This window comes from Taurulus bubalis, assembly GCF_910589615.1.
Source record: "Taurulus bubalis genome assembly, chromosome: 3".
Taxonomy (NCBI): domain Eukaryota; kingdom Metazoa; phylum Chordata; class Actinopteri; order Perciformes; family Cottidae; genus Taurulus; species Taurulus bubalis.
Genome location: NC_136591.1, coordinates 8,715,460 through 8,787,548, shown reverse-complemented (window position 1 = coordinate 8,787,548; position 72,089 = coordinate 8,715,460).

Sequence of the window (72,089 nt, the reverse complement as noted above, 5' to 3'; positions counted from 1 at the left end):
ACCCATAACGCTTTCTCTTTAAATCCCAATCAGACAGCTGTTTAACATCCCTTTGGGGTTTTCGGGGCCTGGATCATCTCGCACAGGAACGAGGTTAGCAGAATAGGTGCAGTTAGACGTTAGCCACGACAAAAGAGTTCAGTGGTGCAGTAATGCAGCAAAGTTGTGTGATAATTAGCTGACTTCCTCTTTTACTCTCCTGAGAATTAAAGAATAGTATATATACTTATATATATTGCTCCGGAGTCATTGTGCCCTCAGAGGCCATAATGAGACAGAAATAATTGTAAATGAGAAATGTAACATTAACATGTTTTTAGAGATGAAAAGGAATTTGAGTGACACGTTAAATGCTTGTTTTTAGAGCTGACTGGCTCAGTATGCAACAATTACCCTGGAAAAAGTGTCCACCCACCATTTGCCATGATCAATACCTCAGGGAATCGTGAAAGCCAGACGGCTCCCCGCCCCTGTTCTATGTCAACGTATGAATGCATCTATTTTAATGCTTCCCCATATTATTGATTAACTAATCCACTCGGAAGCTTGGCTCTCCTTTTCCCTGGCTCACTGAGTACCATAACTTAATAGATCCCTTTGGGAATAGTATGCACTGAACTGTGAGACAAAATGTCAGGCTGCGATTGGCCCTGCGAAGGCCTGCGTAAATGAGAGGAGCATTGGTGCTTGGGTGTATATCCCTGTGTGTTCGAGAAAGTGGGAGGTAGAAAGGGAGCGGAGACAGGAAAGAAGAGAGAGGACGATTAGGGAGGGGAGAGTAGGAGACAAAGTAAGGGAGAGAGGAAGAGTTTCCAGAGGTTGAAGAAAGATTATGTCTCTTTTTTACTCTGACTGTCCTCTGCAACCATCTGAAGGTCTTCTGAAGGGTAATGACCACATGATGCAATAGAGGGTGTAATTTAATTTAAGTCCAACCAATAAAGTAATCACAGATGTGTTAACAACTCAACTTTTCTGTCCATATTGTTCAAAACTACCAAATCCTCTCCAAAATTCATATCCCAATGGTTTACACTTCGGATTGATCTCTCTCAGTATGGTGCCCAAACTACCTGTTTCAACGAGAATTGGATCACAACAGGCAGTCATGATTGTCGGGGACCTGTACACAAGCAGGGGCAGATATTGTTGTCTTCTCCTGGTCAGGGTGGCAGTATCTACAGGGCAAACAGAGCAGCCCATATTTCCTTTTGACAACCTTGTCCAGCTGTCGTAGGCACACACACACACACACACACACACACACACACACACACACACACACACACACACACACACACACACACACACACACACACACACACATATGAAGGTAGATTTGTGTCTTTATTGCACAAGCAAAAAAACATGTTTTGAGAGCAAATTTCTGGTTTGTAACGAGAATTTCTGTCTACAATTAAAAAATATTTGCTCTCAAAATAAAAATCTTTGCTCTCAAAATAAAAACCTGCTCTCTCAAAAAAAACCTGCTGGCTCAGAAAAAAACCTGCTCTCTCAATCCCAAAAGTTACGAGTTGAGTTTTGGGCGTAGGGGGCGGGGCATACGCTGCTGAATGAGGCAGGACTTCCTATTGGTGGGCTCGACTGCGCTCTTGGCACACACACACACTAACGGGACTGGAGGTTACGTGAGGAGGACACAGAGTTAAGTTGACATTATATTGCTCTGTTCGTCAACATTATTTTAAATGTAGCAACACTTCTCTTTGTTTTCATGTTGTTAATGTCGTGGAGTCTCTTTCTTTAAAGAGCGGCATGAAGGGCTGCTGTGTTGACATGAAGCCCCACGTTCTGCCTGCATGTAACGTTAGCCCACAGTGAGCTAAGAGCTAACGTCACTTGCACCTTGACTACGTTAGCGAAGGTTGTATGATATAATTTAAAATAAACCCTATGAGTTTTGGTTTCCCCACTGGGGTAGGTACGGTTGATGAGGTCACAACCATGTTACTGTCTTGTATTAAACTGTAGTGAAGGTGTAGTGAAGGTAAGGCACAAGTTATTCATAATTTGCTTGGTGTTTTTGATGAAATAATTACACTCAAACAGTACATTGTCATAGTAATACTTACTTTTTTTCTTTTAATGTCAGAATGGAAACCAACAACAAACACCTCAGGTAATTGCTTAATTTGTTTCTATACAGCCTGTGTGACAGTAATGCATTACACTGTAACATCCTTTTACCGTGTTCATACATCTAAAATCCCTTTTCCAGTATGATGCACATGAAGCCACAGAGGCTGCACGACAACTCCTGTCCCTGATTTCAAGTGCCATACCTGCGAAACCCCCAGGACAAAGGCAGGTTATGGAGAGATCTTCTGTGCAAACAAAAATTGCCAGGTAGACAGGCATGCACTGTCAATGAGCCAGTCAAATGTGTCATTAATCTGTTTTTTACCATGATAGTAGCAGTACAATTACGCAACTGTCATATAACATTAATAATGCCTTTATTTAAGCTTTTTAGAAAGCTATGTGGTTAAGGTCAATTTTAATCTAATTCTCCAGTCTACGAAAAGCCAACTTTGCAAAAGCAGCAGGTTCATAATTACTGTACTTAAATTGAAATATCTTTTATGTTTATTGTACCTGCTAATACAACCAAAAGAGGTGGAATACATCATGATTTGAGGTCATCCCCAAAATCTGTTTTAGTTTTTTTGTGTTTTCACAGGTGGAAGAAGAAAGCTCTCTGCTGTTCCTCTGGAGGCTGAGGGCTACACTGGGTCCATACTGACAGGTTCAGGAAGTGCAGGAACAACCATGCTCTATATTGTTCCTCTCCAACATGAACTAGAGCTAACACCTTCCAGCAAGAGCACCAGAGTTTGCACTGATGCTGAAAGCCAGCTGCAAAACAGAGATGCTTCTGCAAATGCTGGCACTCGCTATCAATGACCGTCTTCACGCACGCCCTAAAACAGGTGAATTACCTTACAGTTTAGGGTTAAGGATGATCAAAATAAGTACACATTGTAATTTTAGGAACAAATAACTGTTTCTGTTTAATATATCATCTTAAAAAGCTGTCAACAAATGATCTTAATTAATCTTAATGAGCATTATATTTAACTGTTTGCATATAAAATGACTGGAGATTTATTCTGGTCTACTCGTTGTATTTCTCTTCAATAAATAATAATAAATTATCTTCAATAAATATGTATGTGTGTCTATTTTGCTTACTAACATTATAATAATGTTAGTAAGCAAAATAGACACACATACATATTTATTTACTGTGCTTTATTTGTAATTATTTAAAAGTGCATACTTGTTTTATTAGATTTGCATCACGTTTATCAATGGGAAACTTGAGGTGTGTTGAAAGACATGCATATAGATGTCCCGTCCAAAAAAAGAGGAATCGACGGTGGGGTTTGGTGTTTACTTGCTGCACTGCAACAAGACCTTCAGCTGACAAGGGGCATACAGTGACCCCATGCTCTGGATCAGCACCACCAGGTTCCTCTTCTTGCAAGTGTTCTGCTTGCAGGATCTGAGATGGACCAAACACATACATTAATTACAATTATAGCCATTGCCTCGTTTTGTTCACATACTGTAAAAAATCTAATGTTAATGTTTGTTCATATAGGTTAGAGTGATATAACAAATGAATGAATACCATACTTTAAATTGCATGTCTTTGTTCTGTAATACACACTACCTCCTGCATTATTAATTAAGCAATTACCTGAAGAGTTTGTTGTTGGTTTCCATTCTGACGAGAAAAGTAAGTATTACTATGACAGTATCAATGTACTGTTTGAGTGTAATTATTTCATCAAAAACACCAAGCAAATTATGAATAACTTGTGCCTCACCTTCACTACATGATGTCACTAACTAAGCTAACATAAGTAGTCTATGTAGTTACTTAAAAAAGTGATGTTAAATGCTGCTGCTGTCTTTAGCTAACGAGTTTTAAGGATGTAATGGCTCATTCAACTTCAGCTTATCTTCATCCAGTTTAATACAAGACAGTAACATGGTTGTGACCTCATCAACCGTACCTACCCCAGTGAGGAAACCAAAACTCATAGGGTTTATTTTAAATTGTATCATACAACCTTCACTAACGTAGTCAAGGTGCAAGTGACGTTAGCTCTTAGCTCACTGTGGGCTAACGTTACATGCAGGCAGAACGTGGGGCTTCATGTCAACACAGCAGCTCCATGCCGCTCTTGAAAAAAAGAGACTCCACGACATTAACAACATGAAAACAAAGAGAACTGTTGCTACATTTAAAATAATGTTGACGAACAGAGCAATATAATGTCGACTTACCTCCGTGTCCTCCTCACGTAACCTCCAAATATTTTTTAATTGTAGACAGAAATTCTCGTTACAAACCAGAAATTTGCTCTCAAAACATGTTTTTTTGCTCGTGCAATAAAGACACAAATCTGCCTTCATACACACACACACACACACACACACACACACACACACACACACACACAGAGAGAGCCAACACTCACTCCAATTTCCTTAAAATATACAGTTATTACAACTTTAACTAACCTTGTGCCTCTTCCGCGGAGTGCAAATCCCGTTACTGTTTCTAATTTGTATAAAAAAAGACCATATTTTCCAAAGCTTTTGACATACAATAAGACTTCCTTTTTATAGTCGCGAGCTGCCTTCAAAATAAAAGCATCTCATCTTAATGCAGGTAAAACACATGATGCAACAAAAACAACAACATTGATTGACAAACAGTTTCTAAAGCCAGAACACAAATTGGGTTACTTACATATCATATACCGACAGCATGCCTTCCAACAGCTCGTGTTGTGCCGTCTTTAACGTGTCTTTTAATTACGCTGTCTATTACGGTGCTCCGGCAGCACTGTCATACAAGACCAGCTCAAAAGCCCCCCAAAACTTCACACAATCAATTGTTTTGGATAAAATGTGCCCGTTTTTATCCACTTCATTGTGTTTCCTCACCAAAGTCCTGGGTCTGTGGGTATCGATGTTGATTTAGCCTGATATGCTAGTTTAGTAGTTTGAGTTAATCCATCCATGTCCTCCTGGTGTTCTCATCTTTTCTTAATTTTTCCGACAAGTGCTTCATGTCCCTTACTCTCGTAGCTGTCCATGCTGGATCGATCCACGTTGATTTAAAAAGAAAGCATGGAATGTAAAATACGGCGTTAGCACGACTGCATCCAGCAGCTAGCTTAGCCAAACCTTCCTGTTGTAGCTTAGCCGTCTATAAAGAAGTTGCTGCCTTTCACGGCAGTCTTTTACCTTATGGTGAGGTCCGGTTGATCTGGGACCAGGTGTTTTACCTGTAGTTTCTCCGCCAAAGGTCTTCTCTCAAACGGGTGTTGGAGGAGAGATTATACCGAGTTAGCGCTTGGTCTCTCCTTTGAAGAGCAGCACTCGCCGCTGTCATGTTGGTATAATGGGTGGCGTGCGCCTCGTCTGTCCTGATGAGAAGAAGAGACGGTAACCAACTGGGCCAACTGAAAATGGCCCCTGCGGAAGTCTTTTTTAAGACGCTGATTGGATAAATTGTACGTCACTCATTTATTTCTTTAATCAGTGATTGGCTAAACTGATTATTAGACCCGTCTTCCTTGGGCCAAATCGATTTGGCCCTACCACGGCGCAGCAGAGACGTGCACATGGGCAGCTGAGAGGTGCACTAGCGGAGAGGACAAGCAGGAAAGCATATATTTTGCGCAGATATCCTATTTTACAAATATTACTAGGTATATTCCTTTTTTTTTTTTTTGGTGGCTCAAGGTGGGTGGGGCCAGGCCCCGTGGCCCTCTATTGGCCGGCCGCCACTGTCTACAACAGGGTGACCTTCCATAGGATCACATCTGGATCAACTACAAACTGAAAAAGGGACAAGAAGGAAACCTTACTAAGTGGCAGATGGTTCTCAATTAGCTCGTCTTAATATACAGAGAGATGCCAAAACCCATGTGTTTCTTCAACACATAAGGTGAGACCAGCTCACCTATTGTGAAATCTCCCCCTGTATACGTGATCTAAATATTTTGGTCAGTACCCAAGCGTCTAACCATAGGTGAGAAGTCTGCCGGCTAAATCAAGAGCTTCCCTTTATAGTGCAGCTGTTTCTTTCCCACTACAATCAGATACAAAGTGTGCAGTGATGCAGGGCAAACCCATAAGCGTCTGCCAAGCTTACGATCTCTTTTACCTTTACTTGTGAATAAGACCCCTCGATACCCAAACTCATCCTCTTTGAAATGTTCAGTTTTCATCTGCATTGGGAATTGACCAATGATTTACATCTTCACTCACAGATTCTAACTGCTCTATTGCACAAGGTCAAAGTCCATTGAAGTTTGCCAATCCAAGGGCACTGTTCTTGAAAACAATGCAGCATCGAAGAGACTTGTCGATCATGACAGCTCAACAGTATCCAAAGTCTGCAGTAGTTTAGGAAGAATCTCCTCCACCTCTGCTGCCTTTACCCAAAGAAACTTACTTACTACCCAGTGACCTGAACCATAGAGATGGACTGAAAAGCCTCCAAATCTTCAAACTCTGCTTCCTGTTAAGCAGAAGTGTCTGTTGGGTTTAAGAGATGCTCAAAGGCCACATTCCACAGTTTATAGTTTTCACCATTGATGACACCAATTGCAAGCTCTTACTGAAAAGCCTGTGTGTGATGTGTCACCTCTACAAGCCTCTAAATGGTTTGACAGAACCTCTTTGAGGCCACCCATGAGTCCTCTTCTGCAGTCTTTCCAAATCACACAAAAAGATGAATGCCAACACAAATAATATACGAAAAGCTCTATACCATCAGAATCCCAAATCGCTAACTACAATCTACGGGCATTTTTCATATTCAACATTTTGATTTGAAAGCACAGGCGATACTTATAACACTAACATGATTATGTTCTATTCAAGGCGTGGCAGTGTGCCAGAATGCATACTACCAGGATACAGAAACTGAAGCAGCGCCATTGTTCATTTTATTAATTAACATCTATTATGTTCCTACTGTGACATATAAAAGATGCATTTTGTTTAGGGCTAACTATTATTTGTATGAATAAATCTTCTGACTGTCATTGTTTGGTACATACAATGCCAGATAACAATGACAAATTGCTGCACAATTTTCTAAAACCTAAGATAAAGTCTTTAAAAAGCTTTTGTTTGGTCCACGGGTACTGCATTCATAGAGATCTATACCAGAAACAACCAGCAAATCCTCACATTCTCAAATGCAGGGATATATTCACTGCATGTATTCCACTTTTAAGATTACTCGACCTTAAACCTTTCATAATTTCCTTTAAAAAGAAGGTCTTGAAAGTGCCTTGAGGCTACAGTTGACTTGGCAAAAAAATGGTCCTTAACTGCGATTCCACTCAGTAAAATGTGTCTCGGCTCTAGAGGTGAAAGACAGAGAGTCATGGATCTTTCAGACTGCTGTGCTAATTAAAGGTATCAGTCATGAGAGATGCATGTCAGTTTATAAGGCGAAGACACAGACAGGGGCCTCATTTGTCACTATTCAGATTTATATCCAATAAGAATTCAATTGCTTTGGCATAAATGCATGGTTTGATGTATAGGTTGTGTGTGTGTGTGTGTGTGTGTGTGTGTGTGTAGGTGTGTATGAGGGGCCGTTTAGGCCATAACTATTGAGACACACTCACACATACTAATGAAACACTCTTACACTCACTATTGAAACACTCTCACACACTCACTACTGAAACACTCTCACACATACTAATGAAACGCTCTCACACTCACTACTGAAACACTCTCACACATACTAATGAAATGCTCTTACACTCACTACTGAAACACTTACACATACATACATACTCTGTAAACCTATGCACGCTCATATATAAAACACTATTGTTGAACACTTATACATTCATAACTGAATCTCTTGCATATGATTACAAAGATATAAAAAGTTTAGATACATGTGCGGCTGATCTGCGCTGAAACGGTCTCGTTAATTCTAGCCAGACGTCAGTCATCTGGATAAATGCGCGCGCCCGCTCCTCTTCAGAAGGGATAATAATGGAGCACTGACACCACGATGTTTTAACAGTACAATGGCAAATAAACTCAGAGGAACCTCTTTTTATTTATCTGCTGAGAAGCAGGAGATGATCATCAAGGCATATGAGGAAGTCAATACCGTAGTCATTCACAGCAAACGCGTTGCGAATATTCCAACGTTTTTGCAACGTTGTTGCCGTGAACGCAACTTTAACAGCGACCCCGCTGCGAGACATAAGCGTCGCAAATATATCAAGTTAAATGCGTCAGTGTTGGGAAAATGTATCGGCAAATTTTAAGTGCTTCATCACTAAATGAACTTAAGAATAGCGCGGCCTGCAGCGGCTGATAGTCTGTGTCTGAGAGACGGGCGATCGGCTGCGCCTGTGGTGATCAATGTCCGCGGCTCGAGAAGCTCTCGTAAATAAATCATTCCTTGCCGGCAAAATCTATATCGCCACGTACAGGAAGTCATGATGAGGTAAAGGATGGATCCTGGCGATCTGAAAGAACTCTCTCCCTATAAAACTAATATAACTAATATCGCTCCTTTATCAATGAGAAAGTGAGCTGCCTTTTTTGTCCGGTGGGAGTGGCCAGCTTATCCAGTGAATTTCAGTAAGCCTGCCCGGGAGCAGGTTTAAATTTTTGGCTGTGTTGCTATGGTGATTTATCTAAGCTTGCTTCGAGAAACCGAGAAAGCCTGACCTACGTCATCTTATCCTGACAATTAGCCCGCTAACTCAGTAAACCAGGTACGAGAAACAGGGCCCAGATTGAGAGACGGTTGTTTTTTTTGGTCATCAAGCTCTCTAAAACATCTCTCTTCTCCTGGGTCTTGCTGTAGGCATTGAACGCAGCGCAGCACCCTATTGAAAAAATCAACGATCTCATCGCGATTGCCAATTACGAATAAGGCCTGCAGACTGATCAAACTATATAGAAGTTGCACCTTCATATTCAATCACAAAAAAAATGATTTATTGAAATAACCCTGAAATGTCACACTCTTACACGCTGCTAAGCGGGCCAAGATTGGCGCTTTGTCGCTGTTCAAAACATGCACTCTTTGCTTCCGCCTTCCGGTTTAACCGAAGCACCTTCCGTATGCTAGTGAGATGTCATTCATACATACTACTGAAACGCTTGTACATTCACTATTGAAACACTCTCACGGTCACTACTGAAATTACTTGCATGAATACATGTGAGACGCTTGCACATCCTCATGTAAGAGCATACATATATATATATATAACTAAAAAACGTATACATACACATTTGAAACATGTATACATATATATGTTATATATTAAACAAACTTTTATATTGGCCATGTAGATATGAGGGAAGAATCAGCAACTGGATAGGCAAATTGGCAAAAAGAAAACAGATTTTGGTCGATCCTTTGGAAATAACTGAAGCCTTCTTTGGCTTGCCACCCTTCAGGTTGTCATGCCTCACCTATTTCCCTCTGGATCCTAAGTCCCTACAAATAAGCCCAGGTAGCCAAAACGACCTGGCCCAGATCCGGCGGGCCGAAAGAAACACGTCGACCTGCGTCCGGTTGCCGATTCGGCTGCTACTCGGCATGGATGGCGCCCTAGCATCGGTAGAAACCCGACGGCGGCCGACACTGCAGTCACTGGTCGTCGGCACGGGTCCGGTCCAGTTGAATGAATTATTATTATATAACAATACGATAAAATAAGACACGTAGACAATGCTACAGTAAAAAAAAATTAATGCACACAGAGTCAAATTAAATTAAATTAAAAATATAACTCTAACTGAACACAAAAAGACTACCGTCACTCCGGCAAAATGTAAAATCCGAAGGTTGCAGCCTGGTAGAAACAGAGACAAAAAGCTGTTGTGAGATCTCACAATTTACAAAACATAAATGGTAAATCTATCAATAGCATTGCAAACCGTTCTCGCTCCTTATGTATTGAATATCATGTCTGTATATAATGTAATAATATCTGACACCATCCACGTCTGCTAGATCATAACTATACATTTTGATTTCAGGAGGTAAAACATTGCAATACAATTTCGCCACGTGTGCATTACATTAACGTTAAAGTTACTCCAACCCTGCTTGCCTTGGTAAACCAGCTGGTTCGTTTAAAACATTTATGTTGCAGTGCAAGGCGTTGTTACAGATGTCGGTGCTCAAACATCATGGCTTGATCAATACAAAAGTGTTCTTTCAGTACAGACTAGTCAGCTAACAGCATAATTCTGGTCCGCAGGACACGTTTTCTAGCTAACGTGCTGAACTCCCCTGACAAGGTTAGCTAGCTTAAGCGCGGTTAGCATTGAATATGCACGGGCCATGTGGAGAAATTGAGCTTCTCTCAAAAACGAGTAATGTATATTTAAATGTGTTGAATAGACATCTCCCACCATATTTGAACAATTTAATAATGTGGGTACTTACCACAAGAGCGGATGTCGGTGGAGAAAGAAAAGAAAGAGCGACTGCATGAGGTCCGGTACTTTTTTTTTGCAAAAGGACCCACGAGGGAAGCCTTAATGGTTGCATGTTGCCTTTACAACTATTATTTAAAAAACCTGTTTCAGTGCTGGTTGCCGATAAACCTGGCTGCCAAGTCTCAGCCAGAATCGGCCCGTTTCTATGAAGCCAGATACGGCCCAGAATCGGCAGCCAACAACGGGCCAGAGCCGTTTCAGTGCTGGTTGCCGATAAACCCGGTTGCCATGTCTCAGCTAGAATAGCCCCATGTCCGTAACAGCTACATCTGGGCCAGATATGGCAACAATGAATTGGGACAAAGCTGGCTCACATTCAGCCGCATCGAGCCGGAACACAGCCGAGTCAGCCCCGCTGGCTACCTGGGAGGCTTCTTATTGTCATCAATCAAGCGTACTATGAACGTCTATGTACCAACATACTTTGAAAACCGTAGAACCCCCTGGGGGTCTGTGCCTCTTTTTTCCCGTGTTCAAGTAGTCGTATGAACCCCAAATTAGTTATAATACTTGTAACTTATTTTATAAAATTCATATCATTTTTTTCAGAATTTATATTTTCCCCCAAAAAAACTTTTATAACATATGTTGATCATAACTATAAACATCCAGCATGATATGAGCAGGTTTTCCCAAAAATGCCTCCTTGAGCAGTCACAGTTTTTCAAACTGTGTAGTGCACAATAAAACAAAGCATTGGGGTGTTAGGAAGGAATTTCAGTCAAAAAACTGTGTCGTTGGAAAAAATTGAAAAATTACTTAATTTATGCCCAAACTTTGTCTGAATGGTGCATGCTGGGACTTGAAATGTTCGTCTGCTTCCACACTTGCTCTATGACGTGGTTTTAGGAACGTGAGCGCAATAGGAAGCCTTGAGGACCAGGACTCGTGAGACGGAGGGGAGGGGCGGGCAGTAACAAATGCATCAACAGTCTCATTTGCTTGCGCATATTAAGACCTGTATGTTTGTAAACTATACGTTTTCCCTACAAAGAATGACTAAAAGCCATCCCTCATTTTAGTGTACTTGTCTGCATCACTGAGCTTCAAGCCTCTCAAGACATCATCAGCTTCCTCTCCCATACAATAGATACACGTATTCACCTGGTTATCTTCATAGCATGCAGTTAGGTTGCTTTTTTGGTGGAACCTCTCGAATCTCCGCATCATAGGAGCACGTAGGATACACACATGCATCCTTGAAAATCAAGGACTCAGTCCTTAGTAGAATTCCAAGGATCCTCAACATTGGAAAAGTGATTTGGCGGGATAGCATCCTTCAAGTTCAGCTGTTGAAGAATCCTTCCTTGACTTTGTGAAACAGCCAGCATCTCTTTAACCATCTCTCTCACATTCACACACAGCAGGTGAATAATACTGTGTACATAGGTACAGCACACTTTGAGAAGACCATTTGACCTCACTTGTAGGTTATTGGGGAAGAGTTGGAGAAGACTGGACCATGGAAACTGGTAACCATTATTGGATAAGAAAAGCAGAATGATCAGTGTCTCTTCCCACTGCTGATGTGCAGACTGCAGGGATTACAGATAGCACATAAAGTATATATGCAGAATATCATTTATGAATATAAGCATGTTTGTCTGTAATACATGCAACAGAACCTTTTTTGTGGGTGACAAAAACCTTCACCTTAACCGTGATATTTGGTTATGCTAACAAGACAATTGTTCAGATGCTATACTATGTTTTGTTTGCGTTGTCTGTACTTGTTGTAACCCAGGACACAACACCTAACACAGTATTGTGACTGTATATATGCAATTTTCTCAAGTGGAGCAGTGGAAGAATCATTTTGCCCTCTTGTGCCATCGTGATGAAGTACCTGACAGCTTAGGATAACAGTTGTTATTTTCTGTGTCTGAGAGCATCACATGGGTATCTGCTTTATAGCCATCTGTAGAGGTGATGCCAGTTTTACTGTGTGGGTTGTGTTGCTGGGTACATGTTACTCACCATGTGTGTCAGTCAAAGTTTTTGTTGGTTGTTTCAGGGTTTGACATTAACGCTTGTCCAAGTAAACGCTGGTCCTTATACAATTGATGCAATCATGAGTAATTTGTGGGGAAATCCTACCCAATGTGTTTGACCTTCAGCAGCTTATTCAGACGATCGGTGCTGCCTTCCTCATGGTTTTGGCAGTTGTTTTTTTGTGCATTTTTTTCAAGTCTACTTTATATCAATATTCAAATATATATATATATATATATATATATATATGTATACACACACACAAAAACACACACACACACACATTACTGGTTGCTGTAATATGTCATGCTGCTTTCCCTATTGGATGGGAAAATACCCTATCCTAGCTGAACACACATTTCAGAAATTGCTCCATACAAAAAAATGCACTCCAAAGTCCACATTATACCTTGGCTCTTCCTTTCCACAGTGTATACCCACTTGTGGTAAATAGTGCAATATGCTGTAAAACGCTATTGTGACAGTGGTTGGTGCTCACTAAACTGAGGTCAGACTTTGACACATCGGAATGTAATTAGGAGGTTGAGAAAATGTCTTACAAGTGCCCCAAGGACAAAACCATCTCTTGCATGATTGGATGTCATCATTATAACCGAGAGAGTAGTAAAATAAATCCCAGAGACATTGTCAGACTAATTTGACTCAAAGATCCCTGCAGGAGAATGGCAATTTATGCTTTTAATCTTTAACTGGCAGATTGGCACCTCAAATTGGTGGTTCTCCCCCTTGCTTTGCTGCTCTAACAACTTGGTCTTTTCCTCCCGTCTTATTGTCTTTTGTAGCACAAATGCAAGTACTCCTAGCTAATGTGCATAGATGCTAACAACCATGCCACTATGGATAGCGATGGACTGTTCTTGGGATTCCCCTCTCTTTCTTCCTTTTTTTGTTTTTCATTCTGTTTGACAGTTTCAGCCATTACTGTAAGTGCATCAAAGTGAGGAGAATGATCTTGCTATTTCATGACCAATCATAATTGCTTGATGGCCCAGGGTAAACTTGCATGCTTGCAGCATATAGATTTCTGAAGAAATCTGTGCCAAACTAAGCAGCACAAGCCTCAAAATGCAGCCAGACACAGCAGGTGCGCTACACAAAGCCAAACGCATACTGCATAGCTACACTGCACCCCCACCAGTGCAGGTTGATCTGTCTTTACAGAGGTATTGTATGCAGTTCTGTGGTGTATGCCGTGGCGTGGTTTTGGTGTGAATAAGTAGGAGGAAACTTGTGTGTTCAGCTTGTGGCTATTTTTAACAGCAGCTCCCTGCCAGCATGAAGTTCGATGGAGCACACTCCCTCTGCCCTAGCTTCTAGAATATCTTGCAGCCGCTGTTAGTGTTGGAATTGTTAACAAAAAAATTATTCTGGTAATTATTACTTTTGTTATTAGAGGGAGATTACAAACATTGAAGACCAAAAGTATATTTTGGCTTCTAATTTAACTAAAAAAGAAATCCCAGTGATTACTATTGCCTAACATGGTGGGCATATGTCATGATTGTCATCCAAACATCTATATTCATCCGCTTATCCAGGGCTGTGTCGTGGCCGTGTTAGGGTAAGCAAGGTATTCCAGAAGTCTCTCTCCCCAGCAACTTTCCCTAGCCCCCCCCTTGAGAACCCTGAGGCTTTCCCAGGCCAGATAAGAATCAACCCAGTGCATGCTCAAGGTCACGGTCTGATTAAGCCAACAGAACCATATCATCTGCAAAGAGCAGAGACACCATTTCTAGTTCCCCAAACTGGACCTCCATCCTGTCTATTACAATATCAAACAAAATCAGTGACATGGGTTTTTAGGTTGCCGTCACAAGAGGCACCAATGACATTCGGACCATAACTTCTAACCCAGCCGCCACAGGTGGGAGAAGAGGTACAGCCCATTGGTGCTTGAGATGCGTCGATTTAAAATTTGCTGTTGCCACAACATACTTAGGCATTGACAGTTCTGAAGGTTTTGTGACAAAGACATTTGAGGCATGAAATACAGTTGATAAATATATTTGTCAGAGTTTGGAAGTATTGATGCTGATGGTGACACATATTTTATCACACAGCATCTGATCCCTGGAAGAACATTCAAGCTCTCTAACAGTCTTTGGATGTGAAATTGAGTTGGGTTCATTTTTGCAATGTGACCTCTTTTCCTGGCTCCTTTCTACCTTTAGCTAGCCCTGTCAGAAAAATGTCTTAGGGGATGTAATAAATGATTGTTTTTGTTGTGTCGACCCTCCTCCTCCTCCCATACCCTTAGTGTCCCTGTTGTTTTTGTTGTCTGATTGGAGCGTCGTCATCTGGATGAGCCACACCTGAGCTGGTGTGGCCTGGCCTTAAATACCTTCTTCATTTGGCAGCCATACATGCACTTCACTACTGATAACTGATAGCTCCACTTTAAATGGTTTGACTTCTTGTTAGCAGCCCGCTCGTTTGTCTCCCTGTTTGTTGCAATCTCTGAGCTGGGTTGTGACATTGGGAACACTTCATTGGGTTTCACATTTATGATCACTTTGGAGGCTGTAATTTGTTGCTGTTGAATCATATTGTGTTATACTGAGAGCTGTTTCTGATATTTTGTCCATCCCAGTTTATCAATGATCCCTTCCTTAATATAAGGTACAGGGAATCTGTGTAGAATTGTGCAGACAATGTTTAAAATCAAACTGCTATGAGTGCACCTCTCCTTCTCCTCTGCTGCTACACATTTAACATCATCTGAGTCAAACACATTCCCCAAAAATATATAGAAATGTGTTTGCTTCCCTCTGATGTAAGCAATAATTCTAAATAATTATCATAATTGGTTTGCTGTACACAAAGCGTGGACATTGCTTCAAGTTGCTAAAAATCCTTACCAAATTTTAAATTTTAAATTTTTCCATGACATGCATCATGAGTTACATTAAGGTTTTTGTAATGTAAAATAAAAAAGATGATACAGGTTTAATATAAGGCAGTATAACAGAATAGAACACATAGTAAAGAGAAGACATAGCCAGAAAACAAATGGAGAAACAAGATGATAAAAAAGTATTTTATTATTATAGCTAAAAATATATATATTACAAGAATGTAGTGCATAAGAAGTATTTGTGTGGAGGGTGAGATGGTGGTGGAATGTCATGGGTCATGTAAGAGGCACAAAACTAAACCTCTCCATGAACTTCAGTCAATCAACAGCAATCAGTGGCTCGGACATTGAGAGCTTTCAGCAGGAATGTAGCTGACTCCCACTCAAAGTCTACATATGTACGTATTTCCTTTGAAAGTCAGTAACGGGTCTATAAAAGTGGCCATTAAGTTGTCAGCAGAGAGACTAGTTGAACTATTATTGTCCCCTCCAATTTAAAGTCTTTCAGAAAATCTTTAGATGTATTTTTTTTCTTAACAATACCAAACTGGGACTAAATATATCTTCATAAAAAAAAGTAAATCACTTGTGTGCTCTTTGCTGAATCAGGTTTGGCTCAAAGCACAAAGGGATAGTGCAGAGGTGCCTGTCCCTTCATTTTTTCATATTTCCTCCTTCTGGGGTTTGGGGAGGTATTATGAAAACAAGGCCTAACAACCTCCAGCCTGGTAAGCTTGTGAATTATTCACAAGTCTATGGGCATGTATTGTGTTCTCCTAGTGTGTGTATCAACACAGTCTCACACATACACACAAGTCTCATCTTCCACTCATTTCTGAATGCCAAGACCTGGAAATGTGATTCATTCGGTGTAATTAACTTTTTTGAAAGCATCACTGTTGTGACTTGGCTTGTTATGACATCACACTTCAGCCCTCTCCCAAAAGCATACTCTTTGCATAACTGAATTTTAGGTTGGGTGATTTTAAAGATTCATTAGTGTGTGTGTGTCTGCAGCCTCACTCTAAATTATTCCCATTTATTGTAGTTAGTTTATTCTAAGGGATTAGGGATGATAGAGAAATGATATATGAGTATCCAAGGGTTCCATCTAAATTCAACACGTTTTGATCTTTTTTTACCCCTCAGGAAACATATCCTTCACTTTTCACTTTTGCTATTATCTTGGAATATTCTAGGTTCCCAATTATATATGCATCAGGTCTTAATCAGCACATATTTACCCTCCACTGTGTCCAGGTATTGCAAGGACAAACCATGATTTAAATTGTTTACAGATTGCAAACTGCTATTACCCTCAAATTGATTGAACAGTCCTATATGATGCAATACACAGATACATCAACTGTTTGCTAATAATTTCTTCAGGGTGTCTCATTTCTTTTGTGTACCAGCAATGTTTGTCAGCAAAGTATAATTTGTGTTTTGGTTAGTTTCTTTTGTACCACAAACTCATAAATTATGGATTTCAATAATTATGCATGCAACCCACTGAGCCCCATTACAGGTTGACTCCTGTGTGAAATAGAATAATTGTTACACAAAGTCAGTTGTGTTGCGGCTTTTCTGTGCTTTGAGGAGAAATTGCCTTTGCAGTAATTTGGTTGTTTGTGCCTGGCCTTTTTATCGATTTGTAAGTCAAAGACGATGCTCAAATTGTTGTGTTAGGCATCTTTCATGTGATGCAGAGGCAGTTGATTTGGGAGTCATCTGACCTGGCTCTGGAAACCTCCCCGCACTCGGGTTGAACGCAGGTTGGTCACCTCTTGACTTTGGTAAATGGGGGAATGAGGGGAAATGTTTTAGCAGTAGCATGTCGCTTGAATTAAACGCCTTTAAAAGTATTGTCCTGATACCACCTTCTGTCGTTAAATTGTTAAATACAGCTCCTTTAAGACACCTTATAACAAACTGTATCAGATTCACTAAACTACAATTAGTTGCCTCCTCGTTGCTCGAGCACACAGCCTTAATGTTTGCTGCACTAATAATAAAACAATGTGCAGAGAGTTATTTGTGTCTCCCCCTCATGCAGGAGGCAAAATACACTGTTCTATAAGTGACAAGACTGACCAGTATGAGCATATTTCAGTGAGAAAATTACCTGTTTCTACTTGATTTATTGCAATGCTTCCATGATCTTGTAAATGTATAGAGAGACACTTTCTCTTGCACAAACAACAGTTCGATGTGATTTAAAATGAGATGGATGCATTAAATTTAAGAAAATTGAGCAACAAAACATTTAAATGCAGTATTAAGATTTTTCTTTGTTATTATTTAGACAGTGCAACCTTTTGTTACTTCTTCTGCTTCATCTACAGCATTGCCTTCTGTCTCTTCATGTATAGCACTGACCTCAGTTGACTGCAGGTTTAGAGCTTTCCATGAGGCATCAACACAGTGGTTTTGTACTGAAATATAGATAGGATGTCTTGCTGGAAGTCAAACACAATAATTGTACTGATAGTGGGAAGCTGGTGAAGCATTATGAAAAGTTACACATCCTGAAAGGGAATATGTCTCACAGATAGTCTGGTTACCTTGCAAAATGGTTTCCACTACTACTGTGTGCCACTCACCCGTGAAAATGCCCTCTCCCCTCCATGTGTCAATACACCTGCCGGTGACAGGTGAAATGAGTTGCGGTAGCTGCACCTTGTCAAGTCTGCTGCGATAACTGGGACATCTGACTTAAATTCAAACGGTTAGCAGAAGACTTTTTTTTTTTTTCAATAACCACTATGCTTCCCATCAAAAGGCCTATTATATGCAGGAGCATCTTGGGTAAAACTGACAATTGATCGCCTTTAGGGAACATGCAGAGGAGGAGCAGTATAAAAAAATAAAAAAAGTAAAAGAGGGGGACAGCAATTATGCATGTGCTTCCATTAATGTCCATGTTGAAAAGAGAACGACTCGAGAGAATATCTGCCAAAGTGGGGAGAATGAGTGCGGTTTATTCTATTTTAAAATCAGCATAATGTTGTTTCAAAACAAACAGATTTTCACAAGCTGGAATATAGTCACGTTTGTATGATTTCAATTGATTGTTTTTACATATGCTTTGTCTGAAAAATAAGACCCTGGGTCCATTGACGTAGGGGATAATGTTACGTCCCTAGACAGAAAACTCCATTTCATTCAAAGTCAAATCTAAAATCAAGATTTAGAACAGCATTAGAGAAGGCAACTTCACCAACAATAGTGTAGATATCTCATCAAGGTGAAATGATCTGTGCTACAATGTGAATCAACACGAACTTTGCAAAGAACAAACAGCAGTGCAGCTGGGTGAGGTTGGCTAATCCTGCCAAAACAAGCTGTCATCCAATAATCAAACGGAAGCTGGATCGAAGGAGGCAGAGATCAGCATGTCAACAACAAGCCTGTCTGACACCAACCAATAGTTTAACATAGAAATTGACCAATGCTGCCCTTAGGTTGTCGTGATCGAGTGGCGAAAGTAAGAGTGGGCGCAAGAAAAACAAGCAACTGTTTGAGGACTGATGCCTTCTAAAACAATGCCACGTAAGCACTATCAGAAAGTGTATACGCAGCTGTGGAAGAACACCAATTTGTCCTCACCTTTGCTCTGCAGGATGATGCCATTTGCTACTTTCCACAAACTAGACACCATAAGCATTTATTTGGACCGTTCTCCTATAGTTGTTCCAGATGACATAAAAAAACAATATAATTCATGACTCTTATTATGCTTAAAGTGTTCATGAGTGAGCGGAAACTTCTCAACAGAGCTCCCTCCTCCTGTGCGCCTCTTTATTGATTTAACCACCATGCAGCAGCTCCAGGTGCAACACACACAGTAGTTGTTCGACAGCCCACATTCTCATAAACAGATATCACAGCCCCGGCAGTGTTTTCAGAAGCTTTCTATTCCTGTCCCATCAGGCTAAAGTGATCGCCAGACAGTCTAGGACCAAATAATCACTTTCAGCATGTGAAGCGCAGAAACCGGCCCCTTCCTGTGTCACCGATCCAAAGATGTGTGGGAGCGCTCGGGGTCATTATATCCCACTGGAAAGTTAATCTCGCACCAATTAGTTCCAGCCCAGGAGGTACCACCGGGCGCTGTGCTCCGAAATGGTGGTATCCTTTGGGACACCCCCCCTCCTTTCCCCTCTCTCTCCCACCTTTTTTCTTTCCACAGATCGACTTCTACACAATGAAGCGCGGCCTTGCTTTTCACACATACACACTCTATCTCTCCCTCTAAGGTTTACCGTATTGATCCAGCCATCATTCTATTTTAGCTCTGCAATTACGTCTAGTGATATTACTGGGGGTGTTACATGACTCTTCTAATTGCCGTGTCAATATGATGTCCACGTTTTTGCTGCTCTCTGATCTGAGCTACCAGTTAAGTGCATCTGATGTAGGTTTGACATTTTTCAAACAATCATTTTTTCTTGGCCTTGTGCGTGGAGTATGCGGTCATCCTTTTTCAAATTACCATCATACTTAGCTTAAAATGGATGAATGCATTCTTTGACGTCGTTGAGTTTCCTTGAGTGCATTATAATAGAATATGTTAATATATTGTCCTGTGGGGATAAGTTACAACAAACTGCGGGTTAGGCGATGTCTCCAGAATTGGCATATGACGCCGTCTGCAGTGAAACATGACGTTGAAGTGATGTTGGACTCAGTAGTTAGTGGCTGTCAGACCTCTGTTGGCCCAACCCTAATCCAAAACAAAATTAGTTGAGGATGTTAAATAACTGACTATCTGGAAATTGTAAAGAACATGTAAAGAAATGCAATGAATTCCTCAATATAGCAATCCAAATTACAATTATGATGCTTTAAATTGGAAACTTGCACACAAATACGCGAATGCTCCTTGTCCTTTTGTCTACTGCTTTTATTATTTTGCATCCTTGTTTATCCCACTTTTAGTCATTTCCTCATTGCTTGATTTCTCACTCCGAGCCCCTGTTACATTCCTCTCCCACTCCACTTTAAACTCAACAACTACTTTTCACAAGCCTGTGTGACATGACCGGGGGGCCTGTAAACAGAGAATATGACATGCTGATGAATCTGTGACAGGGAGTTGTTCAGTAATTCAGGTCTGCTATCTTTCACGTACATACCTGCTTCCTATTGATCTCATTGTGCAAGTGCATTTTGACATTATTTTAAACCAGTGAGTTATTTTTTTGAGGATCAAATACTTTAGTATTGAATGTTTCCATATAACTATTGCTAATACAGTTATCTCGTTAAACGGTCTTGCCAATTTCTGTGTATATTTAAAGACTTATGAGTATGAGTGTCTTAATGGAGGATGACTCTTAATGCGTTGTTGATCCCCTGGTAACTGAAGCGATATTGACTTTTTATCTAGCACCATTATCGGCTTTGGTAATTTATGAAATACCTTTTTTACCCATCGATATTAGTTGTATAGTGACCCTCACATTGAGTCAAATTGTTTTTCAGTGAGTACAAAATATTTTAACGCAAATACCATGCTGTTTCATTGTGTTCGCCATTACCAAATATTTGTGAGCTACCAATGATCCATGATTATATTATAAATATGCAGGCAATGCACTTTAACATAAAGCACACTTATTTTCACTAGCTAATTACCATTCTTATTATATTTATATCTTACAATAGCCTTGAATACTACTTGACCAGTGAAACATATAAAACTGAATTCATCATTTTGAATGTAATTTTCTCTGTAGAGGCAAAAATAACTTATACTAATTTAACAGTAAGTCCTTACAGTATAGGGCTCAAACTATCCATGAATAAAATAAATGTTTAATGTATGGGCATAGAAGTAAAGACTGCAAGTCTTATATCCTTCCTCCATCTTCTCCATTTCTATCTGATCCTTCAGCCTAATTTTGGGGCAATGGCTGCTGGCTGCTTTAGCTGTGAGGACATTGGACTTCAGTTTGGGGCCCTCCAGACACAGAGATGTGCTTATGTTGAGAATTGCTCATGCTCCACTGGAGAATTTGGCGGTCTTCGCCAGCCAAGCCTCCTCGTGGCAGATTTGTGTGCTCACTTATTAAGTCTAATTCCTTTTGCTGGCTAAGGAGCTGCCCGTACCACATTGAAACCCCCTAAAGAGCCAGACATAGCAGGTTTCCCCAAAGACTGACATGATGGCATTGTCATGTAAGGAGGATACTTCTGCTGCAACTCAGAGGGAGAGAGGCACTTTCAGCAGTGACCCCTTTTTTTATTGTGTTATATCATTGCCAGATGGAGTTAAGATGAGTTAACATGTCTGACGCAAACAAGATACTTCAAATGCCGCTGTCAAAAGATGTCTTGTGCTTCATCACCAATGCCGTCAAACATTCATAGATATGCCATTAGTAGCTGTTCCATTTGGTAGCAACTACAGGGACCGTTAAGAGTGTAGCCCAAACCAAGCGAGGAAAGATACACTGCTACTACTTTTAAATATTCAGCTTCTTGTCATACAGGACAGCTCTTACGCTGGCAGACTGGTACAAGTAAATAGGGATGAGTCAGACATTTAAAAATAACACAGTTTCTCACTAATGATTCCCTCCTCCTGCTGACTCTCACACATTATCAGTCACAATTTGTTCTTTTGCATTGCCATAACACTTTAAAATCATATATGGAGTTTTTTTTTCCTCAAGTTAACTCTAAAAGAACTGCTATCACGTCAATTTGAAGGGATTGTTTAAGCACCTAAGACTCTAAGCCTCCAAGACTCCATAAGAGTCACCTGCATGTTTCCAACTGGAGGAGAAGGCCGTGTTCCATCAGTGTAGAAAAGTTAATCTACTTTTCCAATGCATGTTTTTATGAAACGTTTTCGTAAAGTTTCCTTTTGACTATTAATGTGTTTCTTTTTATTATTATTTAACTCTACACTGACCTCCCTGACGGTGCAATTTAACCCCACATGGTTTACTTTCTTGTTTGTGCACTTCTTTTGATATATTTTTGGTACAGTAGCCTCTGGCTCCAGTTTACTCTGGTTGTTGTTCGTGGTATATCCCCGGGTCACACAAGAATGAAAGTATGTTAATTATGCATATAGTAATATAGTGATTGTAACCCATCCAACATAAACTCCACCCATAGCAAATTAATTGAATAAAATCATGTAAGTGGAGGCTGTGTATCTCTGGATGTGAACTCTATTTCAACCTCATCCTTGGAGAGTTCTCCTGTAATTGAAATAGGGATAGTGTCCCTGAGCCCGCCACCATCACCTCATCCTCTATATACAAATGGATTGTTAAATGGACAGGCAGCAAATGTTTGAGTTGATTTTTGTCACCTACAATCTGTCAATGTGAACATTCATCAGTGCACGTATTGATTTAGCAATATGGGTGAGATTGGCTGGGAGTTGGGAAGCAGGACATCACACCACAAATCAAGAGTTCAGAGATCACTCGGGGAACAGGTAGTGCTGGACTAAATCATGACTAAAAAAGCAAGATTGTGTTGCAAAGTAAGACATTGTGGTCATTCGTGAATTAGTTTTCAATGAAACATACTGGAAGGGCTCAAAAGAGACCAGCTTATCTTTACCTAAAGTGCAAGTGCATTGGTCAAAAGATGCTGTATTAATTTAAAATGTCAGGACAAACAAGTGAAAATGTGAGTGAGTTGAAATGTCTACTAACACCATGTTAGTGGGAACATATATGCATTTGTAGTGTCTAGGCAATTGGACTGACTTGGTTTGCACAAGCTAAACAGAGAGAATCCATTCATGACAAGTTTGTTTGATTCACTTTTTCAAAAAGATTAAAACGCTTTGCTCTGGACACTGTCTTTTAGGTTTATGAATGCGTTGGGTAGTTTTGAGGATGGTCCAACTGTGGATGACAGGCAATGCGATCAATTCAGATCCTTTGGCGAACCGGTAGACTTGTTGATGCACAGCCTACATAGTAGAATTATACAAGTCTTCTTGTTATCCGTCAGTCGAGCAGTTGAAGAATAATATGCCTTTGTATTATGATTGAGTGACTGCATCTACTTGTACTCATGGATTCTCAACGAGAATAACACTTTGTGGTCATAATTGGGTCGAATTGCCTTTGAACCTGTCACTGTGCTGCAGGCAGCAACTTCTTTGGATATACTCAAATTAAAGTGCACCTACAAAGAGCAGGCACACACCTACGCAGTGAGCGAAGCTCATACACAAACACGCTCATGCACATGGAGTATACACACACACACATGCATAGGTTTGCACACACAGAAAGCACTCATCTGAGGAGTTTGACTTTAGCAGATTGTCAGCCTTTGCAGACAGTGACACGTCAACATCACAGGACTCTCCTCCTCCCACCCCCCCACCCCACCATGACAGGCGTCTCCATGGCACCCCTCAGATCACTGTGGCGCCACCGCGGCAGCTCCTCTCATTTCAATCTCCCCTCTCTTCTTCCCCCACCGCTCGAGCACCGGGGTCTAGAAATATGTTTCAGAACAGAGGCAGGGCTTTGCCCACACACATACACGAGCGAACCTCCACAGTGCTCGCTTACAAACTTTTAGAAAAAGGAAACATCATCATTCTGCATCCATGCAGTATTAAAGTGGGACACAGTCAGAATAGGTGTACATGTCACATCAATGTGAGTATCATACATTACCTCATACTGGGTCACTCCTGCACAGCACATCCTGCTGACAGGCAGAACCTCACTGTCTTTTATTCCTTTCTTTGTGCAGTGAGGGGCAATATGCCCAGTGAAATGTTATATATTAAATTATTGAGGTATTTCATTATCTATATTTTTTAATTTGGAATAAAAAATAAAAATATATAATACTATTCAAGGATTATTTATTTTTCCTGTCAAAATACTGGATGCTTGTTCCGTCTCACTTTCCAACAGGTATTTAAACTAGTTGAATTGAATCCCCAAAATGTCCCGAAGGTATGAATAAGTGTGAAGGATGAGTCTAATCCCAATGTCCACCTTTACAGACTCAGACACTTTGATGCTCCTTTCCGATAACTCAGAGCTGTCCAACTGTGGAATCGGCAAGTGTGGGAAGTCCCTTCAGGATGACTTTTCAATTCCTTTTCCATACTTTCAGGAAGTTGTAAGAATTCATGGAAGGAGTTAGCCAAAAGAAAAGTACATAAATGGTGCACTAGCCAGATGAGTTTGCTCATCCTAGCATGGAATGTATGGAGTTTCTCAAAATATGTTTAATTTGATCCAATACGTTTAGTGTACTTGCTGAACAGACAGCAACCAAGAAACTGCAGTTTCTTAAAAAAAAAAGAAGCATTAAGCGGCCTGACTTCACAAGCCATAGGAATTCCTCGGCCCTTTCTAACATTGGATGTCACATGGAGCCGCTTCCTTCTTACCATTTCCATTTCAGGACCTTACACCATCTTGCACACATTGAGCACTTACATGACGCCAGCTAAAGGCTGCGAGGGTTCAGCAGTTCAGGCTAGAGGTCTGCAAGTATCCACTCAGCTACTAGTATCCTAAATAATGTTCACATTATAGAGTACTCAAGTGGTTATCTCAGGAGAAAAATGTGTTGTTTGTTTGAAAAGCACGATGAACTGTGAGGTACGAAGAAAACTGACATGTATTGCTACTCTTCTTGACTGCAGCTCTTTGTAGATGGTTGTACATCAGTGTTGCTGCCAGTATCATGTTCTCTCTCTCTCAATTAGAGTCTGTTCGAGTGGAACACACTTTGGATAATTATTTCTCTGATCTTTTTGGATCAGGTCCGACTGTGCTCTCTATCCTTAGCGATCAGGTCCAAACGCTCTACTTCAAGCATAATATGGACACGCGATGGGATTATTGCCTATATGAGTTACAGGCTAGTAGGTTGACATGTAGACAATGAAGCGATACCTGCAACATAAGATCGAAAATTCAGATTTCATGACTTTATTACTCATGTGTGACAACCTGCAGACCGACTCAAACCAGCATAGCGTTCTGCAGGATTCCAGTAGAGCAAAATCATATGAAATTGCATGAAAGCTTGAAACACAATCCATGTAGAAGTTACTGGATTAGCTGAAGGGAGCTCATTACTGCAACATTGCAATGCCTGGCACCATGACCTATGTGCTATTCCTCATTCATATTCTGCATTGTAATTAAGCAAATTATACATCCCTCTATGTGATGTATAGACATTTTCTATCAATTACCAAGCGGAAAGAAAAACTGTAAAGTAATATTTGAACTGCAGCCATTTCTCTAAACATTATTAACAGTCAAATTAAATATAAGCAAGTGTAACCATAGGCATGTATATGTAATTATGACTATTTCAAGACTTCGCTGACCCTATTTTTTACATAAGAAATAACACCTTAAATACTGAGAAATGAACAAATACAGAACGAAAAGGCAGCCTCAACAACACATGATGGATTTTTGTATTATTAGTCCAGTGTGGTAAACATGTCGCACCACCCTCAGACATTTTATTGATTTCACTGTTGCTGTTCCGCGTGGCCTGGTGGTGACAGATTTCTGAGGGCACTGATGAGTGAAGGCCATCGACATGGCCTCTTGTGTTGCTGGGAAATGAACCCAGCAAAGAAGCTGGAGAGCACCAGTTTGAAATCCTCAGAGGATCATGCTGTGACCTTGAACAGGCCATCGAATGCATGCCTTCTCTAGTACCAATCTTTATTTGTCATCATTGAGTCTCAAAGAGGTTTGTTGAGATTTCAGGTGCTAGTTCAGTTCAGTGCACACATTAGATGACACATACCTTATAAATAAAAAAGCAAGCATTTAATGTACTTGCTGTCCATGTTTTTGTCCACTCAGCTCATACAGCGACCGTGTTCAGGGTTTGCAAATGTGAACTCCTCCCAAACATCTGTACAGTCGTGCATGTGCGCACACAACCAGAAGATGACTAATTATATCAAACCAGAAGAACAAAGTCTTTGTACACCTTGTTCACTGACTTTTAATCATTTCTGGCTGTAGAAAGCACTGAACTTTCTTTCCTTGCATTTTGTTTATATAAATCAAAAGTTGTACTAGTACATTCAAACATATTTTTTCTAGCAGTAACACAGGTGGATATGCTGTATATTCGTACCCATTTTAACTCCCTACCAATCTGATTTCTCGTGCTTTCTTTAAATCCTGTGCACAAACAATGTTATGTATTGTCTTTATTCTAAGACAAGACATGTATGATTGTATATTCCTACAACAGTATCTGATGTCGCTCAAAATGTGTGGCACGCTGTCAAATATGAATTATCTAGTGTGCTCAGGAGTGACTGTGGGATGCATCTTCATCCTCTTAGCACAGTGAGTTCTGATTCCTATTGTGTGTGTGTGTGTGTGTGTGTGTGTGTGTGTGTGTGTGTGTGTGTGTGTGTGTGTGTGTGTGTGTGTGTGTGTACACAGCTCATAATGCCACTGAACTGTCCCTCAGGGTAATTAAGGGCTTACCCCATGATCCACTCGGGCAACACAGGGGATTGGCTCCACTCGATACATCCAGGATTCCATCACCAGACTAGCAAACAATGAGCTAAAACATTGCGTGTTGCGCAACCGGCGATCAATTTCCCACATTTAAAATAGTATTTTATGAATGGGACTGATGCCATGCAGTGGAGGGCAGTGCAGTCAGTGGATGAGGATCTATTCAGTCACAAAGCTGCACTGGGTGAAAGGAAATTGACCAGATGACAGACTGAGAAGCTGTGGTGACTGTTGTGGCCATCTTCCCTCAACTTAACATGGCCTCCCCTAGATCCAGGTGCTGAAGCAGATGTGTTATTTGGGGTTCTACCACTCTTGTTGAAATTGGGTTTGGCTGTATGATATGACTATTCATTCTACTGCACTAATTGTTTTGTTCTCTGTGCAGATGAGACGTTAGGCTGTCCTTGTGGTCAGTATCCCCACTCAGATGATGGTTGATGTGTTGCATCACCCCTTGATCTGTTTTCATAGAGAGTGGTGTAGGGTTGGGATTGGGCCTTAGTTAGTCTCACGAACCGGATGTATTTTGTGTGGCATTCTCCTCCCCTTCTATCTATTTTGCAATGGCACCATTGCTCCATCATGTGCTTAGTGTCCTCAAAGAAAAATGGCATTGTTTTAAAGCAATTCAAACAAGCAAAGGCTTTTTTTTGTGTCCCCTTATAGCAGAATGATAAAGTGTGGAGCCAGACCTTTCTTCGCGCTGACACAGCGCTGTGGAGATGGGTCTGGCTATGCGAGACTCAGCCACAATGATTACTTGCATCCGAAATGTCTTCTTAGGATGTACGTGGATGTCTGGTCAGCCTCTCCAGGTCTTTTTTTCCATTTTGAAGGCAGTCAAAGGTGAGGTTTTTAGGTTGGACTACCTGTGGTATTACATGAAGGACGGGGTATGAGTGTGATGGTCCAATCTTTTAAGCCACAGTGTCAGGCAGTTCAGGGCTACAATCATTTCACTTTGCCTCTTTAAACTGTGAAACCCTTTGGAGGATGAAGCTGCGAAGACAACTAAGTAAGGTTACAATGCACGGGTCATGTTTCAAAGCAACCCCCGACCAATCTATGAGTTTAAGACAAACAAGTTTGCTGGTTAATAGCGACTGTCATAAAGATGGATGGATCTTGAATTCATCCCGTTGTGACCACTTTTTTGTCAAGACAATGGCTCTTGTTATGAAGAGCTAAGCATGAACACCCTCATGGCTACGGACATATGTGTGTGTCTATATATAGGCACACACACACACGCACATACATCCAAACCGTCCCTCGAACCCACACCAATTTGAAACGAGCAAGGTTATTCATAAAGAGATAGATGTTGCTTTTTGTTTTTGCTGTCATTTGACAATCCATCTTAATGCATGATAATACTTGGCTGTTGGGTTTTTCCCTGTGCCAGGCTTCACACCAGTGCATCCAGCTTGTCTGTTACAGAAGGCTGATGATAAAGACAAATGACTGTTCACAGGTGGCTTACTGTACTTCTCAGTGGCCAGAGAGGTGAAAAGAGGCCATCATGTTATACACCTTGAATTGAACAGGTGCTATATGTGAGACTATCAGAGTTAAAGGATTCAACGTGTCTGTTGCCTGCTGGTACACACTCTAAATCCTCTATGCAGACCTAATAGAGGTGCACGATTAATTCAGGGGAAAAGCCCAGTTTTATCGTGACTTAAAACGAATGCTAATAGGCTACATATATAACAGTTGTAGTAATTCTGTTACGCCATTGATTGCACCACATATCTGCTTTTTGCACACTGAAATAAGAGGATTTATGAGGACCATGTTAATGGAAAGTTTATTGCTATTCCATTCTGCGCCGAGGTTTGTCTTCCTCCACCATTTAGCGGCCACAATATATATACAAGACACTAATGGAACAGGCAAGTGTCGCATGTTAAATGTCTTTCACCTTATCAGTCTGGGGTGTGACTGGTATATGGTGAGGCATTACAATGTTTCCCCCTTGATACCAAATCAATACCTCGACATGTGTAACCCAACATGCTTTGACCGTAATGTCCTCTTAATTAAATGTGATGCAGTATCTGCTGAAATTGCAGTTGTGCTCCGCTCTCGTCAGCTTTACTTGGCCAATGATAATATTGACAGTCTATCTATCGCAACCATCTCACCGTACACAGGACATCTCTGTGTGGTGTGTGACTTTCATCAGGCGTGTTGACAAGGACAAACGATTTAAGAGAGGGAGTCTCTGTATACTTACTGTCTTTGTTACACATGCACATAAAGTAGATATATCTGAAAAGGTGTGATCGCTCACTATTTCACTCCAGAAAGTGTGAAAATGACATTGGGAAACATGGCCTGCGTAGTCTCAGCTTTGCAGGCACTTGTGCTGATGCCCTACATAAAGTTAGATTATTTGTTCCAGCTCCCCTGCTAATGAGTGACACATTAGTGGAGGCTTGTAAACCTGCATTGTCATAATATACAGACATGCCCTTGTTACTGTATGTATCGTCAGGCACAGAATGTGCTTGTTGCCAGGGGATATGAAGACTTTGGGGTATTATTCACTCTGACTGTCATGTTCACTGCTGCAGAAACGCAGAATTAAGCATGCTCAAATGGAGCTAATTCAATAATTGACTGCTCCCCAAAAGCAAAATTGCAAAGCAGTGACGTAAGTTGATAATTGTTTGACATGACTAATTGCTAAGCCAATATTACTCGGCGTGAACACTTGAGGCTTTGCATTATAATCGTGCACACTGCTCAGCGTTGCTCTAATAACATGTTCCAACCACCCAAAATATGTTTTAGAGCCGTATAAAGAATGGGGCTGTTTTAGCTTTAATGGATTGTGTGGATATGTGCTTAAATCATAATGAGCGTTTTCACTTTTTTTTTTGTGCCTTTGCTTACCTCATGTCTGCCCTTAATGGCTGTGCCTCTGACCCTTAACTCAGCAGGCCCATCATCCACCCTCCATCCTGACCTCATTTGTCTTTTACAATCTGCACTCGTACATGTCAGGTTATCAGCCTGTTTGTCCTCCTCCTATTGTTAGGCGGAGAGCAGTCCAACAGCCCTTTGTGGTGCTGGATAAATGCAATCCCATTTGGGATTCAGCACGAGAGTAAATGGAGATTAGAGGACAGTCGTTGTTGTAAACTGCCAACTATTTAAGCAAATATGGATTTATTATATGTGTTAGTAAACTCAAGAAAATTTGGACTAGCTGATTAGCTGTAATCCCAGGGACTGCTTACGTGATTCGATAACATGGTTACACTTGAAAACCTTTCATGAAAGCGCAACTGTGAATGTTGCAGTAGTTGTGCTGTGTCTTCATGCAACACTATTTTGTGATGTGTCAGGTTGATGTTCATATTTCTTACTGCATTCAAAACAAGCAGTGATATTAAAAGTTACTGAGAATCATCTCACTGTTTTGTGCTCATCTAAGTACACTCCAACAGTGAATAGTTTGCACCTCACCCAGTCCATTACTACTGCATCTACGGTTCTTCAATCAAATCACACCACAGACCAGTTAGAACCAATCTTACTTTCACCATTGGCTTGATATATCCATGGCTTTGAAAGAGGTTTGGAGACGTTGACCCCATAGGGTAGAGGATCAATGTCGAGGTCACTGGAGAGTTGTCAGAGCTTCAAGGAAAAATACTTCCTACAGCCAGCGAAAGGTTAGATACTATACCATTGAAAAGTCTTCAGGGGAAATGGACTAGAAGTGGCCTTTGACTGATGCATATTCATACTAAAGCAGTAGAGCCAGACATACTGGATTTATGTGGACCAAAAAGATGTTTTTTTATGGATTGCAATTTAGTTTTACTAACTGGATGACATACAGTATACGTTCATATCGATATATGATATGTTAAGGTAATACCGGACGACAATAGGATGTATAAAAGCTACCATTGATGCCCTGCAGCTTTTGATATTGAGCACTAAAAGCTTACAAGTGGAATAAAGCTGCAAAACTACCATTTGCAAATGAACTCTCTTCAAATGTGCCATTATTTTTGTAAAATCTTGAAACGAGTGTTTTCCCAAAATGTAAATCGGCCACATTATCTCATCCTGTTGACTTAAGTGATTGTTTGAAAATAATGACTTGATTCATACTACTGAAGGCGGAATGACCTATTAATATACTGATTATGTGTGAAAGAGGCCACATCATATTTGAAACTCTACTTTCAAGCTCATCTGAAAATAAAAATAAAAGGATTTAGTGAAAAGTCGGTGACCCTTTTTATTACAGACTATTGTGTACTGAGATGAAATGATTGCACAATAGAGACATTTTAAAACTTGGTTACACTGACAGCTCCCTCTGTGAACTGAAAATTTAATCTGTTTATATTTAGCTGCTTCATGATTGAATAATGCACCCCTTTTACATGCAAAAACAACTGCAGGGTGTCAGCGATAATGAAAAATAGATGCATTAAATTTAGTTTCACAAAAAAAGTTCTCTTCTGCATTTCCCTTTTGCAAACTCTGCCAAACCAAATCCATCATGAACAACATTAAATCCATAAGACATCAACCAACCTAAGGAGGAATGAAGGGAAAAGCCAGCAGAATAGCTCGCGATTAATTCCATCGCTAGCTAAAGCCGTTTGTAAAGATTTATAGATTTGTAATTAGCATAAACATGAAGGAGCTCAATAACAATGACATTATCTCTGCTGAACTAATCGGTTTATTCATACATCAAAACAAGGAAGAGTAAATCTTTTGTTTAAAGACGCATCATGTCTGCTCTGTATTTGGGTGTTTGGATACTTTGTGTGACAATGACAAAGCCCACACAGATTTTAGGGTAACCTCATGTAGAATCAGGACACTGGGTGACTTCAATCTACTATCAAATTGGAAATGAAGGAGAAAGATGCATAGAGATTCAGTGTGAAAATGCATGTTAAAGCTCTTTGGGAAATGTCCTCACAGCAAGCCCTCCTGACTGAGCAAACCAATTTACAATTATCGTGCCACATTTATGCTTCCTGAGAAAGTGAGGAGTTGCTGTGCCATCTCGTGGATTCCACCACTGAACTTTTCGAGAAAATCAGGGCACCGTCGGTTTTTGACATGATGTCATCTCCTTGTCAAGCACAGGAATGCAGCTCAAGGGTCGGATTCCCTGACGTCTCGGAGCCTGCGGAGAAATGCCAGGGAGCCTGAAGGCGCTTGTGTTTTTAATAGAAACCGGTCAAAAAAAGATGCCATTTCCTCATCCACTACTTCTGGAGGCCATTAAGAGCAACCTTTCCCTTCCTTAGCATGCTACCGCTAAACTATCTCAGGCATCCACTGACAGGAGTCACTGCACCTGCTTTAATAAAGAAGAGAGCTCCTTTTTCAGACGGTTATTAATTTTAAGGAATGACTTGCAAATGTTATGCAAGAGCATCTGTCTGTATTTACATATCACTGTGTGTGTGTGTGTGTGTGTGTATGTATGTGTGTGTGTGTGTGTGTGTGTGTGTGTGTGTGTGTACATGTAGATGCATGTAGCACACAGACTGTTCCAGGGATCAGGTCAATTATGTTTGTGGACTGCTGATTAATGAGCTTGCCATGGTGCGGTTGTTTCACATTGTTTCCTTAAATTTGTAGAAAGTATATGATGATGAGGAACACGAGGGAAACATGCAGCATCTGTGTGTGGGTGTGTGGGTGTGCGTGTGTGTGCGTGTGTGTGCGTGTGTGTGCGTGTGTGTGTGCGTGTGTGTAGGCATGAGGTTGTCAGAGACAGACAACGTGAGAGGAAGAAGTACAGTTAAGTGGGTGAGTGAGTAATAGAAAATGAGACCCTTGATCATGGAGTACAGTATATGCAGGTACAGCGTTTCATCCTCAAGTGAGAGCCACTCTCTCTTCCTCTGCTACGTAAGTCTATTTCACCACATAATGTGTGCAATTAGGTCTTGTCTATGAATAATGTTTAACTTATTATCACGGCAGCTGTCACTGTTTGAAGAAGAAATGCATCAGTTTTTTTTTTCATTTGGTAGAGAGCTGATGTAAAGGGAAGTACATGCCTTGAATGAAGGCTTTATTTATGGTGGATTACTGTTATGTTCTCTAAATAAACTGGCAGAAAATGTGCTGGTATCGTGCAATGTGTGACACGAGGCAGTGTGTGTCTGTTTAATGAGATGGAGTTACATGTGTTTGTGCTGACCACATATAATGGCTGCACACATGGAATAAAAACTAGGGATGGGTATTGTTTGGATTTCATCAGTACTACTACTCTTATTTATCCCCCTTATCGGTTATTTTTTATTATTAAATAATTGCTTTTTTAAATGTCAATTAAACGAAATGTATGAAATCATAACGCATCAGTCATTATATAAACTCAATATTATCTGAAAACAAAGGTATTTCTTGTTAATAAAATTTGAATCATGTTTATTTATTGTATTGCTCATTCTCCATTTGTTTTGATTCTGCAGTGATTATAGGTTATTTTAGTTTTTTTTAAATGCTGCTATTATGGAAAAAAAAATGCCTTGTGTTGCATAATTAATAATGATTAATCAAGCATTATTATGTCAAAACACTTTTTAGAAACTTCTTGGATTTTGGCCAGTCTAGTTGTTACCTAACGCTATGACAAAGTCTATGTCAAAATTCTGTTATTACCTCTCAGCTGCTTGTATTTTGATTACATTGAAATGGTTGATATATTTCCAAAAGTTTCTTTACAAACTGAAAAGCACACAGACTTTCCAGATCTTGCAATTGGCAATCTCTGGTTCAGATGATTCTTCCTTGACTTGTTGGAGAGGAACACTCACACAGGAGATAGAAAGCCGTGGCGGCCGGCCATGAACTTGGCTGCGTTTGCTGACTCAGAGATGGACATTAGCATACAGCTGCCATTAGCCAGACTGCAGCTGCTGCGGATGCCTTCCTTAGTTTGCTAAAAGGAAGAGCCAGTACGCCGGACTAACTGGTGTGGGTGTGACAGAGAGCGTTCATAAGGCGTGCACTCCCAGTCCTCGGGGACCTTTGCTGATGCCTCCTCCCTGTCCTGATTATTATGTACTGATATTATGGTGCTTGTATGAAAGACTATCTGCTAGGTCTGTTGTATGAATGCCATGATATGCTGCACAAAGAATACGTAAACCCTGTTATGTTAATATGGAAACGCCTCCTGGCGTGCAGACAAAAAAAACATGCAATTTACACATTTTCAGGAAATATGGTCTCAGCAAATAGTTTCCTTCAACAGTGCCTTTTGAATTGATTTCTGCTTGTTCCCAATCTACTTGGAGAGAGCCATCCTTTCATGTCTAGTTGAAGCTGAATCACATTCTGTCAGGGTTGAGGTGATGTTGCAGGCAGATTGCTTATCCGTCAGGATCACGGCAGACACAAACAGGTTGCTGATTCTGCTGCTTAAAGCTCTCTCAGTCAGGCCTCGATCATCAAATCTGTCCCTGTCTCCCGTGATATATTGACAGCATTGCATGTGTCTCCCCATTCCCCTCCAAGCTGAATTCCTGAACAATCCCGTGCCTGGTTATCAGGCCATCATAAAGAATGTATGACAGAACCGTAGAGTGGTGAGGGATGGCTTCAGTGAAGATGGAATAACGCAGGTGTGGCGGTGCATGCCGCCTCGACTTGATTCCTTTCACAACCACCTTGAAATCAGTTGACACTGTTTGAGAAGTTGTTGAAATGGAAAGAAATGGTGTGATCTGGTGTTTATTAAAGTTTAAGCAAGTTCCGATTCAATTTAATGCCCCCACGTTTTGCATTTTAAAATTGGTCAGCTTCATCCTGGTCTGTGAACTCAATATGATGTATTGTGACTACTTTGGGAACGCTGTTGCAATCTGCTTTGATTCTTTCGATCAAATTCGAGAATTTAGTTTTGGAGTGACCACCAGAGACACATATTGGTTACATAAAGCTTACCCATTTACCAGGGAGGTAGAAATCCCAAAAGGTGTTGATTGGTCATGGTCTGAAAACCTCAAACTGCGAGTCCTCTTCAGAAATCACGATCTCAAGAGATAAAGCTCAGACCTGGATCAATCCTCAGGAAAGTGACGTCAAAACTAATTAAGATTGCCTGTGTAGCACAATAGTAGCAATCTGTGCTGGGTGGGCCCAGTGTCAGCATGGGCTACCGCAAGGTTATTTTTCTTCCATTGTTTGAGGCTTAGAGACACCTCCAGAGGGATCCCTAAAGCCAAGACACTATTATCTGGCTAGGGTTTGGGACAATCACACTGTCCCTCTCTCATTTCTTGTAAAGGTCCCTCTTCAATTAATCTCAGGGCCAAATCTTTTTATGCTCTCCTGTACAGACCCCATGAAAGAGACTTTTTCAAAAAGGGTTGTGAACAGGTTGGCTTTCCATGTTGAAAGGGGACAAAGAGGGATTATGTCACATAGAATAAACTGGGAAAGAGAAGATGTAGCTGGGTGACTCTGATTATGTCCATATAATGTATTGTTGTGACGTCTAAAGAAACATTTACAGGCTGATCTTTAAATTTTAGTTCAACCGTATTTGTGAATAAATTCAACAGATCAGACATTGTCATTCCAATGTAAATACCTGAATGAGACAATCAATATCAGAACATTGTTAGAGGTGAAAACTACAAATAGCAAGATATTTTATTGACTCCCAAAGGGAAATTATATTTTCATTGGCATTCCTCTACAAAATCTTGGCATGCATTATACAATTTAAAATATGTGTTTATCCTCCAACTCCCCACAATATTATTTGAAGACGTGTCGTTTATACAGTAAACAGTACTACTACTAATAGTAATAGTAGTAGTAGTAGTTGGAAAAGAAAATAATGGCAAAAAGTAAGATTATTACCAAAATGTCATCAATTATAGACCAACTTCCTGGTTCAAATTAGACATACCAGACTTTCCTATATAATTATTGACACATCAGATGTGCCTAGCTTCTCGTTTCACCTCCAAAAAAAGTGTTGTGATATGTTGTAACTTGTGTTTCGGAGAAAATAAATACCTTAGTGTTATCATAATTGAAACAATGGTCACAGCTATGAAAACTGGACATAAAGCAGAAATAAAAAAGTAAGGCAAGGCCAGGCAAGGCAAGTTTATTTGTATAGCACATTTCAACAACAAGGAGATTCAAAGTGCTTCACATAAAACCATTAAAAGCATCAAAACATAATGCAGATTTAAAAACAGTTAAGAAAACATTAAAACAGTCAAAAAGCAAAATAAAAAATAAAAGTTGAAAAAGCAAAATAAAAATAAAAGTTGAATAAAAGTTGCAGTGCAGTTTAAGAAATAAAATGCAGTAGTGAGATGCAGTAATTGAATCTGGTTCAGTTAAATTAAAAAGTAGCATCCTTTATAAGTTGAAAGGTACCCTTTGCTCCTTCCAAAAAAAAAAACACTTTGCATTCTTATGCCCGAGTAGCCTGATTTTGGACTACAGGAAAAATAGCTCTCTTTCTGGACCTGACCTGGAGAAGAACAGCCAATCAGACGCAGAGTAGGGGCAGGTCGTTAAGGTGCCCAGCGAGTCAGTTTAGTCTCTGTCACATACTGTACAGCTGATCTGGCAGGCCGAGCACATCTGGCGTGGCACTTTTCAGAGGCTGCAGATTTATCACCATATTGTGTCCTGCTGCCTTCAGGTGCTGCAGGGATTTAATTAACTAAGGGAGAAGTTTTTAATTGAGCATAAAGCAACTGTGAATAACAGATACTGTATTAGTCAACCACATTGATTCATAGTCATTCTAAATCATCAATGATTTACTTACTTTCCTGTTGATTAATAGCTTTTTTAATAGTTCAATTGCTTTTGAGATAAAGTAATAGGTGAAGTAGAACTACTTTTAATAGGAGTCAAATGTAAGTTATTACACTTTGTGAGTAACTTGTCCAACACTGATCACAGGAAGAACAAAGTCAGTGTGTCCAGCATGGGGTATTGTTAAATGAATGAAGTCATTGTATAAAAACATACAGTATTATACCTTGTGTTCACAACATGTTATTTGTGTTTTATAAATGTTGTTTGGTTCTCAAACTGTGCTGTAAGAATTGCCCATGCTGCCATGCTGTGTTGACTGGTAAAATTGTTTTTACTGATAAAACTGCAAATTGTTGAGAGTCAATGTTTGTTTTTTCAAAAGTGAATCATCATGCAGAAAGATAAAGAACAACATTTACAATTCAGTAACCGGCAGTACCATGGAGATGAGACAAATTGAAACTAAATTGGAATCTTAACCGACTGTATTACAGACTTATATATTCACCTTAAATTGCCCCAGTTCCAGCACTTGAACAAACAAAAGCAACAAAACAGCCCATGGTAATTCTTTTACCAATAACAAATATCCTCTCCCTAACCAACCTTGCTTACATCTAATTGGTTTGAAATAACCTTGAAAAATGTAAAAAAAAAAAAAAAGGCAATTGTGTTGGGGTGATTAATTCATTTCCGAATTGCTGTGCCTGACTGCATGTGGAACACAGTAAGATTAATTTTGTGAATTTATGTATTTCACAAAAGTGTTTTCCGAATGTGCAAAGATTAATGTTTATTTGGATCAAGCTGCCAAGATATGAGGTTACTTTGTGGCCCTAGCACTGTATGGTTCACACACACACACACACACACACACACACACACACACATACACACACACACACACACACACACACACACACACACACACACACACACACACACACACACACACACACACACAGTCAAAGTTGTTTTAAAGTCAAATGGATTGTAACAGGAACCTGAGATGCACTCTGTTCTTACCTCTGAGGATTGGGTAATGTGTAGAACAAAAGACATATGAATAATTTATTGGTCACTGCATGCATTGCGGTCATGCACATACAAGTGTTGATTTCCGAACCAGTGTGTGAAACTGAAACATGTTCATTAGTGATTTAGAAAATACCCTTTTTTTAATTTTGCATTATGTTTTGATCCTTTTAATGATTTCATGTGAAGCACTTTGCATTGCCTTGTTGTTGAAATGTGCTATTCAAATAAATGTGCCTTGCCTTTTAGAGTGTTTTAGATCTGCATATGTGCACACCTTTCTTATATTTACCTTCATTTAATCACGCCATCTCTGTCTGTAAAATTCTCTTGCTGGTTTCACAGCGAGGGGACATTTTCTTTCAATATGTGTCTTTAAAACCATGTTTTACCTGAAAAGTAAATACATTCAAAAGGATGTAGATGCTATTCTTACAACAATCGTTGATGATGTAGAAAAAAAAAGTGAATGACATTCTTCATCAACAAACAGAAGGAAAAATGCAACTGTCCAAACTGGCAACAACTCAGAGTTGCTGACCAATGAAAAAATCAGGTGTTTCATTTTTCAGTTGATTTGACAAAACACTTTTGCTGTGTGGAGAAAAGCTACATTATGATTTGACTGTAGCTCCCTGGGCCACATAGAGACCTTTTTTTTTTCGCCTTGAAGAAGCACTCTAATGGGGACTTCATCTTTTTTCTTTTGGGGCTATTCTATAAAAAGGTGCTGGTGTCTGAGGTCCCAGTGGTACCTATTACAGCAGCCTGGTAGTCATTAATCACAAACGAGTAAGCATTTCAACGCAGCGTCCGCCCAGAGTTTCCAATACCCATTCATTAACAGTTTCCACCGCCATCTCTTTTCTTAGCATCTGCCCCCTTCTCCACATCGCTCCCACCTGGACTCTACGGAGTTGGTCCTTTTCTTGCTGACATACCTGCTTTTTTATTTCCTGTGTTATGTAGAAACTGTAGACGAGGGTCCCTGCTCACTGTTCGGTGCTTAAAGATGTTAAGCCAACCTTTGCAAAAGTTCCTCATGCCTTTGCTTTCTCTGGTCTCTTTTCAAGTTGTTGTTTATCAGTTGCCGCTACATGCAGTACAATATTGGGTGTTTGTGTGAAAAAACACTACCTCGTGGAAACTGATCTTTAATTCCATCGATCTACAGTATATTGGATTGGAACCAGGTGTACTCACAGCATAGAGCTGACATTGTATAAATAGTTATTTCTAAAATAAACTCATATTCTTTGATGCTGTCACATAGAATAAGCAAGACTATATAATCAAAAGTACCATTCTTTAACTTGCGTTGACTTGCTTCTTCCCATTTGTCAAAACGATGCTGTTCATGCTGCTGTTTTGTTTTATTCAACATGGGGAAATAATCTGTCAAACATCATGCAATAGAGTAGCCAGTGGGGAAATTATACCCATTATTAATGGTCTCTAACATCTCTCAGGGGCTTTCCATTATAATTATTGACTTTTCCCCTCCTTGTCTCAAACAGTGTGTTTTTTACATTAAAGTAGAGCAGGGTCAGCTTCTGGTAAAGTAGCAGTAAAACAGAAAACCAAAGCATTGATACTTTTGTGGTTGGCAAGGTGCTTGTGTCACAGAAATTGAGACGCCAAAACAATTTATGCGGTTGTTTATCTCAGAATTTATGCTTAATGGGATTTTGATATCATTTCACCCCAGTGTTAATTAAACTACAAAAGTTTCCCAGGACCTTCAAACTGCCTCCTTTGATTAAAAATGCTCTTGTTTGTTCTTATAAACAAACCAAACGGGGCCATTTAAATAAATGTGGGAAAAGTTGTATCTAGATTCAGAGCAGTGCTTTGATACAAAGAGCAGCCAGTAGTTTTTAACTGACCTATTTGATGCCCATGAGGATGATTGTTGTCCCTCTGCTCATTATGAAGACCAATTTACCACCAATTACAACAGGTGGTGGGGCAAAACCTCGGCTATCTGGAGAAAACCTCGACCTCAGAACTCGTTTTATATTAACTTTCTCTACGATTTTGAGGAGACCTTATGAGCTCTATTTAATTTAAGAATTTCAGTTCAATAGTTTCGTAAATAGCAAAAAGTAATTATCAAATTAGACTCACATTAGGCCCCAGCAGAACACTATTTATTTCCTGCTTTCCTTTCCCTAGAAATGGGATATCAAGCATGTTGAGAAGGGCATCTTTGATGACAGCACAAACTTGAGTGATTTGTCTTTCTGCACTGATTGATTAGGAGGAGCTCTCAGCTCTCTCATTCATATGCATCAAAGAAAGGAGTAACTTTCCTGACAAAATAATTTGCCTACAATTACAGTGAACCTCTCACCTCGGCAGCAACTTAGTTAATATCAATCACCAGAAGAGGGATAACCCAAAGTGCTGATCAGCAGATAAGCAGGGATATCCCTCCTCCTCAGCTTACCTTGTGTCATATAGGATATTAACCCTGAGAGTTAGATTTCCCTCGGCAGCAGCCTAAACAAAATGATTGCTAATCATTTATCGTCTGCTCCGGCAAGACTGTGGGTGTAAGTCTGCATTGATTAAATTTCGAGAGAGAGAGAGAGAGGATGAGAGGGAGCAGCCGTCTTCGCATGACTAATGCAGATGACGGGGGGGACGTGTGACGAACAGACAAAATCTGCTAATAGAAGGTCATCTGAGGATCAGGCTTCATAATATACATTCATAGCTCATGTGCTGAATTTGTGCGTCGAGGGAAGACAAATGCCTCCTGACACCATCAGTCTTGATGACAATTAACTTCCAAATAAAACCACACTTCACTTGGACTGCTTTTTTAACTGAAATTGTGTATTCATGCTGTTTCAACGCTACGATTAATATTAATGTTAAGACAAAGTTAGCAAAGACTTAGATTATTTGAACTTTGGAGTTTCTACATGATCAACAAATCAAAGGTAAATGCCCCGCTGGCCCTAAAGAATGGCAGAGCTATTACTCATTTCATGGAAATAAATTAATAGGCCAAAGTCTACCATACTGTGGGTGCATGAGTAATGCAGGGTCTTGGCTGCTGGTACATTTCAGAACAGAAGCTAACATTACTTGCCAATTCCACGATAAATATCAAATAGTCTGGCAACACATTTTGAAAATTGAGCTCCATGATGAAGTGGAAATTGCCATCAGGCTGATGCATTGTTAAAGACAAGCGGGAACAGCTGGTGGCCTTCTCCAAGATAATCCAACGCTTGATGTTTTTGGACTTCTTGCTTATGGTAAGAGTCTGTTCCCTCCGCTACTCCAACCAACAATAAACTTCCCCTACTTGGTCGATAACTAAAAAAGCATCTTATTCCACACACATGCTTGCATTGCACAATGCAAAGCCGGAAGCCATTTGGACACAGAGTCTAGGAGTCTGCATATATGCAGAATCTTAACTACTGCTCCATTAACTCACAGTAATGATGCATGCCATCCATCTGTTTGCCTGTTGGTGATTTGGAGATGGCACACTGTTGCATGCCGTATGCCCTCTCTCATTCTGGCCAGAATTTGAAGCCTTACAATCGGGGGAGAAAGAGCCGAGATATTAAAGGTGCATCTGAGCTGGAGCAAACAAAATGGTCCGCGCTGCGAGTTTTTTCTTCTTCTTCCCCCTATTGTGAAGTATATTTGTCTGCAGCCCCTTTGGAAGGCTCACAGAGCAGCTTGACAACTGAAGACATGTTTTCTTTATGTGAGAATCAGACTGTGATACGCAGGGAAAAAATGCTATTTTTTACCCCCAGCTGTTGTTTATGGGAAGCAAGTGTCAAAAACTACTTCAGTCTCCAAAGTGAAATTGATAAAAGTAACACTATGAAAAGTGCATGCTCCTATTTTTCGATCACTCAGTGCTGCATGAGAATTCGAAATTAGCTTGTGTGATTCCAGAAGTCAACTTTCCACTTTGACGTGTGAATGTGCAAAAGGTATGCAGCGCTCAACACAAGAGAGAGAGGAAGGAATTCTCATCTGAATTTGTCTATTATTGTATTCTCTCTGCACACTGAGTCGCAAGGTGTACGGTCTAATTACTATTCTTTTTGAAAAATGCTGGTGTTATTCTAGACTCGTACAAAATGCGGGATGATGTGGAGAATAAATGTGACTCAACTCTGAATGCATGAGAATGCATAATGCATGCCAAGATTTGTAGGACTCTGTTAAGTATATTCCTCCAATTATGACATTGAAATCATGGCATTTACTTCATAACCAGCAGTCCTCAAGAGAAAGGAATTGTTTTAAGAGCAATAATCAATTAATACCCTCTTTTGAGAATGTAATGCTGGAAGTACCACGTCATATTTTCAATACCATTATCCTATAAAATGAATGACCCCTGAGAGACTGATCAGTGTGACTAACCTCCTTGTTCTGCCTCAGAACCTCATCAGATATAGTCTCTGCTGCATGGTTTTGCGCTTTAGTGCTCTGGACCCATGCAGCTATTTGCTCTATCTACTGAGCTAGGGCTCCAAGTACAGTTTTCCCTGCTAAGATAAGAGCTGGATAATACGTTTGTTGTGTCAGTTCCTGGAATTACTTGACTCTCCTATCTGTCTCTGACTGTGGTTCTGGACAGTGCTCAGTATCTCTTACTCTGTAATTAATCACTGATCGTGGTGTACTATCAACCTTGCCTACACTTGTCGGGCTGTTTAGCCTAATGTAGGCGAAGGTAGTACCTTTTGGCCTCATGATGCCAAGCAGTTTAAATATGTACATGTGCAATATAGACAAGGACTATTTACTCATTTTACTCGTCGGCGTACCTTGACTTTTCTTGCACACCGGCACCTTTTACAAGCTGCTGGAACTCTTTTCTGCCCACTCCATATCAGGTTCTCTGGACCAATCATAACGCAGCAGTGCAAGCGTTTTCGTGCAGAGCCTCATAATGAAAGAACATGAAAACAATGTGGAGAACATCTGGTCGAGCCAACCCACGGTTCAGCACCGTAGATGGGGGTTGGGAATGAGGGCGAGGTAGCCTAATGTATCATTAGTTTTCCCTTTTGTGAATATATATATATATATATATATATATATAAATAAAAGCTTTTGATTTTACATCATTTAGTATTATCATTATTAAAGATAATGACCGAAAAGACAAAGTTTGCTCCTAATAAATAACCATGTTTATTATTTGCACATATCACAGCCTTTGTCTGAATGTTTAATCCTTCAAATAAAATCAGATTCTGTAATGATATTTGCCTAAAATTAGGTATGATTGCATAGTTTTTTTATCAAAACTCTTCAAATTTTCCTGCGGCAGAACCCCCAAATCCAATATCTTCTTGCATATTTTATTCATTGTAGAAATTGATAATGCATCTCTTTATCCTGCTGCATAACAAGCATCCTGACTTGGACACTGTTCTTAAAACCTGAATAAATAGCTCACACACTTCAGCTCTGCATGCATGCCTACCTGTCTGACTGGCTGGTGTTGATTCCAGGTTGTAGAGATTGTAAAATATGTTAAAGTGTGATAATATAGGCTACAAATAGCACCCTAGAGCACTTTAAATATTAACACTATGGTTAAATATACAAGCACACCACCTTAACCCAACATGTGTGCTATAGGTCTATAGAAGATGCATAGTAAGTCATTTAACAATAAAATCACAACTGATTATGAATCACACAGTATAAAACACTCAAAAATAGTACTACAAAATAATAAATAAATAAGAATAAGTAAGAAGATGTTGCTGATGCCGATCGATACACAAGCCAACATTGCACTGGCATGTATTTATTTTCCCTTTTTTCCCACAGTTATATAATCACAGGGCTCTCGAGGATTTTCTTGCCATGTCAAGATAGCAGGATAAGGAGCCCATCAGTGAGAATATTGTCTACTTCTATATAGAAATGCTTGATGCTTGTGCACCGGGTCGGATTCCACATGAAATCAGGCAAATCATGCAATATCATGCAGGTTCAGCAGAAACCAGCTCGGACTCGCGAGTCAGGAATGCACGGGTTAAACTGTCAGACACTGCTGCGTTAACATTAGAGGTTTCTTTAAAGGCAATATGGTGCTCAGAAACACCAGCACCGCCAAAATCAACAGAAAATGCAAGTTCCTTGTAGTAAATGTAATCAAAATATTAAACATTTCCCACTATTGATACTGTATTATTCTTACTGTTTTACTACTGTTTATTGTTATTTTATTTATATTGCTTTTTTACTATGTGTCTCTATTGTATGCAAGGCTGCTGTAATCCCGCAATTTCACCACTGAGGGACTAATAAAGGAAAATCTTATCTTATCTTATCTTACTATCTTCAAATACATTATTCACAAACTAAAGTGGAACTAGACGAATCAACAAACCCCCTGAACTAACTTTAGAAATCCGCTTCCACTGTAAGTCACCTGGAGTAGCACTCATCACAACATGTTGCAACATTATTGGAACATCCTGAAGCCTGTCAGAGCTGCTTTCTAATGACTGCTTTCCCTGCTGCTCTTGATGAGTAACGTGTCACTCCACCAGCTACAGTTTAAACTAGAAACGTGAATGTTTTGATACATTTGAGATGGAAAACAGGAAAAGTACTTGAAAGTGCTTCTCATGCATCACATTAAAACCCTGGTAGCTTTTGGGTGAAAAGATTCAGCAGCAAACTCCTGCTCCATATCAGAGCCGAGAATAACGGGCACCAGGAGGCAAGAGAGACACTGCATCGGGGACCAATTTACATCATGACACTGTCGAGATGGAGCCTCAGAGGTGTTACATCTGGAGGTGACTTGCACTGCACATTCTAAAATTATGTGCACATATATTTGAATATCATCATCAAGTTCACTCTGTACTGATCTCCAAAAGCAGGAAAATCCTGGGAACATGCAAATCACTGCACAAATGGTCATTTACTGTGACGATAACTTCCGTGAAATCACAAGTATTTCAAAAGATGGCTAAAGCTCAGTGCAGTGGTGTTATGCGTAGATATCTTAACAACATTGCACTCAAAGGGCATACTAGTGCATTTACACTGCAAAATGTGTGTTTTATTATTTAAAATGAGGCTAACAAGCAGTACTTATGTTCATTTTCACATTTACCAATCTGCTTTTGAATGTCAAATCACTCCATACTGTATGATGAAATCATCATCATGTTGCTACCATCATACTTTGTTTTTTTTTTCGAGTATCAAGCCGCCTTGTGAGGCTTTCCTGCTCCGTTCTTGATTCAACAGCCGATTTAACATTCGACCCAGTTTCAGCGAGGACCTCCACTGGGACACAACCCAGAAGTGTCATACGGCAGAACCAGAATGAGAAAGCCCTCCACTTTGGATATGAGAGCAAACGATACCCTGTTTACGCTCCGCATTAACATACAAGCACAACTTATTTCTGTAGGCGTGATTTGCTTATTTAAGAAGCACACCCGGTCGCCAGCTTGCATTATTGCAATCAATGTGGATGAACAAAGAGGCACGGAGAAACAGACAGGATAAGTACAGTGTAATTCAATACGCACGCATCTCATTTTGAAAGCTAATTATGCACACCCTGCCCCTTGGATGTTAGTTTGGTATGGAAATGACAGCAAACAATTTTATGCGACCCTTAGGAATGTAATTAGTATTATAATATAATGTAATTAGTCTTACCACGCCATGTAAACGCACACGCCTCGTGATATCAATAGTTAATGTGCAAACTGGATCACAAACAACCTGATTTAATTTTCTAACTTACTTTCAAAGAGCAAGTATCAGTCTGCCAGCATGTCTCACTGGGACTTTAATGTTTTTACTGAAGTTAGTGAAGTACATATTGTCTCCGAGGTGAACTCCGGCTGGCACAGTTACCACTCTTCTAATCATAGGAATGCAGATTTAAACAATGTGGTCCACGATATGTGTTTAACCTAAAGAAGTCAAGAAATCTAAATATTTAGGGCAGCATTGTTATGCGCTTGTGGCTCAAATAACACCAAAGCATTATTCATGAATGGTTTGACAGGCTCAGAATGTAGTGTTGTGATGGCTATCACATAAGACACTGTGATAAACAGACACTGGGAGATAAATGTATACTGCCCATCATGTTCCAAATGGCATCGTCAAAACTGATTTTAACCAGATGTTATCAGTTGATTCTATAAAACAATTGTGTTGTCATATCATTTACTGTGTGTAATTTACTGTGTGTAGTGGTTTACTCAAGTTTACATTTGTACAACTATTTGGAGTGCCATGAGTTGCATGTTCCACTCATTTATCCAAGATTTTTCGTGATTTATTTTAGGTATTTCAACTATTTATCAATTACTCTGTTAGTTTAAGTTGCCAACTTTCAATACCAAATAAGGGACAAATGGGCGCATGCCACAGGGACTTTACAGTGTAGTGTTCATATTTTTATTCAATTGGACAGGCAAACATGCATATTCTATTTTGCATAAAGCTTTATTGTCATTGAGCATTTCAATCAGGAGAGACTGGTTGCCGAGTTTTAACCATAATTTATTACAATTGCAAACAATCAAATTGTGCAACAATCAAATTGTGCAAAGTCTTTGGCGATTGGACTCCATCCTGAATTAGGATAAACAAGGGGTAGTGATGCTGACATCTGCGCCCGCAGAATCCCTCCCTGGAGTCCAGACACAGGTGGTGGTGAAGACAAAGAAGAAGACGAGAGTTGCTGTACCCGTCGATGAATAAAGCAGGACCGACTGCTGACTGGCGGTGCCCGGGGTGGCGGAGGGTCGCATCGGTTAGAGCTGAAATGACAACTGACAGCCCTGCGGAGAAACTATTTCAAGTTAGACAACAACGCTGTGATTGGTTTAGGGAATTGCTCTGCAAAGGTTCATTCAACATACACGCCCCCCAATCAGCTGATGGAGTCATCGCTGTGCGCCTACAGACTGGCTCCTGAACGAACCAGCGGGTAACTAATGTCTTCCTTACTGAACTTGCGCTTGAGCTTCATAATTATTTACGTTTATGTAAATAAACCCCAAAATAACAATTTAGACCTTTACTGCAAAAAAGCAAATATTCCAAATGCAAAGGAAGAAAGAAAGGCCGGCATAATGCCTTACCAAATGTAGTCAAGTCTTTGTTTTTTTACACGCATTTTCTGCTCTTGACTGATTCATGAAGTCCTTTGTCATGTTGCCTGTTTGCACATCCAGCTTCAGAATTCCCAACGGCATAAAGGACAGAAGGCTTTCATTGAGTCAACGCTTAACCCATGTCTTCTGTACTTCCATGGTTTTTTATAGCTCCACAGTCGTTTATTTTTGCTGGTTAATCCATATTTACACATAACAAAACGATTGAACAACACCAGACATATAGGGGACCGTTGGCAACCTATAATTTCTACCATTTAACCACTTACAGCTATTTTAACTATTTATTAATACGCTCTTTCAACCATTCATTGATTACACTGCTAGAGGACACTGCTAGCTTACGAACAAGTTTTCCATGCCTTTGCAATCATAATACATCGTGTTCCAGAGTCAATATGCAGGTATTGTTTTATAATCAAAGCATAAATTCTAAGTTGAGCTCCTACACAATCATTCTTCTTCGCCCATAGAAACTGCAGAAGTATCCCTGGGATACAATTACCCCTGGTTCAGTCACTGCCATAGAATATAGTACTGACATACAGCTGTTTCAATGTTTCATATACTGTATTTATTGTAATATAAACATATTTTAGTCTTCCTCAAGAACTTGATGGGATCATTTTCCAGTTAGTTCCTTGTTATTACTCATCCTGATCTGCATACAGTGTATTGAAGCAAATCATTCCACTTGTTGTGATGTTTTAATCATGTCTCGAGTGCTCTCTTGACGCTGAAGTAACTACTGTGGGAAAAAGAAGAGTCAAAAAAGTTATTTTTCTCACCGTCAAAGTGACAATATTGTGACTGATAATATGCACAGGAAGTGACATAGGTGTCATTGTGACACATTTTTCCTGTCAAGCATTTAGAATAACGTAAACGTTGTATATAAGATCCATACACACGCACAAACACGCTTCTCTGTTATCTAGGGCAGCTTGCTGTGAATTACACTGCCTCAGTAGTTGTTTCGAGTGTCTTTGAGAGAGCGTTTCGCTCTCCAAGCATGTTTCCGCTATCCAGTCTCCAAAGTGTTACAGCCATAATTAGCCTAGATTAATGAGGAGGCCACTTCAAAATGAAACATATGAATAATAAAGGTGTTGTTATGCAAACACTGTTTCATCTTTCATTGTAATCTTACGCGGCACTCACATGGGATAGTAAAAAGGCATGTTATCAAATTTATTAAGGCCACGCTGACAATTTGTGCCTGTGAATATTGATGAAAAAAAATCATTTTTTTTGCCTTGTCTTGTCATATATACAAAATACTATTTCTAAATGACATTTAAGAAGCCTCATAAATCAATCAAGTTGAATTTGTGTAGGAAGGAAAAAGCAATTGTTAATACACAGCCGTACCATGAAGCATTGCTCCCTTATCTCTGTCTCATTTATAGTATGAATCGCATTGACGCTGGTCACAATGCATGAAAAGTGTCCTTTTTCTACCCTTCTCCACATTTACAGATAATTAAACCCATGGGGAAACATTGTGAGTCCGCTGAGAGATCAGGATGGCTATGGGGAATAACGCCGCGTAGCTCTATGAAATGATTACAACGCAAACACTGGCAATGAAACCTTGAACGCTCTTCATATAAACTAAATTGTTGAACAACAGTCTGAGTGGCTACTCACCTTTGAAAGGAAATTTCACGACCAGAATCAATAAGTGACAAATATAAAATAGAGCTGTTACGGCCTTACTTGGGAAGTTCTGTTCATATCAATTTGTATTGATCACACCTGCACACATGAACAGATGATATATTCTGTATCGGAGAGGAATATTACCACAGAGTTGCTACTTATGGGAAACCTAGACCAAGTAGGATGTAGGAGAAGAAGTTGCCTCTGATTTTTTGAATGAAAGAGCCAAAATATGTCCCTCATTTCTCCAGCTTTAGATGGCTTCCTTGGTGGACTAATGTTGCAGAAATCCCTCGTTAGAATGGCTGCTGGAAAAGAGAATATAATATCTATTTTTGTTTTCTCTCTGTAAAGGTTTCCTAAAATGAGAAACGGCACCATTCGGCTCCTCCCTCCCTCCCTCCCTCCCTTCCTCCCTTCCTCCCAAAAAGCAAGTTGCTTTGTACTATGTTAAATTTAGCATGACAGGATGAAAGTTAATTTCCACATTAAACAAATGTGCTGATCTCTGATATTGGTGCAACAAACACAAAGTACTGTGAGACCAGTGAAAAAGTGGAGAGAAAGTGGAACGAACTTTTCCTCAGAATCCAGGCCAATGCTTTACCCCTCTGCCAAGTGCTGCTTTATTCACAATGCCAGTGATGCTCTATGATTAGGGCTTTGTTTGAACTGAGCAGAAACCCACACACAAATACTTTTCTCCTAATTGGGGTTTTTAAAGGATGAGAGTGGGAAGGAAGAAGACGGAAAGCTTCAAAACTGAGGGAGGAAGCCTAAATTTGATCTCCGGCAAAGGAGGAGCGTGATTTCAAACTTCTCACAATCTCACTTGCAGATGAAGTTAGGCTTTCTCTCTAACTCCCCCCTGCATCGGGTGAATGTCCTCGAGGAATAAAACCCCTTCAGGAGTTATTGATAGTTGACCAGCAGGCATTAACAAAGACAGTTCATGTGTTTGGCAGCATGGACCCTCAGGGCCTTGGCAATTCAGGACCAGGCGTGTTTGATCTATAGAGAACACACCGTAGATGTCAGCCCCGGGAATGGTTATTTCCCAGGGGAAGCAGCCAGTGGGGGCGGCAGAATCCAAGAGGCTAAAAATATATTTGCGAGAGGCGATTACAGGTATGAAGTCGGATGTGAACAGTGGAAAGGCTTTGAAATGCTAAATTAGTGTCCACTCCCCACCTGTCACGGATACTGCGCTTGAAAAGGGATGATTGTCATCCTTTGTGATTTGCTCCATTTCAGCATATAAACTTCATAGATTGGCGCTACTTGATGTGTCCATTACATGACTAGATGTAATTATCTCTCGTATAGCACCAAGAAATTTGTGCCAGGATTGACAATGTAGTTCATGTACGACAGTATCATAAAAGCAATGAGACTGCTATCAAAAAAAGATAGTATCAATTTCACCACAAACTGGAATCCAAGCGAAGAGATAATTCCCCTGAATAGCTTTGGTATTGTCTGCAGTGCTCGGAATACATCTGCATTAATGCGCTATACCCTTTTTATCTGCCTTTCCTGTGGCCAAATTGCCTTTGCTCTGTAACCCTGCATGTAAGAAAAACTGTTAAACAGATGCTTTCCTTATCAGCAGCCCCTCCAAATTCGTTCTACGTTCCACCTCCTCTTGATTAAGAGTTGCCCCAGACACAAAAGAGCAAATGCACTTATCAGACAAGGATCAGGGAAGAAAAATAACCCTCGCCGTGAAGGCACCTCTCCTCCCCCTTTTCTGTGACTTCCCCAGCCAACGGAGGGAGGGGACAAGCGGTCGAGGAGGACACTTGTGTACGGGAATGAGGAACAACTTGTCAAGATGTTGGATGATAAACAGAAAGCACCATGTGGGTAAAAGAACCGAGTGATGCAGCTCGCCCCTTGGGTGGTTTTACTTGCTTTGTAACGAATGTGACTTACGTCGCACTGGCATTCATCATTCAGACCTTTTTGGCTGAGTCGTAACTCCCATAAGTCACAGTTTGTGCATGATGTGGCCTGCAAGGGCACCACCATATAAGCTTCAAAAACCGTCGTCAGAATGCCAGAGCGCATTAAATAATTATGTCAGCAAACTCAATGTGAGCTCCTCCGTACTTATTTGCAACAAAATAGGTCTTTGTGAAACTGAGCAGAAGTAAGCTCCTAAGAAATCCCATGGGGACTTTAACAATCCTGGCAAGAAGACAGTGGCTGCCTGTATTATTCACAGTCTCTCAGTAAACTTTAAAGGCTGAGGTGAGGTAGCATCAATGACACTGGCAAGATGCAATGTGATTTCACAGATCTAAGATTAAACTAAGCTGTTGCCTCACCACATTCGCAAGTAGAGTTGGCATTTTGCTAATTAACTGTTGAGGCCATAAATCCTGCTGTATGTCATCATCTATCTCTTTTTCATTTGTCCACAAGCAAATTAATTTGGGTACTGGTTAAAGGCCATTTAGTAAAAATACATATGATGGTATTTTTGTCCGATTACCTTGTCCACCTCTTCTTTTTGAGGAAGTCACTTCACGGTGCAAAATCAAATTGGTTATTTTTTGTTGCATGAGGCAGTAATTGTTTCTCATGATGATTTAACGGAATGGAACGCAGCATTGCTTAACTATGTCTCACTTTGGAAACCAAAACACTTATTGTATTATATACAGGTTTGGACAATGGCTTACACAACCCAGGCTCGCATAATAAAGAATTGATGAACTATTTGCCAGGGTGATGCATATTAAGCTGTGTTTAACAGTCTGTCAGGCGACGTTTGGACAGCCACTTGGTCGGGATGATAGATTTCAAAGCCGGATGAGACATCAATCACTGTCCCGTGGTGATTGGTTGTTTGTGTGTGCGGCGGTGGCCCTCCATCTCGCCGAGGCGAAGGTTGGCTGATTGCTCCCCCTGCCTCTCTACATTGATTGTGGCTACCTGACACCATGTTATACACCCAGTGCTGAGCATGGAAATGCTTATTTACACTTCGCTGGGCCAAGCCTCCACATGCGCAATATCATTTGGGTGTCCTGGCGCTGAATTGGATGGCGTGCCGGTGTGAGAGGAGCAGGTTTAGCAGTGTGGTTATTACTTCCTCGCTGCTTTTGTCCATTTATTCCAAGATAGGTAAGATGGAGGAGTGTTGGTTGTTTGTTTTGTTGGCCTGCCTGTCTTCTGGCCCTGCTGCTACGATAGCTGACTGACAAGTGGTTAAGATGTCTCTTTGTGCTGATCAAAAAGTTGGCACACAATGGTGAAAAGCTTTGCTCTCTATCTGCTTTGAAGCTGCAAGATAATTCAGGCTTTAAAACCACGACAGCAGCTGAAAGCACACATGAAATGACATCCAGTGTATGAAAAGACCAAATTAGTGTTTTTATCATAGCCTCTATTACCCATCAACTAGAATCAACAGATTTATACTTGTGAATTTAGCTTTGCATAATGTTCAGTATTCCTTCACCCTTTCATTGTAACTGCGAAGAATCATAACATTATCACTGCATTGTTATTCACCATGCTGCTGTTCCCCTTGTGGGCTTTTTCTGTCTCATTGTTATCATCATAACGTGCATTGCGCATAATTGTAAGCACTCTTTTTTATATTGTTTTCCGGTTAATGCTTTTCCACTAGCTCCCCAAATGTGGAAAAAAGGCTCCTTAATCGTATTATCGGTTGGTATTATTTGAATTTGAATAACATCTAATATGAAAAAGCCTGGTAAGCATGGTTAAACGTTCAATGTTAATGTGCTACAGAGGAGAAGTGGCAAATCTTCAAAACCGCTGAACAGGAAGAAGAAGCATGTTTACTGACTAAATGAGAAGAAAATGTTGTCATATCACAGCGCTCTATTTTTTTCCTTGACAGAAATGGAGCAAAAATAGACGACAGAGGAGACTACGGATTGAGGCAGCAGACTTATTTTAATATTCACTTTTTTCATGCCTCCATGTAGGCTTTCTGTCCCATGGTGCAAGTGTCATTAATTGTTAAAATTATTTGAGTATAGCTGAGTAAAATTCAACACTACATCTCCATGTTTGACTTAATACTATACGACAAATGACTGTTCATTGAGTAACTATATGGAAGTTATTTGTAGGAATAGATCCACGGTTTAGGAAATAAGCTTTGTCTTCTTGTCGAGAGTCGATGAGAAGACATGTATTGTAGACAGAAACCGCTTAGCTTAGCATAAAGTCTGGAAACTGAGAGAAACAGCATGGCTCCATCTGAGGGTGTCAAACCTACACATCTACATCTCACTAATTTAAGTTAATTGAATCAGCCAGAGATGTTTCTCTGTCACTTCACAATATCAATTTCTCCTTTCTGATTTCCAGGAGTGACTGCATTTCATACAGGAAGTCATTACACACTTGTGTAAAGAAAAGCCCTACTGTTACTGTGCATCAATAGAACGGGGAGCAAGAAACAGAAGGAGGTGAAAGATGAAGTCAGCCGAGGAATCCCAAACATTCTCGTCCAGCTGTGATCTCTCCAGCTATGTCGATGCACTTCCTCTTTGTCCTTCATTTAGTGGATAGCTCTCTGAACCCTGCATTTGTGCCAAATACCTCACAAGTTTGCATCAAGAGTGGAAGTTTTCTTAAAATGATGTTGTGCTGGAAAAAGGAAATGGTGAGAAAATGTGCAGGGAATAAATAGACTCAAAATGTACCGAGTTCAGAGGAAAAGCTTAAAAGCCTGTCAGTACACACAGTGATGTGGTGTTTTTGTTTGGAACATAGTTTCCCTGATGATCACATGTGCCAGATCTCATTCTTTTGACACATTGTTATTGTATTCTTCATTGCATCTTTAATGCCATTATTTGAATAATCGTATCATTGTGATGGAGATGCCATGGACACTATTAAGCTATATTTGTAGCCAATCATCTTGCCTGACCTATAGGAGTCATCGATCATCTCTGCTTATACAAAGATGATAAATGATAGAGGAAAATAACATCACAGAAGCATAACAACAATATAACAGCAATATACCACATGAAACAGGTGATAATAGCAACAAAGCGAATACCTTTCAGTCCCTTTACTGGACAACCTTGTACGTGAGATGAGATTGGTATAGTCTGTTGTTGTTGGTATAGTCTAGCTGTAATGCCTCCTCCAGATGGCCCTCCTCAATTGAGCTATTCTTTTCCAACAAGCTGGAGAGAGCAGTGTGGGTGCTCAGACTCTTGACAGTAATGTATATTTTACATTTTTTTGCCGCGCCCTTCACAGAATTAGTCATAAGGGTGTGAGCATTATTAAAGTCAAATTAGAACCCCGCTGTGTTTGAAACCACATGAATAATTGAGTAATTTTTAATCATTGTTCACAAACACTGAGGGGAGGTCAACTTAACCACTGAATGACCTCTTCTTCAGCGATGAGATATGTGTGAGAAGGACTATTGACATGAAAATGTCCTTTTTGTTGCTTTGTTGTCCTCATTGTCTTCATCATAAAATCTGCATTTCATTGACACCATTTCACAACTACACTTCTGGTTGCTATGATCAACTTCATTATTTTTCTATTATCACACTTGGAGAGGAAGCAGCGAAACTGTAAAAAAACGGCAGAAGAGACATCTTTTTTTTTTTTTTTACAGAATTAGATTGAGGACTTATGTGGCGATCAATAGCTAACAAGACAGTTTCCCAATGCTTTTGGCATTTCTGACATATGACTGACAGATTGATGGTGCTCAACAGAACACTTGCATGTCCGATCATGCCTCAACAACCCGGCCAAAGAGGGCTAAGTGAAAATGAAGAGCTAATGTCCCCCCCGGGCGCGAGCTGTCTTGTTGCGCTCAGCGTGACTGACGATATGACCAATAGATTAAGTTCAGTTTTTCTATAGTTCACAATATTGATGCAACACTGGAATTAAATCACTGTGTGGTGCCTGCATGATTGCAATGCCCTTTTATTCGTACAGGGGTCAATGATAATAACTAGATTAGTTGATTGCAGTCTGGGTCAGATTCAAATTCAAGAGGCTCTCTGATTATGTTTTAAATGTATCTGTTTTTAATGCTTTCATACACCTACTTGACTATGGAGCCCCAAATTATTCAATTTTGAATAAATGAACAAGAGATAATGAAATAAAGACTCACATTAATCTAATGTATGCTAATTAACTAATAACTGGAGAAATAATAAAAGGAATTAGTAAAACTCAATTAATAAAATGCTATTTTATTATGTCATATCATTCAACAGTATTGAATGGTTTCTTACATTTTTTACCAAGATTATTACATTATATTAGAGTTAGACTTTGTATTCCATTAAAGAGGTTCTTAATTCAAAATTACCATTTCCAAAATGTGTTTTTATTTTATACTCACTTTTTCCCCATACCAATGTTATTTGTTATTTTGTTATTTAAAACAAAAATAATTTAGGCGGCCTTCCCTTGTGGTCACTCAGGCCAACAGGATAGAGCATCTAGCGAGCTACAGCAGTGGACAATTACTGAGCCTGCTGGGCTTCTCGGGGCATGTCATCTGCTGAGAGGAAACGCTAATAACATAAAAAGTGAAATACAATTTATTTATTTTTGGTAACAGAATGAAATAAACAAGAAATGGATCAAATCCAATGGGACATGAAATAAGGGTTTGAATAGTTTTCTTATTACATTTTAAAATCAAAAATGATCTTATTAGTATGGAAATATGCGATTAAATTTGGCTAGTTTCACGATGTATTGGTTCATTAATATTTTAAACAATTCATTCTAGTTTATTTGATATTGTACATGAGCAGACAGTTTATTTGGCATTGTTGAATGTAACCTGAGTGGGAGTTTTAAATTGATGCCTTCAATGGAGCACTCAGCAAATGTTAATGACTTTGCAGTAATACAAATTAGCTCATCGTGCATTTCTTTTAAAGATATCATCTAATACAGGGGTGTCAAACATACGGCACGCAGGCCGGATGCGGCCCACCAGTTGGTCCAGTCCGGTCCGCGGAATAATTGTTAAAATTGCAGAAAAAAATAATTGATTGCAGCACTGACTTTACTAAACATGTTGCCCAACTGCGAGGGAATCTGCAGAGGAGAGCCCAGGCAGGTAAACAGTGGGCTGATTTTTGGTCTTTATGTTTCTAGTTTATTGAAGAAATACCTTGAAATAGGGTTAATCATCCAAAAACCTTCGTTATTATGCTATGATTTTACTGGTCCGGCCAACTTGAAATCAAAATGGGCAGCATGTGGCCCCTTAACTAAAACGAGTTTGACACCCCTGATCTAATTGGTGCTGAAGTCTTTTATACATACATAGATATTACTCATCGTATTGAATGTGAGCAGAGATCAAGTACAAGTTATACAATTCATTATGATCACAACGGTTGAATTTCACAACAGTACACATTTCATTGACATAAGCAAAGCAGCCAATACTTTCATCTTCTGAACTATCACCTTTCAGGTTGCCTCATTACATGCCTTGATCTTTTATGCAGTCAGGTAAAAACAGAAGTCTGGCAATGCTTTGATCTCTGGGATAAAAGCTACCGAAGAACTGACATTGTTTCAACCTGGAAACAGCGTTAGATAGACCACGATAGACTAAAATATAGTTTGATATGTTGATGCATTATTGACTGTAAAACAAAAAGCAAAATATTGACCCCATGAAATATTGAAGGAGATGTGATAAAGTGTGTAGAGCAGCAAGGCCGCCCAAAATGCTTCCCCTTTGTGTGTGTGAAGACATTTTATTTGAGTCAATGCCACTGGAAAAGTGCACTCCTCTTGCAGGTGGTGTTCCATTGCCACTGACCTGCCACTATTTTAGAAGACATCTTAACTGTGCCAGTTATGTTAAACATTATGGGGTTTCTTCAAAATTGCGAAATACATTAATAGCTGTTGGAGAATTCCTTTTTATGTGCAGTTTGCTGATATTTACTCCCTCTTCATCTTAGTTGTTCAGACTTGTGTTTGAACAGTTAAACAGTCCTCCATTAGGGAATTACCAACTCCTAAGTGGCTTCAAAAGCGCCGTCGTCATTTGTACCAACAAAGAACAGAATGTGATGATTCATTCGCTTCTCTCATGTTTTTTTCTTTTTGGACACATTTTAGGTGATGAGCAGAACCCCCTCTCTATCTGCCCATATGGCCATCAACACATGCTGGGCAACAGGATACTTTACAGACAGAATTAAACCGCGTATTTATAGAAACTGGTTGAACATCTTCCTTTCTACCTGTGACACAGTCATACTTGTAATAGCTTGTACTATATGTTGCCTGCTGAGTTGGCATAGGTCACACAGGTGTTGATAATTAATGCAGGTATTAAACATGCAGAGTTTAATTAACATGTTGATTTTTTTGGGGGGGGGGGGGGGGGGGGAGGCTTTCACCTGGCATCCTACTGAGGTGAAGAATAACTAGTAATGTCAGGGAAATCAAGCCTGGCAAATTGAGGAGTGGGTTGAAATCACTGCAGCTGCATATTTCAGCAATACAGATAATGCTACAGTGGCAATTATGAATATAAGCCCAAGAGTGCAAAGGGCATCATAGGAGTTTTGTAGCAAATTATTCAATTTCAATTTGCTCAGCAGATTGCTCTGTGGTGATGACATTATCTAATTAATTCGCTCTCCAAGGCAACAAATTAAGTCATCTATTGAACTTTGAATAACAAAAAACTTTTACACCCCACATGTGACCTCCTAGACAGTGAAGCTAATGACCTGCAGCCAGGAGCGGCAGTTTGTCATGACATAATCAGCTTAGCCGCACTTTAATTTAGAAAAATATTGAAAGCGATGAGAAAGTAATACAAGATGAAGCACTTGTGCTGCCTTCGCCAAGAAATAAAAGGTTCATTAATTCTGACGTAATTGTGATTGTTCATCCTTTAACTTAATGCTAGCTGTATCCCAAAGGGGTGAAGGACAACGAATTCTTTAAGGATGCTTGGTGCAATGTGGAGCCCAGCATGGGCTCATCTCTATTTTGCATTTTGTATGTGACTGCAGTGTACTACACAAGAATATCATATGGTATAACATGAATTCCCTTCTACCAACAGTGTAGCGCTCCAGATTCAGATTCCGTGTCTCTTTAATTGTTTACCCTTTTTCTTCCCCATTCTGTTTGAATATGCATGGAGAGGAAAAGCACTTGTAATCCCAAGGATATATACTGTGAGAGAGTTTGGATCAAAACAGAACTGGTTTAAACTGGATGATTCTCAAAGAGGAGTTAACCTCGTTTTCTGTCTTGATTTGATTCAAAGTGTTATGAAAGAAGGTGAAGATTTTGAAACTTTTGCGTACAGTAAATTGGCTTTAATGTGATCAAGTTCCACCCTCTGTATGTTTAGTTGCTGAAAATGATCAGATTTCCACGAGGCGTCAGAACCTTGTAATGTCAAAATTCCCTCCTATCCACTCCAATGTCTATCAAATATAACCGACAACATGGACCAGCGACAGCTGTGGCCGGAGGCATTATTTTTTGGGCTGTTTGTCGGTCTGTCTTTCTTTATGTCCGTAAATCCGTTTGTCTGTCTGTTCGTCCCATTCTTGTGAATGCGATATCTTGTCTGGCTGACCGAGGCACACAACCTGAGGTGGTTATTCTAGTTTCTACTTCCTGTCCTTGAGATACAATGGGCCTGTGACCAGTGTTCCCTCTAAGCTGCATGCGTGCGCGGCCGCGCAGGCCAGTCGAAGTGGCCGCGCAATAGATTTTTCAGACCGCGCACATTTTTCAGACCGCACAAACGATTTTTTTTCAGGGGTTAAAAATCGTTTTTGCTCCAGTGTTTCTGAGATAGGAGTGAGCCATCTTCGCAATAATAAGATCTTTGATATGACGTGTCGAATCTTCTTGGTCAATCAGTGTCCCGTTTCTCGACATGCGCTCTCTGTACCTCTGCTAGCGCTCTGCCTCCGTTCGCACCCCCCACCCCCGCTGTCCTCCTCCGGGCGCCAGGAGTGAAGCTCGCCCAGAGCGCCACATGAGCTCGGGCCGGCGCTGTTTAGGCTCCTCTTGGCGGACTCTGCTCCAGCAGCTATAGGCTACCATGGCGAAAAGAAAGGCAGAGCAGGCGCCCCAGAAAAAGGTCTGCCTAACGTTCAAACATGAGTGGTTAGATGAAATCGTCCAAACTGACACAGGTAGGATTAAACTTTCAGACATATTTAAATATGAAGAATATGAAGTTAGTTGAAATTGTTTATATAGGCTACCGTTAGGAAAAATGACACCATGTCAATTTAATAGGTATATAATTATTGTTAAGCACCTCATTAGCATTTTTCTTTCAATGAAGTTCCACTTAAATGTTGTACCTGCTGAGAAATGACTAATCAACTTTGATACTTTTGTTTTTTATATATATCATTATCAGTCATAACCAGTGAACCAATCATAACCTCCCCTTATTGAAGTTCAACAAAGATCCTTTAAGTTCAACTAAACTGACTGGTAAAACACCATCATTAAAATGTTCCCAAAGTCCAGCCATTATAAAGGATATTGAATAAATATCAACCTTGTATACATATTGATGCATTTGCTGTCATGTCTTTGAATCACCTATGGCGAACACAGGCTTGTGGTCATTTCCGGCAGGTCGCGTGGTTGCGAATTGCTCACAGTGCTGAAATGTGTGCTCAGAAAAAAAAAAAATTGCTCAGTGCTGAAAACAATTAGAGGGAACATTGCCTGTGACTGCCCTGCCAGTAGTTTGAATCATGAACATTGTTCATAAAGGAGAAAGCTGATTAACAGTTGTCAGCGGATCAAAGCCTGGTCAAGGTGTGGAGTGCTAAGCCAGGGAAAAACAGCCTTGCTCCATGCTCCAAGCTGTCATTTTTCTCACGTATCTCTGCGCTGTCTATGCATGGTAAACAATCGATTTGATTGGCTCAATTGAGTGAAGCTCTTGCCATATTAACTGGATGAGCTGCAACGGCTGTCGACAGGGGGCGAAAAAAGCGCTCCGTGAAGATTTTTTATTCCCATTAATTTATCAGAAAATTATCAGACCACGATTTTGATTTAATGATGCCCTGTATAGACCTATGTAGTAAGTGAGGGAGGCGATCATAAGAGGCAGTAGTCCTTGATCTTTACTTTCTATGCCATGAATCTGTACATATCTGTACATTTAAAAAGAATGAACTCAAAAGCTGCCTCTGTTGTATTGGACATATTCTATGACATCAACGGTGCATTAAGGGAGAGAAATGTTTTGGCAAAGCACAGGAAATGCTGAAGTGGACGAGGTTGATTTGGTTTCAGCATCTCTTTCTCCAAATGACTCATGATTTGCCGACATGGCTCTTCAAATACTTCTTTCTTCAATTTTGCTTTTCAGTTAAAAAGCAACATTTTAATAGCATAGTTGCATGTAGAGTTACATTGTGACTCAAATGTAATATCCGTTCCAGAACAGAATTTGCATTTTATTGTCCGGTTTGAGCTTGAACATGAATACAAATACAGATGTCTTCCTTCTGTTATAGAAAAAAAAACGACTGAGGCAAATCTTGCAGGTGTTCCATTGACAATAACAAAAAACTAAAAAAAGCATTGCTTTTTTCAGGCAAAAACGTACCTAGTATTTTTATGTGGAGGTGCGTTTGTGATAATAACACAGATTAGTTTGTCTGACCTAAATTAATTTTATGTTATATATCGATTGATTGAGCAGTTTGAATTCTGTTTTAGGGTGGATTGTTTCTGTGAAGCAGAATCCATTGAACTACCCTCTGAGTCCATTTCATTAAAAAATGTACTAAACAGCAGGCTTAAGACCAGTTAATTATTGCTGCTCTGATTTCCATTATGAAGCAAGACAGACAATAGTAGAAAGGAAAGATGGAAGAAGTTGAACTGAATCTGGAACTAATGTGCAAAATGATATGACCAGTACACTCCAAAGTGGACTGAAACCATCCTTTGATGAAAGTCAAAATATTGGATTAAATAGTCGTCATTTGTGTGGTTTCTATACCTCTGGAAAGAGAATACCCATGGCTGGAACCTCAAAAGTAAAATCATCATTGAGCGAACTACTCAACTCCCGAACTGCTCCAGCGGAGCTGCACAGTGTCCAACATTAGAGCACTGCAGTTGAATCAGACACCTCCTAAGTGCAAATGTGTGTAGCTGTGTGACCCTGTGATGCTGAAACAATGCTCCCCACCAGGCTTCCCTGATTGGATGCATCTGACTCTGATTTTCTTTGTAGCTCAGGATACTTTATAACTATTTCATGTTCAGGAGAGAATTATTGATCTCAGTTGAGGAGTGATTCCAATTTGGGTGGCACCGTTGTGCAGATACAAAATCATGACTAATTAAAGAGCTTGGAAATTTTTTGTTTGAATCATTTTTTCCCACATGCTGCTCCTCATTTTATGACTTGCATGTAAGGCGATTTGACTAGATACTCACCTTAAGCCTACAGGTGGTTTTAAGTTTTTGAAGAAACAACAAGATTTGTGATTTTTCTGGTGAGGACAGTTCAAACTAATGCTGTCTATCAATCAACACTCATTGGTGTATATCCAAATAATCCAGACAGTCACTGATTGGTTTAAGTATAGACAGGTATCAAAGGCTCTGTGTCCTTGCTTGACAGAGCCTTAATATTAATGTTACTCTTGCTCGCCCCAAATACTATCATTTTCTTTTTAATCCTGTCTGGCTTTTTGAAGATAACTGCACCTTTAAGGGACTGAGCGTGTCTATCAATTCACATCAAAGACGAATGTCCGAGACATTCAAACACCTTGTCTGTCAATAACAGACATTTCTGATCATCATTATCTGCTGTGTCTTTGTTCTGTGGGCAAATGTGCCCGGAATGCTTCAAAGGCATGTTAATCAAGCCCCGTGTGAAGATGCCAGGAGACCAATTACACTTGTGAGCTGCACTTCAGCTTTCTCATTTCCCCTAAATCCTGCTGCTCAAACATGGTTATAGCCCAGATTTCTTCTCCACGCCGATGAAATAGTTGACCTTGACAAATAGCTGAATGCAGAGAGGAATTGGTAACATGGAAACAGCACAGGAGTATTTCAACTTCCCTGCAGTTCCTGTGGAAAGCTGCAGTATCTGCTGTGTATGCGTTACATTGGTCTGTATTTTAATGAACCAGAGAGAGCTGCTTTGTTGCTCAAGGTATGTATGAATGTGACATGTGAAATGGTGAGACATTCTAAAGACCATTGGAAATTCCTGCTCATATTTTTAATGATTTAACCTTGACTTGATAATATTCAATGACTTTACTTTAAGGACCAGCCACATAATGCGGCCTTGTTTGGTTTCAGGAAGTCCTTTCATAACTGTTCAAGGTCACTATAATCAAGTGTCATAACTTTACCATATAAGATATTGAGGTAGAAAGCCAGTCTTCCTTTGGAATTGGAGTTTGCAGAGAGCAGATGTAGGTTGAACAATGAGCTCTCCATCCCTCCAGCTGTTTCTCATCTGGCTGTAAGGTGGATTGAGGAACAGACGAATCTGTCAGCAGAGGAAGCTGCGTACCAAATGGCCTCACGAACTCACAGCCTTGTCCTAATCATCGTCCGTCCATCAATCTACCACGTGATTGATATGCCTCCGGATGTCGTGCAAAGGCCTCAGCATGCCCCTCGAGCCCGCCAACCAGCAAGGGCCTGTCTTTGCTTGGCTGGCATTGGCTTCTGATCACACCAGGACGAACTTGATTTGACCAGAGGGAGTCTCTTGTGATTGATGATTCCACCACGTGTCTTCAGCCCCAGCAATCTGGCCTGACTCTCCTGCTGTGCAAATGTGTGTGTGTGTGTGTCGGCGTGCATGTGTGTGTGTGTGTCTGATTGTGACAGGGAATACAATTTCTTGTGCACATTGTAAGTAAGGCTATTTAGAGAGATTTGGGATGTGTGTGCAGGTGTGTGGAAGCATCCACAACATTTCCCGAGCATTGGACAAGCTGTGAGCTCACTCTATCCTGGCTTTGTTAAAGAAAGTTCAAAATGCCAACGGGTTCTCCTCAGTTTCCTCGGCTGTAGCAGTAATCAGCGCTGAAAAGTGCCATCCACGCCTCGGCGCCGAAGCCAGAAGCTTTCCACACTGCTTCTTCTTCTACTACTTCCTCTTTTTTTTCTTTTAAATGTCATCTCCCATTGTGCTCATGTCCCATGGTGCTCCTCAGGCTAACAAACATCGAAGTACCAGTCCTCTGTCACTATTGCAGTACAGTGTGGATCAATTCCTGCTCTTCATGGCTCGTGGTTTAGGATTTCAAATTGATAATAGATGGATGCACTGTGTGTGGACAGACTTACGTAAACGTCTCATGGGAAAAAAGTATTCTTGCTCTGAACAAACTTATATTTAATTACAGAGCGAGAAAGATGTAGTCACATTAGCTACAGATTGAGTACCCTGCAAAGTGATAAAGTATGTGGGTTTTTACACATAAGTCCATATTTTCTTCTCTTCTCTTTCGCTGGTGCATCAGTAAAAAAATTCAACTTAAATTATATAATGTGTCATGGGTCAAACAGTATGGGAAAGCATCACAATACAGACAAACGGCATCAACAAAGAGGGACAGCGGTCAAAGTTGAAATGAACCAACCCAAAGGGATCTGATGGACAAATACAGTACACACTGGGGTTAACAAATACATCAAATTGACATGCAATCTAGCGTGACTCAAATGTGTTGCCGTCATCTTTTAAAAGTAATCTTTTTCATGGCAGTCTTGTTATTTTGTGTGCCCCTTGTGTCTCTCACTTGGTAGAAACCTAAAGCCGAGCGCGCGCACATGGAGGCGCACAAACAACACGGCACCCTTAATGACATAAATGGCATGTAATGGTGATGACACAGAGCTGGAGGGGGGAAATAAATCACTGATGTAATGGTTCCTGTGAAAGCGCGGTTGGGGCTGCGGATGAAGCCAATGCAAGGGGCTCCATCTGCTGTTTGGTCACGTGAACTTCACACTGTGTGTTCTGACAATGCTCCAGCTGACTCACTTCAGCTGCCCCTTAACAAAAAGGGACAGCCAGGCTCGCCGATGACGCTGAGGCAGTATAATTTATGCCTTTGAATTATGGATATACCAAGCAAGTGAAGGCCAATATATGTTTTATACCACGCTCCACTCCATTTGTTTTGGCTGGGGTTATGACTTGATAGGTGGCGCTTCTATTGATGATGGGCTCCCTGATTTATCCGTTCACGTCGGGCAGGACCATCATTTAAGGCACTCTGCCAGGACAGACATGCCGAATGTACTGTCACCCGTTGTTCATGACTTACTACGCCCTCAAGAGTTCGCTTCCTGCAGAACTTTCTGCTCACCACTGTGATTACTCTGAGACACGACGCAGTAAAACAACCTGCAATTTGTGCGGTCGCTCAACTGGCAGTATATTTTTGTTCCAGCTTCATTAAAAAATGGACTTCTTTTCATCCTGACTGTAAACTGTGAGGCAACCTTATACATAGTATTGCTTTATGATCTCATTTTATAACCTCATATACGTCAGGGAACATATAATTTCTCACAGATAGACTGAGATGTATATACTATCCAACCCCCTGGAAGCCATCGCCAGCAATTTCCAGCCTCTTTCATCATTCTAAATGCACCTAAATGGTTTGAGGGGGGGGGGCAGCAATAACCGCAACTTTGTGTCAGGAGGGGAATTTGGAATCTTTGATGCTTTCCCTGGCATGAAATGTATTTACAAATACCTTAGTGGAAGCCAATAAAAGGTTTAATATTTAATTAGGCCTAAGGGCATCTCACAATAACGGGCACATTTCTGATCAATGGTATGATAAAGGAGTCTTCCCTCACTGTCAGTCTGTGTGAGGAGAAAGCCTGGCTTCCTCCTTTTAAATGTTTCTCTAGTTACTTACACGCAGACTGCACTTTGGAGAGAAGAGTTAATCATGGAGCACCTCCTGGAATGCTGCGCAGCCAGTGAGAGCCACTGGATTCATGTTTGTATTATAAGGCTTCTGACTTATGATTACCATGAATGATGAATGCCGAGAAAAGATAAAAAAATTATTTAAGCTCTCTTTGTGCCAACGCTGATGAAACTTTCATGATCCCTGTGGGGAAAGCAGCCATGTCATAGTGCACTGTGCGATAGGATTGTATAATCAATAGTCTAAACTCAAAGCCGAGGGGTGTTTTTGAATGACTCCCCCTTTTGGTTTGCCATCTTTTGAGTGTGTGATAACACATTGCACACCAGGTCAGACATGCAAGCCTGCTGTTGACTTAAAGTTAGGAGCCTAAATGTCTCACTTTTGACTTTTATTACTTCAATGTGGGCCAGCCGATCTAAATATTACTATAAGTGTGAGTTTTTTTGGTAATCACAAAATGGCATCCCACTAAAAAGACCAATGAAAAATAGATTCTGTCTTTCTCTCCAACACCCACTTTGTGTCAATGAGCTTGTAGATCATTTCATATGTTATTGATGATATTGCAACCAATCATCTCCAGGAAGTAATTACGTATAACAGAGTATAATTTGGAACTGGGAAATGCAAGCCATCTTCTCTAATATATATTGTATTATCTTTATTTAAAAGAAACCGTGTACAGTTCTAACATAAATGTCACCATTTGATGCACTGTACCAGATTATAGCTTCATCTTATTTGCATCTGTAGTCCCTTGGCAGCTCATAACAAACATAAGACAATAGCAAACAGTACAGGATGAAAGACACAATACAACATTATATGTGGTGAGAAGAACACACAATTAATAACAATAATAATGCATCTGCCGACCTTCAGTAACCTCTGAACTGTGAAAATGTGTTGACCACTGTCCACCTAAAATCAATTCAAATACCATGACACAATCTCCTCCAATCACCATAAAAAGTCTGCAGGACATAATACAGCATCTGAAATCCTCTTCCTGCTGCCTTGATACTCTACTAACAAGCTTTTTCAAAGATGTTTCAAATTGCTCGGCCTCAGATCATTTTAAAATGGTAAACATGTCTCTGCTGTCAGTTGTCTTCCCACAGGCCCTGAAAACTGCAGTGATCAAGTCACTCTTAAAAAATATCAATCTAGACACATCACTAATGAACAATTATAGGCCCATATGAAACGTCTCGTTTTTAAGTAAAATCATTAAAGACTATTTTTGTAAAGGTCTTCAATGACATTCACTTAAAAATTAAATTGTATTTCCGTCTTAATATTGTTCAATCTAAGTGCTGTATTCGACATGGTTGACCACAACACTTAACTACTAACAGTAACACTAAACTGGTTCTCATTCGAATTAAAGGACATGGTCTGTCGGTAATTACACATCGGAGCGGATAAATATGACATGCTTTGTTCCCCAAGGCTCCATTCTGGGGCCTCTTCTGTTTAACATCTACATGCTTCCTGGCTCAGAGTATGAAAAAAACAGATAAATTACCATAATTCTGAAGATGAGAAATTTACATAACCATATCACCAGGGGACTGTGGCCGAGTACTAGCACTGACTAAAAGCATTTAACAAATCAACATTTGGATGTGCCAGAATTTTCTTCAAATAACAATTTGTTGTTTTTGGAACCAAGAAGGAACAATTAAAATTCAGCGTTCAACTTCAATCAGCAATGTTAAAAACCACAAACCAAGTCAGAAACCTTGGTGTAGTCATGGACCCAGACCTGGATGTCAACAGCCACATAAAAGCCATCACAAATTCATCCTATCACCTAAAGCAGGATTTGGGAAAACTTGTCCAGGCACTACCCTTCAGTAAACGTGGCTACTGTAACGGTGTACTTACAGGTCTCCCTAAAAAAATCAATATACTGAATGGTCGAAATAGTCAAAACTAAACATGGTGAAGTAGTGTTTTGTTTTTATGCACCATATATCTGGAACAAACTCCCAGAAAACTGCAGCTCTCACTTCTTTTAAATCAAGGCGTGTCTGTCTGCTTTTTGAAGTATTATGTATATAAGTGCTTTGAATTGGTTTGTTGCTGGAATGCGCCATATAAATACACTTGCCTTGCCTAAACCTGCCATTGCAAACATTTCCAATGCATTCCTTTGAGTCTGTCAGCCCACGAAATTGTGGAGAAGTTATTGTTGAGGAGAGAGGTGTTTTTAATTGGTTTTGAGCCAGCTTTGGTCACTCTTTGAGTCCCTGGTGACTTTTCTGCTCTAGATGTACTGTATGTCTTTCGTACATTTCTTTTTTTACAAGGCCATATATAACAGACATTTACATTTTATAAGCAACATTTTGCTAAAACCAGGGAGCTGCTTCGCAATTACCTCTTTGTTACTCCTTTTAATATTATGTAGAAACAATATTTTAACCATACTACCTCATAGAGCATTATTGCATTATTTGCTGTAATTATGGGTACTGACAATATCTCACTGCATACATTACATGAGGATGAAGCATTGAATGAATAGTTTTAGTCTTATGATGATGGCTTTGCTAAATGGCTGTGGTCTTTGACAGTGTTTTTGAGAAGTTTAACCTTTGCTTTACCTGAAAACATTTGGAGAAATGTAAACTAATTTGCCGGCGCCGTGATGACAAAGCTAGCATCAAGGGAGTATTATTGACTGAACCTCACTGTTGCGTAAATTAGCACACCTGCTCTGTGGTTCTAAAGCCTTCAATGTAGCGCTATCAAAATACGCAAAGCTTAACAACAGCTGCCAAAGCTTTGTGACAGCTGTCATGAAATCAACACACTTAAGTCTGCTTTCTCTGCTGCAAGAATTTTCTGTGAAACTTTCTCTTGACTGCTGAAAAAAAAAGCAGCCTGTCACACTTTCAGTGCCTAAGACAGGATGAAACCTCTTCTACTTTAGTTTTAATCGGAGAGATCCAGCCGGTACTCTTGAGCCACATAGCAATGAGAGAAAATGCGTGCTCTGCTTTGGAGACTTTTGTTTCTCTTCCACTAAACTCACGCCATAGAGCGTCAATACCTCAGAGACGAGGCACAAAACATATAAATGCCCAATTATAGTTGCTTCAAAGAGGGATGCATATAAAAAATTAATTATGGGGTGCATTACATAATTCATGACGGTTGGTTATATAAGCGGCCCAAATATGCAGAACAGACAGGGTATTGTCTCTTACGTACTCAAATGGCAAGTGGGTGTGTCTGCAAGTCTGGTTTTGTGTCATTTCGACCTCTTATGCATGTTGACAAGCAGCTACTTTCCTCTGTGTGCATTATTTATTTACCTTATTTTATTAACGTGTCTTGTTTGTGCTGGAACATTCCTCTGAAAGGGACGCTACATTTTATATGGCAGTGCACAGTCTCTTTTAAAAAGTCCAAGTTGCTCCGGTGTCAGGGTCTGCTGCCATCCCAGAAGGTTTCAACCTGCTCTGTTCTATCTCCTTGTTGCTTCAATTCATCATCAAAGGTGCTCTGCCTGAAGCCTGAGTGGCTGAGGCAGGCTACAGTATTTCCCTTAGAACCATTATATATAAATAGAGGATCCCAGAGCTCAACTAATTATCCTTATTATTATTATTACTTTCCCAGTTTTGTGTCGTACACAGGTTTGGGTACCAGCCCCCTGATTTGTCTTTCCATTTCTTCTTCAACTTTAATATTATCATTGTCAGTCAAAATGTAATGGGGAATATATTTTTGTCATCAATACCGCAGTAAAAAAAATTATGAAAAGTTTCCTGTAAATAAAGGAATTGTTTTCCTTAGCAATGGGTATGGGATATTAGAAAACTGCAGACTGCAGTTCTTGTGTGAGACAAGAATGACCTGCTGGCTATTGAGATAAATAGTCTCTGTGCAGAAACTAAAAACTGAATTCAAAATGTGAAGTATCCTTGGGCAGTGTACTCCAACTAAGACCAGCTAGGTCAAGTCTCTGGTTCAGTTTGATACTCTCCAAATAATTGAATTAATCAAGAGCACAAACTCCTGAGAATTTCCCAAATCCCAATGAACACTGTCTAATAAGATGAGGACTTTTGTGGTTAGTTGGGTTTTCAGGATTTAATGTGGGTTCATGCACCTACTTGCTATTCAGAACCTCCAATACCAACGCAGTCATCTTAGATATTCACACCCAAGGTTCCGAGCAGCTTGTTCTTAACCAAAGCCATGAGTCCTGACAATTAGCAAACACATTGGGGACGTTAGGGTAAAGGGTACATTGCATAGTAGCAGTAAATACTCCAATAGCCTGTTGCTGCAAACATTAAAAAACAATCTGAATCTGTATTTTTCCCTTAACACATAAAAAGTACATATTTACATAAGCTTGTTGCTTTGTTCACACTATATTGTCTGTTTAGAGGAAATCTACAAAGGAAACAATGACAAATGTATGTTCTGTGTCGGCCCTTAATTAGCTGTAGGAATCCTTGTACTTTTGCAACAGTCTGCATTTGTTTGTTTGTATTCCTGTTTACTCTCTCTTGTTTCATTATCATATCACATATATATCATTATTTGGTTTAGTTTATTCTGAGGAGACTCTCGTTCTTTCTCTTTGTCTCTCTTTCTGTCTCTCTTTGTCTCTCTGTCTAACAGGTGTGTGTGTGTGTGTGTGTGTGTGTGTGTGTGTGTGTGTGTGTGTGTGTGTGTGTGTGTGAAGGGGGGGGGTTCGTGGGCGTGTACTTCTTCAGTCACTTTTAAAAGAGCCTTTAATTCCCACAGAAACCTGTATTTAACTTATGAACACTGTTGCTTTGACCAACTAAAAAGAGAAAAAAACATGACCAGACTTTCTAGACAACTCAGGTCGAGCCCAAATCCATCCAGTGACAGTACTTAAGCTCCCGTCTACCGAGAAAAGTAAGAAAGAAGCTTGATCTTTTGACTAAGGATTACAGAATGGATGGAAAAAGAAAAGGCGTAAGGTTCGTGCTCTACTTATTTTTCTCTGTGAATTGCTTCAATGTTCTCTGTGGTGTGATGCAACTGCTAATCAATGAACACAAAAAATGATCAGAAGACTGCTTTTGAGGACGATTCTGGATTATCACACTTTAATATTATTTTCAAAGGTTTGGCCATGATTCCTATCTGTAAAAATAACTTTGTACTCAGCGAGTTAATTGCTTAGATCTCAAAACACTGTAATAAAAGAAAAAAAGGGTCAGATTTTGAAGAGAAGATGAAAGCAAACGGTAAAATTATTAACCAACGTATTCAATGGTGCCCCATCTGACCTAATTTTAGCGATCCTCCCTGATCTCAGCAATTACTTCGGTGAGTGCAACACTGAAAAAAATAATGTGCAAACGTATCAAAATAACAATAAGGTTATTGTCACCTTCTCTGTGCACACCAACATCATCAAATCAGCCACAAGAAACAGAAAATCTTCATATTTGAGAAGCTAGAACCAGCAAATGTGTTGACATTGTTATTTACCAGTGATTTAGAGTTACACCTCCACAATGTTAGGGGACTCCGGAGAGAGAGACAGGATCAAAACTGATGCAGTACAGGCCAAGAAATCCTTACATTTAGTACCTAAAAAATGCTGGATCCTACAATTCCCATAAGGCAACTCGATAGTTAATACTAAATTATATGAAACCTCACAGCTGTAGTTTGTAACACAGCCTTTCTGCTACATTTTTAAAGTCGTACACCTCACGTTGAATTAGTCTGCAGAGTAGACGTTTAATAGATAACATGAAAAATATATACTTTATTCAACTTTTTTTTTCTCTCTGCAAAGCTGTTTTCGGAATTAATCCTGGTTTACAAACGTGAATATTATAGCTGTAATATAATACAAGTTAAGGCGGCACCAAGTTCGTTATGGTGGACTGATGAAGGCCGGTTTTCCAAAACACATAAAACTGACAAAAAGATAAATGTGGTAAACTAAAGCCCCCTGTGGCGCAACATCTTTTGGTTGTGTAGCACTGCCGTTTGAATTGATCATCTGCTGTAACTGTAGGAGAGCACCCAGTCGAATGAAAGAAGCACACCTGTCTTGAATTTTAAAGTGTAATGGCTTGTTGCTGTTACTTGTGTTTTGCTCATGCTGTGCCAGCATATTAAGTAATGCAGGATCCATTCATGTTACTGCCTGTTAGTTACAGATACACATACACTGTATGTTTTGGTAGTTGCCGATTGTCTTGATTTATTGGTTGTATCGTGTGAGAGGACTTGCCTTTCTTTGTCCTTCATTCTGCCACAGCTAGACTGCAAGTCCTTCATGTCACATGCTTGCAGGAATGAGATATTCTCTTTCTCTTATCGTGTTTCAGCATTTCAAAGTGTGTGTGTGTGTGTGTGTGTCGTTTTTTTTCTTCTTCCCCAAGCACAATCAGACCGTCCCCGGTGCAAACCTCAGCAAATCCCTGCTCGTTCCCAGAAACATCCCAGAAACCCCTTCCTCCTCCAGAGGCTGACTGTGATTCCAATTATGAAGAAATATGTACAGGAGATGGGCGACAGTCACAGGTCCCAAGGAAATTCCATTTTAATTAATCTCGGGATGAAATTGGCAGCTCGGGCGTCACGATACTCATCCCGGCTCCCTGAAGTAGATCCAATTTTCTTTCTCAATAGGCATTAAATTAGCAAGGACATTTCCACCTTTGTCACCCCGGCACGCATAACAAATGAAATAAATTTGGCTACACGGCATAATGGAGCGCTAATAAATGACTCGTCACCCCGAGTAAGGTACAGGGAGACTGTGGCAGGTGATTCGCGTTTGCTAGCATCTCATTACATCTGGGAGTGTTAAAGAAAGAAGAAATGTGCAGCAAGGCAGATTTGCGATGTACGAGTGAGGCGCATGCATACATTTCTTGGAATCTTTTAAGAATAAGGGCGAGGAAAGCATTCCCAAATGCTTCCTTTGAGATCAGAATAATCTATCTAGCTATGTCAAGCTTGATCGGCAATGTTTTTGCTCTCATCTTGCGTCGACTCCATAAATTCATGCATGTGTTTTCCTTATGTCTCATTAAAAAGAAGTCTTGGCTAGCTAATCTACGTCACCTTTGAGAGTTTGTTCAGAAATGTAATGAGTGTTATCTGTTCAGGGAAAAAAATGGCCCATTCCACCGTGACATCATTAACGCAGGGAAGCTTTGCATTGCTTTTGTGTTTCGAGGTTGGATTGTTATCAAAGTTTCTACCAAACCAAAGACGTGGTGCAGCAACAGATCAATGCCGGTCTATATTAAAGACGTTCTGCTGAATTAATTTCCTTCAGGAAAACTCCAGCACATACCGATGAGAGGAAGCTAGTGCACATACTTTTGGGCACAAATTAACAAGTTGCCAATCTATTCTGGGTTTGTGAAAAGCTGGAATAGGTCCCAAAACCTTTATTACCCAAAACGTGACACGGCACAAAGGGAGTGTGACATTTTTATAGAGATGAACAGCACTCAACTCTGAATATAATCAC